This window comes from Henckelia pumila, chromosome 4 (assembly GCF_033568475.1).
Source record: "Henckelia pumila isolate YLH828 chromosome 4, ASM3356847v2, whole genome shotgun sequence".
In the NCBI taxonomy this organism is placed as follows: Eukaryota; Viridiplantae; Streptophyta; class Magnoliopsida; order Lamiales; family Gesneriaceae; genus Henckelia; species Henckelia pumila.
The window spans coordinates 116444765-116516853 of record NC_133123.1 but is presented as its reverse complement, the minus strand read 5'-3'; the positions used below and the strand labels follow the sequence as shown (position 1 = coordinate 116516853).

General features: G+C 35.0%; 3 protein-coding genes and 1 long non-coding RNA gene across 8 annotated transcripts in view; 2 read left to right on the top strand and 2 right to left on the bottom strand.

Moving 5' to 3' along the window:
- LOC140867160 (uncharacterized) overlaps positions 1–372 on the bottom strand; it is a 1567-nt gene extending 1195 nt beyond the window's left edge. The window contains exon 1 of the long non-coding RNA XR_012145063.1: positions 255–372. This is a non-coding gene — a long non-coding RNA (uncharacterized lncRNA). The remainder of the gene's footprint in view (positions 1–254) is intronic.
- Positions 373–20785: 20413 nt separating this feature from the next.
- LOC140860392 (cysteine--tRNA ligase 2, cytoplasmic-like) lies at positions 20786–25920 on the top strand. 5 transcript variants are annotated; one of them, XM_073263407.1, is made up of 10 exons: positions 20786–20921; positions 21814–21988; positions 22546–22609; positions 22708–22869; positions 23315–23485; positions 23574–23855; positions 23945–24070; positions 24546–24764; positions 24865–24981; positions 25088–25919. In XM_073263407.1, the coding sequence occupies exons 2-10, from the start codon at positions 21816–21818 to the stop codon at positions 25460–25462; spliced, it is 1689 nt and encodes a 562-aa protein (XP_073119508.1). In that variant the 5' UTR covers positions 20786–20921; positions 21814–21815; the 3' UTR covers positions 25463–25919. The 5 variants fall into 5 exon arrangements, with proteins under 5 accessions (XP_073119508.1, XP_073119504.1, XP_073119506.1 ...); XM_073263403.1 differs by having other exon boundaries at positions 20796–21702; positions 25088–25920; XM_073263404.1 differs by lacking the exon at positions 20786–20921 and having other exon boundaries at positions 21888–22011; positions 25088–25918.
- Positions 25921–40869: 14949 nt separating this feature from the next.
- LOC140863845 (protein HAIKU1-like) lies at positions 40870–43384 on the top strand. Its single transcript, XM_073267578.1, has one exon. The coding sequence runs from the start codon at positions 41818–41820 to the stop codon at positions 42826–42828; it is 1011 nt and encodes a 336-aa protein (XP_073123679.1). The 5' UTR covers positions 40870–41817; the 3' UTR covers positions 42829–43384.
- A 1152-nt stretch (positions 43385–44536) lies between these two features.
- LOC140864618 (uncharacterized) lies at positions 44537–48884 on the bottom strand. The gene is made up of 9 exons (XM_073268901.1): positions 48437–48884; positions 47309–47460; positions 46992–47087; positions 46772–46834; positions 46585–46653; positions 46404–46506; positions 46232–46303; positions 45671–45759; positions 44537–44897 (listed from the first exon to the last, which is right to left on the bottom strand). The coding sequence occupies exons 1-9, from the start codon at positions 48735–48737 to the stop codon at positions 44748–44750; spliced, it is 1095 nt and encodes a 364-aa protein (XP_073125002.1). The 5' UTR covers positions 48738–48884; the 3' UTR covers positions 44537–44747.
- Positions 48885–72089: the final 23205 nt, after the last annotated feature.

Genomic DNA, 72089 nt, shown 5'->3' with positions numbered 1-72089 from the left:
GATCTCCAATACACTGTACCAAAGACTACACGACATTTTTTCAATAATTTTTCATTCAATGGCTTCCACTGGTCAAGCCTCCGCCTCTGCCTCTAGGTAAAATATACGATTTTTGTAAATCTCAAATCATGCTGAGAAATAACCTGTACAAACATTTGCATACAGGAAACTAAAGCATATCCACTAACTAAGACGAATCACAAAATATTTGAGATATTCAAACATGAAAGCTCGTGTTACAAACTCGAACATACCTCACAGGAAATAGGAGCAAACCCTAACCGCCGTGAAGCACCATCACCAACAACCACGTGCGTCGGCGATCGGAGAATTGAAGCAGATTCAACTTGTGGGCTGGGCACTCGAAGAAACTGCACCCTTTTAATCTTCCAGAAATTCCATTTTAGTCCCTTAAATATACATCATTTACGATTTCCTTCCTCTAATATAGTTCAAGATATTTAGTTAGTAATAAAATAATAATTATAATTATAATTATAATTATAATTATATTATTTTTCAAAAAAATAATCATTATAATTATTATTATTAAATTTATAGAAAATAGTTGGGAGAACAGAAAATATATATATACAGACAATGAAACTTGTATAAATTAAATTATTAATACTCCATAAATTAATAACTTCTAGAAAATAATAATTTCCTCCATCTCGATTTGAGTTAATCAATATGCTTGTATTAATAATTTCAGCAAAATAATCTCTTTCTATCTCTTTCTATTTAATAAAGGCTCAGGATATTATACTAACTGTTTGGTATGGCCTATCAATTTTGGTATGACCAACTCAATTATTTTAAAAAAAATATCTCACTTAAATAAGGGATCGATTATTTGCTTTGGGCAAAACCAATTGAAAGAAAACTCATTCAGTTAAATTAGAACTGCCGCCCACCGCTTCCCTCATCGTGAGTGAGACCATGCAATGGAAAAAAATAAGTCATAACCACCGAGCATTATCTACCTCCAGCTTCAAACAGTTTATTTCTATTTAATAAATGCTCGGGGTATTATACTAATTGTTTGGTATGACATGTCAATTTTGGTATGCCCAACTCGATTATTTTTTAAAAAAATATCTCACTTAAATAAGGGATAGATTATTTGCTTTGGGCAAAACCAATGGAAAGAAAACCCATTCAGTTAAATTAGAACTGCCGCCCACCGCTTCTCTCATCGTGGGTGAGACCATGCAATGGAGAAAAATAAGCCATAACCACCGAGCATTATCTACCTCCAACTTCAAACAAAACAAAACATTATCTGCCGAAAATTTTTTCCGCCCACTAAATTTGATGTTCGAAGACATATTATTCCTTTACAATTGCAGAAGACGGGCCACAAGAGGTGAGATCAAACCGGCCATTCATTAATTAGACAATCTCCTTATATTAGAGGGCGTGTGTGTAAAGAATTTATGTTCTTTGTTTAAGGATTTGAATAACCAAAACCTGCTGACATAATTTGGAGTTCGATTAATTTATTCAAATTTTAATTTCTATTTAATAAAGGCTCAGGGTATTATACTAACTGTTTGGTATGACCTGTCAATTTTGATATGGCCAACTCAATTATTTTAAAAAAAATATCTCACTTAAATAAGGGATCGATTATTTGCTTTGGGCAAAACCAATGGGAAAAAAACTCATTCAGTTAAATTAGAACTGCCACCCATCGCTTCCCTCATCGTGGGTGAGACCGAGCATTATCTACCTCCAGTTTCAAACAAAACAAAACATTATCTGCCGATTTTTTTTTTCGCCCACTAAATTTGATGTTCGAAGACATATTATTCCTTTCCATAGAAAGAACGGTCCGATGCGGGATCGGAGGCTCCGATCAAGTTCGGACGATCCGAACGCACGATCGGACGGTCTGATCGTGCTTTATAAATAGAGGGCCGAGGAGTTCATTTCAACTCGCACCATTTTCCTCTCAATTGCTCGCGTGGCTCTATTTTAGGGCTTTGGGTACTCTTATTTTAGAGTTGGAGTAGGGAATATATATTTTAGCATAGTCAGAAAATGTCTGACATAGTAGCGGAGCGGTGTCCGAGTAGCGGAGCTGTGCTCGAGGCTGTGGACTTGCAGCAGGAGTGTGCCCCTAGTTGCGGGATAGTCGCCATCAGCGGGCTGACGACGGACGCATGTATAGCTTTTGCTTTCTAAAATTATTTGAGGGTATGCAATAGCTTAGTTAAGGCTTTTAGAGCTTATTGAATGATGCATGGGTATTTGCATTGTAGAATTGATGATAGGCTTGGATCCAAGAGTGGGACTGCTAGGACTTCCTGTAGTAAGGTACGTAAGTACAGACTGAGATAGCCAGCGGATTTGCATGCTTATGTGTTGCATTGTGTGCCATATTATTCTGCAGCATGTGCATATCATATCGTGCATGTCCATCTTTTGAGATGAGCCATGTAGGGTCGCTCAACCCTGTTGGAACGATTGATGTCGAGTTTTCTGCGACCGAAGGGTTAGCCGGCACTGGCATCTGTAAGACACGGTCTACGCCCGGTAGGAATGAGCAGTGTACGCAGGGTTTGATTCCCGGGTTGTACCACTCATGTCCTAGGCGCCATTACTGAGCAGTTGTATACAGTTGTCCCAGATATGGATACTCTGTCATTTGCATGCATCATGTTTGTATGTTTACCTGTATTTGCGTATTGAGCTTAGAGCTCACGTTCAATGTTTTCTGTGTATCTGCACACCCCATTCGACGGGGCAGGTGTAGGTGCAGGATTGAGCACCAGGAGCTTGGAGAGGCCAGTGGCCTTTGAAGACAACATGATTAGCTGTAGGTTTCTACCCTTAGGATTATTTGTAATTCGATTGGGTTGTATATTGGTTTATTTAACCGGTTGTATTATGTCGGCCATTTTTTATTTAAGTCTTCCGCAACGATATATTTTAAATTCATGCTTAATTATGCTCTAACTTTGATTAGATAGTGGATCCGGGTTGGGTCGCTACATAGAAACCGTCTTTGTGCGTTTGGTATGTCCTCATGCGTTTGGTATGATTCAATATTGTTACTCTCTTTTTGTAGATCGTGCTTCGTGGGTTTACATATCAGTTTTGGCCTCTCCATTCAGGTTCTCTACTCAACCAATTCTCCATCTCAAATTCACTCACTCATCATTCATCCCAAAATTTCTACGGCAACGACATTGGAAGTTTGATTACTATTTTAATTACTTTTTAGTATTTCTCCAAGTTCTGAAGATTTTCCAACGAACACCAGTGGAGTACATAACAAAATAATCAGATTGGGTTTTTCATAAGGTAACAAACACATTCATTTGATTACTTTAAGTTACATATGTCCTACTCTATTTGGGTTCTACTGATTTGCCATAAATTCACTTCTGCTTCTACGGATTCTATATTGTTATCAAAGAAATCAACCATCTGTTCGACGAAATGCGTGCAAAGGAAAAATTAATTTTTACTACACATGACCTGGCCGTAAGGAGGCATACTCAAGCTCCATTTAGTTTAGCATCTACAAATGTATTGGTCTTACACAAGTTAAGAACTTCACGACTTCAGTTGCTAAGTGCAGATTTAGGACCCATATAGCAGTTGGCAGTGTGTCCACGTTTATGCATTTTTTACTATTTTTCTTCTGGATATGGCCGCATTGCAGTAGGAATATGTATATATTACCAGCCCACGGGGATATAATTTGTCTCTGTTTTGGAGGGCAGTTGTTCTACAGTGATTTATCAATCAGTTTATGGAATATGTATATATTACATATTACATTTTAATACCAGCTTGGTTTTAGGTCTTTCTAAATGTAATTCAGTTTATGGAATATGTATATATTACGGATTATATCTGAATTCCATCATCCTTTTAGGCTTCTCTAAATATGATATCTAGGTATATTCTTGATCATTTTACATTTGGTTAATTCGAGTTAGGAATTAAGATGGAGTTTAGGGGATGTGATTCATACTGGTCATATCATGTTATTTTCAATCAAATTCGACGAAAGTAGCTTCGTAATTTATCGACTACTGATTTGATATCGGGATTTTATCTTTGTGCATATCGGGAAGAGTATGGTGCATTTACTTTTTATGCCTTTCCGAATGTTTGAGATACAATCTTCTTGGTTGATGTGAGGAAGTTGTTGAAGTTTACTACTTCATTACCTTCAACATGTGCATATGGTATATTTGGAGTTGGTATTAAGTTATTTGTCTCATTGTGCCATGTCCCTCACAAATTCCTCCAAAGTCTTCGACATCTTCCTAGATATTTTTTGTACTTTCGGATACTCTGATGACCTTACCTTGCAGCACTTATAGAATCCCACCAGCTCATCGATCTGCTTCGCTGTCATAGCATAAGCATCAAAAGCCTTCACACAATCTTAAAACACACATATTAATATTTTCTAATGAATAACATTGATGCTATTGTTCATTCCCATATTTATTTGCAAATATATACTTTTATATTCCCAATTTTAAGATTTTGTAATGTGCCCAGTTTCATTTTTATAAAATATTTATAATTAAATAGTCATAAATGTTTTTAGTCTTCACTTACCATGAAACAAATTATTTATAGTTACTTTCAAAACTATTATATTCTTATTAATTTTTATTATTAAAATATTTTTATATGCACAAATAATTTTGCGTGTTATGCAAGAAATTACAATTAGAAAAATTTACATTTTAACAATTTTAAATCAATTTATATGGTGCAATAATTTGTATGATTTATAAAATAGTGTTTTTCTGTATGTTATCTGCTGGGTATATGCATAATTAGTTCCTACAGTAATGTGTCATTTTAAGGTCACTTGAGATGACATATCTCCTATTATATGTCTTTCTATTATATTAAAGTTGAGATATTGATAAAAACTGTTTTGGTATCGCGGTATGACCAAAGTCAAATTACAAATAATCATCTATCTTATTATTTTTCCCTCCTCCCTATTCCCCTTTTCACATAACGTGGTGTCTACGCAAGCAACACGTGTGCCTTTAAATTTGCAATTAAAACGATGTATATTTACATGTCTAACTATGTATATCTTTAAATACAGTGCTTGATTACGCAAAGTTGTAGCTAACTTATAACTATAAATTTTTTATGCACACATATTTTTCAGAATTGGTAAATACTATAAATATTATTTACCTAAAACTACAAATTATTATTACTTTGTGTTTTTTGTCATGATTTTACATAAGTTACAAATTTTACTGTTTTTTGTTGTGTTTTTCTTGGTAGCCTTAAATTTTATATTCTCAAGTTTCTTTTGAAATTAGTTATAATTACTTTTCATGAACATTTTTCCTCGCAATTCTACTATTGGTTCATTAGTTGTTAATTTTTTTCATCTATTATTTTTCTAAAAATTATAATATCATGACATTGAATTTTATGCAGCGACGAATATTCGATTCCTGATGATTACTATAGGTCCGCACATCAAAAAACCAAGTGGTTATGAAAGAAGTTTAAAATCAAATTGTGAGACCCCGTTTTTAATCTTCTAATCTCGAATAATTAACCACAATCGAATATGAAGAGCCGCGGAAAAACGAATCAAAATTTTATTTTTTTTTAAAAAAAAAGACCCCGCGCTCGCGCGAGATCCTCATCTTTCGCGCGCGGGGGCTAACTCAACAGAGCCCGACAGAAGACCTCGCGCGCGCGGGGTTTCAAGACAGAACCCTCGGGAAAGGCTCGCGCACGCGCGGGCCAAAAATCCAGAGCCCCCAGGCCTCCCCTGCGCGTGCGCAAGATCAAGGCTCACCCGCGCGCAGGCAAAATGGACAGAGAAATCTGGAACCTGAAAAAAATCATCCAAAAACAATTCCAATCAATTCTAAACTCAAACACACATACATATTAATAATTAGAACATACAATATTCTAAGTTCTGCCCAAAAATACAATAACAAGTTCGACGATAGGGTACGTTCGACTATTCAAAATAATACAAGTCCAAAATACACAACCCTACGACACACGGTGTCTCACTTCTATCATTCTCACCCCGAGCTAACCCAGACGACTCGGTCCGGCTCCTGATCCTCCTGTTGTCAAGTACACATACAAACAAAAACAACAGCCGGATAACCCGGTTAGAAATATAATTTCTAAGTAAAAGAGACAGACATGCAATATCAAATAAACACCTCATATTGAAATGTAATAATCATCAATAAATCAAATGAGGGTGGATGTATGCATGACTTCAAAACTCGGGATTATCAAATCAGATAATCGAAATATCGATCGGTACTCGGTTGGGATCCCGGGGCCAAGTCATTACAACAACACACCTACACTCCCTTTTGGGGTGGATGTCGCACAACTCAAACCCCTAGACTTCAGAGCAACTATAAGAAGTATTCTAGCACTTGGAAAAACTCGAAATCCAAAGCCACTTCAATATAGCTCCCTAAATCGTCTATTTTCAAAACGAATCGAATAATCGGCTCAATATGAATGCAAGTGTAAACAAAATAATCATTCAAGTTCACACCAACAAATAAACATGCAGTATGTAATTTTCGGGACTCGAGAATCAAATGAACTCGAGTATACAACCCCATTCAATTCAATGTCGTCATTTACCTTTCAAGTTCGTTGAGGATTCAAATCTGAAAAATAACAACAAATTCAAATCAATATCGAATCGAAACAAAACGAATCAAAACGGAGAAGCTCAACAATATATCATCTTCAATTCTCAAATCGATTCAACTCCCAAGTTCGATCCAAACCCGAAACTCCAATCCAAATCTGAAAATGAAGAATATACGGATTCGATATCAATCTACTAATTCAAACCAAACCCGAAAATCAAACCGAAACAAAACAACTGATAATCCAAAACTCTATTTCGACGGCATAACGGCTATAAACGGTCAAACCAAAAATCAACAACATCATCAAACAACTCCAAACAACTCATATCATCCTCCAATCCTCCAAAACACAACAAATCTCAACAATATACAAAACCCCATTTTCGAAATTATGCCTCAAAAATCATATAAAATCCAAACTTCATTTTTTTTCGAACCGACTTCGAATACACGATCTATGCTAGCTCAAGAACAACATACTCGAAGATTATCAAATTCTGACAACCCAACAAAAATCAAAGTTCGAGGATCGCAGCAAAACTTACGTCAAAACGAATCCTTCATTGCGGTGATCATGAATCTCAACTCGGAACTAAAATCTAACGGTCGGATCGTGCGAATCAGACGGAAGAAAAGCTTGAAAAAGCTTCCATGGCTTCTCTGATCGGTACGAGCGAATGGGGGGAGAGGAGAAGGAGTGAAGTGATGGGGAGACTTGGTCAACTAGCATGAGATAATATATAAAAATCAAGTTTTGCACTTTAGTCCCTCATTTCTCCAAAGTTTGCAAAATGACCCCCTGCGAATTATCAAAACGACCCTCAATAACTGAAAACTCTGATTATTTCAATTAAACTCAATTATAGTAAAATCGGGGCATTACACAAATATTGATATGCAGGAATATCTTTGAGTTTTAGATGAAAAAATATTTTGGTTGCGATAAACATGTACATATTAGGATTATATTTTCAATTTTTTTTTAGTTCAACGTAACACTTTTCTAAAAAGTACATGTCAAAGGTATTACTGTTCGATTGATATTGATATAAAAACAATTATAAAAATGTCATTATATCATATTAAAATATAATTTAACTTTAATCATCTCGCACACGTGCCTCGATCGCTAGTAAGATAATAATTTTTTGGAAGATATTGTTCCTTCGATATCCTAAATTAATACTTACATAAAATTACAAACAAACATGCCAGATTTTTCTTGAAACTTAATTTAGTCAAAGTTCATCTCCACTTTTTTGTGTTGAACATATATGCAAGTGAATTTTATTCATGTTATATAATAAGATTTATTCGATTAGTATAGCAATAAAGCAATTTATTGCACTTTTTTTAGAGTGCAATTTATTGCACTTCTATTGTATGTGTTCAACTTGGATTTTTGTTATTTCTTGAGCAGTATTATGTGTTTTTGTTATCGTGCGTATTATTTCAGTGAAGTAAGCAATAACCAATTTTGTGGCATAAAATGACATGAACAGACCGAAATAAGAGAATCGAGCATATAGAAATGAAGGAACAGAGTCAAATCAAAACAAGTGGCGCACCCGCGCCCTTGTCAACGAGTCCAAATTTTCAAAAAAAATATATATATAATATATTCTCGAATTTAAAGGATTGCATGGCATATTTGAGAGAGGATTCAAGGGTTTTAGATGAAAGACATCTACTTGATCGGTTGAGTATGTAGAAAGGGGGAGTGAATACACACGCTATAAAAAGGGGGAGTGAATACACACGCTATAAAATTTTCTCATTCGAATTTGAACTCAATTGGGTTGGCAACTGAACTCTATCTTTCTCGACTGTCGATATCAAGTGAACAACAATTAAATGTATGAAATAAGATCAACTGATAGATTAGAATAATGCTTGAAGTGACTTGGTTAAACAAAAGTGTGTATGACAACTAAAAGTAAGTATGCAAGAGTTGTTTTTGGATGTTTGAAGACTCAACTGCTCATATGTCACCCCTTCTTACAAGATATGTGGGACCGTTTGAGATTCTGAAGAAAATAGGGACACTGGCTTATCAATTAGCTTTACCCACTAACTTGTCCCGAATTCACACAGTCTTCCATGTATCACAATTGAGAGGATACATACATGGCCCGAGTCATGTACTTGAAATGGGACCTTTAACTGTGACGCTCGGGGCTGAAGAGGCAGGGAGTGATCGCCGGTGCCAAGAGGTTGCACGAACAATGAGCGGCTCCTGGTAGGCTTCTAGGCGGAGGAAGACATGAACGAACCGATCTCGTACCGGAATGAGAGGGATTCTGAGACTGTGTAGGTATGGGACTATATGGTTGAGAAGTGTTTAAAAGATTTCATATGTACTATTCATATCAAGAAGGTGCATCTTCTTTTCGGAAGCTCATCACATAAGAACTCCAAAGTTAAGCGTGCTTGACTTGGGGCAATTATAGGATGAGTGACCCCCTGGGAAGTTTTCCAGGGTGCGTGTGAGTGAGGACATAAGCACGATGAAAAGACCCGTCTTGATACAGTGGGGCGTTACAAATGGTATCAGAGCCGACCTCTCTTAGTACGGTATGGTTCGGGGACGAACCAAGCGGAAGCTGGTGGGCATGTGACGCCCGGGGCTGAAGAGGCAGGGAGTGATCGCCGGTGCCAAGAGGTTGCACGGACAATGAGAGGCTCCTGATAGGCTTCTAGGCGGAGGGAGACATGAATGAACCGATCTCGTACCGAAATGAGAAGGATTCTGAGACTGTGTAGGTATGGGACTACATGGTTGAGGAGGGTTTAAAAGATTTCATATGTACTATTTATATTAAGAAGGCGCATCTTCTTTTCGGAAGCTCATCACATAAGAACTCCAAAGTTAAGCGTGCTTGACTTGGGGCAATTATAGGATGGGTGACCCCCTGGGAAGTTTTCCAGGGTGCGTGTGAGTGAGGACATAAGCACGCTGAAAAGACCCGTCTTGATACAGTGGGGTGTTACATTAACAGTCCAGGAGAACCTAAGGGATAGGGGTGGGCATTTAGGGGTCGGGTAGTTTTTAAAAATGTTCGGTCTACCTGAACCCGACTTATTGAAAATCGGGTTGGTGTCGGGTATTTTTGTAAACGATCGGGTATCGGTGTAGCACCTAAAATCCAATCTACTAAGTTGTACGCATAAAATTAAATAAATATTATGATTATTATTTTAAGTTTAGTTGATTTAAATTCTTTATTTGATTATGAGTTAATAAAAAATATTAATTCTTTATTTAAATAATTTTATTGTGCTAACTATTTAGTTAGTGCTTTTAATTGTTTAGGTTTATTTATTTAAATAATTTTTATTATGCAACTTAATTGTTTTAATGATTTTAAAGGTTTAAGCTTGCTTATTTAAATGATTTTAGTTGTACAGATTAGTTAAAATAACTTAAAATTCCCGCTTCTTTATTTATTTAAATGATTTTAAACGCCTAGCTTATTTATTTAAATGCTTTTGATTATCCAATTTATTTTAAATATTTTTAATCCCGCTTGTGTATTTATTTAAATGACTTTTAGATGTTCAGTTATTTTATTTAAATTATTTTAATCGTTTTGTTTGTTATTTAATATTTTATTTATCATGGTGACATCAAAATGTTTAATTATTGATTTAAATAGAATTCTTGAGTTCAGTGGTTCCGGGTCCCGCGAAAGGAGATGGTGGATTTTGGCGGGTAACTCTTAGTTTCACAAGATTTGAGATTTATAAGAAACTGAGGAAAATAAATAAAATTCGGTTTTAAAACATTCCGGGTGACCAAAATCGCTTTTATGACATTTTTGAGTTTATTTTAAAACTTCCAAAAATTTAGCATTTTAGAACCCGAACAAGTAAGATTTAATTATTTCCTTCAATTTTTGACTTTTCAAACATAGAAAATTTATGGGATTTGGAGTGAGTAGTGTAAGAGTTGTAAAACACCTAGCAGCACTTTTATAAGTGATTAAAGTAGCACTTTTTAAAACTTTTACACACACACATATACTTACACCTATACACACATATACACATTTTTATTTCCCAAACCCTAACACAACTAATTAAAAATCATTTTCCCCCATTTTCTCTCCAAGCCGCCACCCCCTCCCCTATCAACTCCCAAACCCATCGGCCACTCTCCATCTCCACCCTAGAGTCGTCGCCGCCTTATCACCACCTCACCGGCCGGAACTCAAGCTTAGGAAAGAAAGGAAGCTACTCTCACGTTTTTTTTCAGCTTTTCCAACTCTTTTCTTGTGTTTTTTGAAGACAAAGACAAGTATAAACATTTCTTTTGGCCACCAAATAGAGATATTGCACAATTCGAGGACAAAATTATAAATTCACAATGAAAAAAACTTTGTCCTTCATTTTCTTGTTTCTATATCACTTGTATGTATTATATTCAGATAGATTAAGAAGAAATATCAAAAAAATATTATCTTGAGTAATTAGTTTATATATTTTAAAATATATTATTTTATATTAATCAATAGTTTATATTATCATCATCTATAATGATAGTTTCATTAAGAATTATTTCATGTTAATCAATATTTTTAATTATTATTTTAATTCTCATTATAAATTCATATTAAATTAGTATTTTGTTGTTTTTTTTTCACCAATTAAAAATTAAACATTAAATATACGTAATCCAAATGACTTATAACAACTTTTTAATTATAAACATTTCATTATTAGTCATATCTCTCCATTTTTAAAATCATGTTTAAATTGTAATAATTATAACTATAAATTGTACATCAAAATTATTAATTATTAATTAATAATCAGTAATAGTAGTAGTAATGGTAAAAATTTCAATAAAATACTTATCGTAAAAATATATAATGAAATAGGTTAAATCACAGAAAAATCAATTATTAATGTTATTTTTCTTTTTATGACGGAAATAATTGATTTTGATTTGTAATGAGGTAGTAGACAGTAGTAAAAAAATTCAATAAAATACTAATATTAATATATATATATATATATATATATATATATATATATATATATATATATATATATATATATATATATATATATATGCGCTGAATCTCAGCAAAACCCATTGTTAGTGTTATTTTTTTTCTATGACAGAAAATATTTAGTTTGATTTATGATGATGTTCAAATATATTAAAATAATTTATAATAACATATATGAGAATTCTCTAATTATCTTAAGAACATCTTTTAAAAATGACTAAAAATTTCTAAAACATTTAGTTATTTTTATTATGATTATGATAGTAAAAAAAATGTATGTGTATTTATTACCTTTGTAACTATACAATTCATATATAGCTCATTATGTATTTTAATATGATAATTTCAAACTGAAATAAATGCCCTCTTTTTTGGTTTTTTTGTTTTTTTATTAGTATCTTAATGTTATATTATCATTATCACAAGTGCTTTTTATGCATATTAATTTATCGAGTTATTTGCATTAACCACCCCTGTGAAATATTGAAAATGCACACTTCTTTCCTGTGAAATTTTAATAGGCATCTTCAACTCTGACCTTTTAAAAAATTAGCACACTCGCCCCTTCAGATGAGTGATTGTTGCGCACGCGCCCCTCATGCGACTGGAAAAAGATTTTGATATTTTTTTTGCACCAAATACCCCTGTGAAATATTAAAAATGCATATTTGACCCCTGTGAAAATAATTTTTAAATCTATTCAACCCATAATACACAATTTTTAATAAAATCCAGTTATAAATATTTAGCAAACATTTTTTGTTTTATTAATTTTTATTTTTTATTTTAAATGTATTATCATAAATTAATTATTTTCTAAAAAATATTATTACTTTATCTTGTTATCATTATTTTATTAAAGTCACTTCGTATTTTCAACTTTTTTATTAAACATGCATTCATAAACAAGTATTTAAATAATTTTAAGTACCAAAATATTGAACTAAAATGATAAGTTCAAACATATTGTTTTTTCGATTTAAGACTATATATTATTGAACCAAAATTTAAATTTTTCGAAAATATGCATTGAACAATTTGTTATAAATAATTAAAAAATAACTTGTTTTATATAATTCTAAATCGAAAAAGTAACATTCATGAACTTATCATTTGTTTCAATATTCTGGTATTTTTAGATATTTAAATCTTTATTTATGAATCATGTTTAATGGAGAAGTTAAAAATACGAAGTGATTTGATAAAATAATGATAACGAGATAAATTAATAATTTTTTTAGAAATAAATTAATTATAAATTATAAATTTAAAATAAAAAATAAAAATAAATAAAAATAAAAATGTTTGGTACTTATCATACACTTATCATTTTGATTTAATATTTTGGTACTTTTAGGTATTTAAATCTCGTTAATAAATGCATTTTTAATGGAGAAGTTGGAAACAAGAAGAAAGTTTAATGAAATAATGATAACAAAATAAAATAATAATATTTTTTAGAAAAAAATTAGGCTTCGTTTGGTAGCCTATATTATTAATATGTGTATAACTTATCCAATCAAATCCCACGTTCTTCTCATCATATTATTTATTCATCTATTAATTATTTATTTTAAATCAATCAAATCATCAATTATTTATCTTACATCAATCAAATTATTTAATTTAAATTACTATATTACCTCTTATAAATAATATTATTCATATTTTATTTATTGGTAAAAGGGTAAAATGGTAATTTGTTATTTTTTAATATAAAATTTTATAAATCAAATCAATAAATTATAATCCATCAATCAAATCAAATAATATATTCACTATCATTTTTTATTTATTTTTTATTACATTACATTATATTATTTATTTATGTATTATTTATCCCATCATATCTACCAAGCGGTACCTTATATAATCATAATAAATTTAAAAATAAAAATAAAATTAATAAAACAAAAAATGTTTGCTAAATATTTTATAATTAGATTTTAATAAAAATCGTGTATTATGGGTTGAATAGATTTAAAAATTATTTTTACAGGGGTTAAATATGCATTTTTAATATTTCACAGGGGTATTTGGTGCAAAAAAAAATTTCAAAATATTTGTCCAGTCGCATGAGGGGCGAATGCGCAACAATCACTCATTTGAAAGGGCGAGTGTGCTAGTTTTTTAAAAGGTCAGGGTTAAAGATGCCTATTAAAATTTCACAGGGGATAAGTATGCATTTTCAATATTTCACATGGGTGTTTGGTGCAAATAACTCTTAATTTATCTCAAGCCTCTTAATTAGAACGGAAGATTTCATTTGTTTTTTAAAATCAAAATATTTTTATAAATATGTATATTTATAGTTTAGAACTTGAATTATCTATTAAATCTTATATTTATGGTTAATCTAACATTTTATTTAATGTTTGTCTTAAAATAATTAAAATTATAATAAAAATTAAAAACGCTTTTTCATGCTTAAGCTCGCTTAAGCTTGAAAATTTTGAACCTTGACCCTTAACACTTCGACGCGCTTCACGTTTTTAGAACCTTGCTTAATATTTTAATTAGATTCAAATAATTTTTTCCACCATTGTTTTTTTTTCTTGTGGGAGGGGGGGCCTTGGCTTTCGCAGGCTGAAAGACATTGTTGGCAACTTTTCTATGAAGTTGTGGTTCAGATTCCAGCAGGGTTCTTCTCTCTGGGCGAGATTCCTTTCGAGAAAGTATTGCCGGACTGTGAACCCTATCTGTGCTCCATCTCGTGGGGCCATTTGAAACGACTCGATCTAATAAAATGCTAGAACTTTTTTTAAAAAAAATAATAATGTAAAAATATTAATTATACATATATGCCCATGCATATATGTATAAACACTTAAAATAAACATTTAATTAAAAATTGGATAAATAACTTAAATAAATATTTAAAATATCTTGTAACTGACAAACACTTAAATAAATCCCAACATCTTCCGTTTGAAAAAAATAATATCAACTAATTTGTCATGCATGCATAATAAAATAAAATCCATGTTCTTAAATAATAACAACACTTAAATAAATCCCAACATCTTTTATCTCATAATAACAAGGTTTAAAAATCACACATAAACACATAATTAATAATACTAATACATATACTCCTCTAAAAAAAAAATAAAAATATAATATATATACTCATCATGAATATGCATGCATGCTCTTAAAATAATGCATCATAAATTCTTTCATGTCATAACTTTCATCATAAAATAATATCCATGTGCTATATCATATAATACATAACATAATTTGAGCATATCATAATCATAAAGAACAGTGTAGGTTATATCCATGAGTGTGGCTCGTAATCATGAGCGACTGATCAGTCTAAAAACCATCGTACGTGGCGGTGGATAAATTCACCTCTATGCTGGTAGTAAAACTACCCCGTGCTCGATGGAAAAACCACCTCTATGACGTTAGTAAACTACCTCTGTGCTCGGTGGTAAACCACCTCTATGCTGCCACATCACTTCAATTTCCATAAAATATTTTTTCATGCTCAACATTAAACATATCATTCATCATAAAATTATTTCATGTATGCATGCACTAAAATTTGGTCCGAAATATATATTTAAATAATTTTCATAATATTAATACTTGTACATAAAATAAATGTCATGCATAAAATAATTTAAATATATATTCCGGACTTATTATTTTTTCATGGGATTGTCCAGACTGCTGATCCCCTAGACTTAAGCCCATAAATTCTAAGACTGACCCATTAAATTAATTAAAGCCCAAATTTCATATTTAAGCCCAAATAAAATACTTAAACATAATTGGACCCAAATAAAATATTTAAGTCCAATAACTTAACTCAGCCCAATTTTAATCACTGACAGACCCAAAATTCACAAACTGACCCAATAATTTCCACGTACCCCCAAGCCCATGAAAATTATTGGACTCACTTAAATAAATAATTTAAGGTCAAAAATAAAAATAATTAGAAGCCCAAATACATTTTTAATAATTAACTTAGCCCATTAAGCACATAATTTAAATAATAACTTAAAAATAAAAATAACCGAGCCCGACTAACTTAACCCAGACCCGGACCCAACTAACATGACCCGTGACACATCAGACCCAAACCAAACCCAAAACACCCAGCCCGGCCCATCTAAAGCCTAGACACAACCTTAGTCTTTCTTTTCCTAATCCTAACTCCCGGCAGCCCTGAGCGGCTTTGGAAAAGCTGTCCGTGCTGCCTGCCCCGGCCACCTTTGGCCGTGAAACCACCGCCCATACTTAGCCAACATCAGTTCCGGCCACCACCGGCCGGATCACTACCTGGAATAGCTTCTCCAAGGTTTTGAGGTTCTAACCCAAGTGGAATCACCTTAAAACACGCTCTGTGGACCGAGAACGAGCCAATCTCCCAACCTCGCTCAACCTGCGCGATCTGCTGCGTATCAGAAGATATGGCTTTGGTTCCAGCCCTTTCCAGCCCCAAAACCTGACCAAGCTCAATCCTAGGGACCCTAAGACACATCCCCAGATGTTGGACATCAGCCTGATCCATTCCCATGGTTAAAAACGTGAGTAACAAAGGAGAATCAAAGCAAAAACATGGACTGTTCATACTATGCGAAACGTTTTTGCTCCAAATCTAAAAAAAACATTCATGCTTGATGGTTTCATACATAAAACAGATTAAATAGCTTATATGGTGTTCAAGAAAAAAATTCAACATGCCTTTCACCGAGATAAACAAATTTTCAAGCTTATAACGCGTGTACGGCGCTCCGAGACGAACGAATCTTCAAACTTGATTAAAAACCTCAAATGTTCGGCTATGGTGGCTGGTTTTCAGATGAAGAAGAGTGGAGAAGACGATGGAGGAGTCGGCTATGTGATTTAGGCGTGAGATAGGGTAGGAATTAGGGGATTTAGGATATAATTTAATTATAATTACACTAATTAACTTAATTAATTAATATACCATAAAAATGAAATTTTAAAACTTCTCAATAACATACTAATCTGATGGTAATTTATAAATCTCGAAATGATAAATTAAGGAATTTTAAAGAGTCCTAAAAAGTCATAAAAAGGGCTTATTTTGGAGGAAAATGGAACACTACTTATATATAATTATTAATACTATGATTTTTAAGAAATAATGCCTTAAAATAATATTTTAAGGCCTATAAAAATCTCATAAAATATTTGGATGAAGTACTAATATCTCGTCCGTCCACGGTCCCGTCTACGCGATAAAATCAAACAATTACTAAAAAATTCTGAAATTCCATATTTATGGGTTAAATGTTGAAATAACTTTAAATCATGCACATAATACACATAATAACACATAATTAACATTTAACCCACATTTCTAAATTTTTAAATATTTAAATTTTCATAATTATGCATGTGGATTTACGTAATCGAATTTCCTGGTGTTACACCATTTCTCCAACTTGGCGGCGATTGCTCAATATTAGGCCTCGTGCGGAGACTGGTATCCGGTGGAGGATTGGTCACGGTGAGGTTTCTTTTTGGGATGATACCTGGTTGGGTGATGCACCTCTGTCGAGCAGGTGTGATGTCAGAGGGGACCGGAGAGAGAGTGTTTCTAGCTTCTTGTCGGAGGGAGCCTAGGATTTTGATCTCCTCTGTGCGGTCGTCGCTCCCTCGGTGGCGGATGAGATTGTGCAGATACATGTTTTGGTGGATGAGCCGGATGCGGCCTTTTGGATCCACAGCACCGATGGTGCTTTTTCTGTGAGATCTGCGTGGGAGCAGGTCAGACCGAGAGGATCGATCTCGGATATCCTGACTCCTTTATAGGGGCGCTGGATGAGGCCCACCATGTCCTTCTTTCTGTGGAGAGTTTGGAATCGATGGTTACCTGTGGATGAGGTGCTCCAACAGCGTGGTATTACACTTGTGTCCAAGTGTCAATGTTGTGAGATGTCGGAGACAACCCACATTTTCATCGACGGTCCCATTGCCCATTCTATGTGGCATTGTTTTGGGGCCATATTCCGTGTCCGCATCCCCGTCACTGAGACTTTCGTATGTTTTTCAGTGCTTGGAAGCGGGGTCGCGAGTGGTCTCCTGGGGTAATGTGAAGGAGTTCATTCCATTTGTCGTACTTTGGTTCCTTTGGACTGCACGCAATGATGCTAAGCACCGTCACTTACCCTCTTATGCGGAGAAGGTCAAATTTCAATTTTTGTCTTATCTGAGACTTGCTCACTCGGCAGCCACTATCAAGCCCAACCTTTGGATTGGGGCTTTGCAGGCTGCCCGGACCATGGGTATCTCAGTTGGCCTTCAACGAATTCATAAGACTGCGATTGTCCGTTGGCTGAGGCCGCTGCTTGGGTTCTTCAAGTTAAATGTTGATGGTAGCTCGAGAGGGAACCTGGGTGAGTCTTCTGTGGGTGGGGTTGTTAGAGATTCTTCAAGGCGTGTCTTGGCTTATTTCAGTGATTTCATCGGTATGGGGTCCAATGTCCGTGCAGAGCTTTGGGCGGTTTGGAGGGGTATCCTTCTCTGTTCTGATCTTAGCCTTTTTCCCCTTTGGATTGAGACCGAATCCAAATAGCCATTCAGATTCTTCGATCTCGGAGGTGTCGTTGGGATTTGGACCATATTTTGTCGAGGACGCGTGTTTTGGTGCGAGATAGGCCGGTTCATTTCTCGCATATCTATAGGGAATGGAATTCGGTAGCGGATGCGCTGGCTCAGCTTGCTCATGACCATAGGCAGTGTTTGTTAGAGACTGGTGTTTCTCTAACCACTCACATCGCTGCCTTGGCCCGTTCTGATTTATCCGGGATTCCATACCTTAGATCTAGGTAGACCTGGCCATGGGCCGGTTCCGGGTTGGTATTTTACCAACCCTTAACCGACCCGCCCTTGGCCGGTTTCGGTCCGAGTTGGTGAACCGGCGGTTCCGGTCCGGGTCCAGGTTGGTGAACCGGCGGTTCTGGTCCGGGTCTGGGTCCGGGTCAACCCTTGTTTTTTTTTAAAAAAATAATTTTTTTAAAATTTTTTTTACAATTAAAATTTTAAAACTCTATCAAATATTTCATTATCTCAATAAAAAAATATATAAATTTATTAAATAAAAATATATACATTTAAACTTTTAACATCTTTTAATATTATATTTATTCAATAAAAAATATATGACATTTCAACTTTCAACATTTTATATTAAAAACTATGTCTATCTCAATAAAAAATATATTATATTTATTAAATAAAAAAATTACATTTCTTATATTAAAAATTATATATATTTCAATAAAAAATTTATTACATTTATTGAATAAAAAATATATTATATTTCAACTTTCAACATCTTATATTAAAAACTATACATATCTCAATAAAAAATCTGTTACATTTCAATTTAAACATCTTGTATACAAATTTTATTACATTTAATGATTTTCAATCACAATCTAATATCAAGTAATCTATTGACCTAGTGGCAAGAGTGATGCATGATACCAATTGGTCTTGAGTTCAAATCCAACTTATATAGGTTTTAAATATTTTATTTAAAATTTAACAAAATAATAAATATATTATTTAAAAATAGGCCGACCCGCCGGGTTGACCCGGGTCAACCCGTCGGTTCGGACCCGGGTCAGAACCGTCGGGTCGGCGGGTTTCAAAAGGAAAATCCGTGACCGGACCGGCCAGTGGCCGGTCCGGTTCCGGGTTTGACCCGGTTAACCACGGGTCGGGTCCGGGTTTGACCCGGACCTTGGCCAGGTCTAGATCTAGGTTTACCTAGAGCCTTTTACTCGTTTTTGGCCGTTTCTTATGGGCTTCCTTTCTTTTCTTCTGTTGCTCTAGCTTCGCCTAGACTTTTTTAATATATATATATATATATATATATATATGTAGATATTTAATTTTCTTTGCAGGTTCAGCTTTTCGGCTTCCTTCCGGAGTCTTTTAGAGTTACCTAGTCTCCCTGCCCCGATCGACTTGATTTTTCAGGGAGATATACTTGTGAGGCGTTCACTGTGGTTTCCCCTTGCCTGGCTCTTTCTTTTGGATGGTGGTAGACGGTGGTGGATACATATGCCTTCTTCTTTTTTGGTTTTCCTGTCTACTCTGTTTTTAGGATATGGTTTGGGATCTCTACGCCATATCTCTGTTACCTTTTGTTTCGGGTGTGCTGTTTGGTGGCCGCTCTTCCTTTTCCAAGGCGACCTATTTTGTTCGTTGACTCTACAGGTGATCGTGAATTTCGGGATATATATCTAGCTTAGCTTTCACCTTCAAGTCCAGCTCAGGATGTTGAAAGCGCTACATTCACGCCTCAGTGTCTGTTTGGATTTTGCCTAGCTAGAGTCATGGATTTTGCTGTCCTTTTGCTGCGCAGGATGACTTCTGCTTATGATTTGTTAGTTGTCAATGATATTTTGTCTATATTCACTCAGTTTCTAGGGTTGTCTTGGTCTGATACCCTAGTTGTTTGGATGTGACTATTTTTAATGTGTGGCCTTTTGAGGAGGTCTTGGCCTAGTTCCCCACCTCCTTTCGGATTTCCTTGTATTGCTTATTTATGTTTATATACAGGTAGGGGTCTGCCTAACCCCCGCTTCCAGCGCTGCTTTCTTAAAAAAAAAAAAACAAAGTTGAGGCAATACTAAAATTTGATAATGCAAAACTTTATCATCATTCAAATTTTTTGTAGTAGAAAAATAAATTTGTCATATTTTTAATGTGAAATTAAATATACTCTTATGCTTTTACTCGTATATCTAAGTAGGGGTGTTCATTATTCTGATATAATCGAAAAAATCGACCGAAATTAAAATTTTGGTTTTTTGGATCAGTTTTTTGGTTCGGTTTTGGATATAAAATCTGAAATTTTTGATTTTCCGATTTGGTTTCGGTTTTTAAATCGACCGAAATTAAAATTTTGGTTTTTTTGGATCAGTTTTTTGGTTCGGTTTTGGATATAAAATCTGAAATTTTTGATTTTCCGGTTTGGTTTCGGTTTTTATGTATAAAAAACCTAACCGACCGTAAATTAGGTTATTTTACAATTTAGTCCCTAGGTTTCCTCTTATTTATAAATTAAATTTTATTTATTTTAAAATTTTAGTCCTAGACTGAAGACTCCTTCACGCTTGGTTCTCACAAGTCATAGACCCCAAATCACAATTTCTCGCATCGCTTGCAAGCCCTAGCCATCCCTCACAAATTAAATTCCGCCGGACCGCCGACCGCCGACTGACGACCGCCATAGCTTTCCTCATAAAATGTATTCTTGCATCTGTTTCGCGTTTGATGCTTCTGTTTTTTAGGAAAATTTTTGAAAAAAAAAAAAAATTCAATTTCAGTGTAGTGTTTACTGCTTAGGGAATCTGCTCGATATCTTCTAAGATTTTTTTCCTGGTTATCATTTCTGAATGTATGCTGTTTGTTGTAAAGCTTGAGAATTGGGCATAACAATTTTAAATTCTTGCTGATGTGTTTTTCTGCTATTTTAGTTTATGGATAGATTTTGTTCTTCATAAATGTTTTTTTTGTGAAATGGACCACAATTACCAGGTTCTTGCATCAAGAAAAAGTTGTTATTATAATGCTAAATAAATTTTATCTTTAGATTGTACGTATCATCCATTTTGTTAGATTTGTAAGCGTCCAGATTTGCATATTCTCAAAATTCTAAACGTTTTCTTAATTGTTTGAATAAGCTGTTTGATTTTTAGAATTTTTGTTGCTGGTCACTTTTACATGATGAATGAAATTTATGTTTCTTTTATTGTGATATGTATTATTGATCAAACCGACGAAACCACCGGTCTATTATAGTATAAAACCGAACCGAAGTAAAATGGTTCGACTTCGGATTACATATTTCATTAACCGAGAACGGGAAAATCGAACCGAAATTGGACAAATTAAAACCGAACCGACCGATAAACACCTATATCTAAGAATGAGATTTGTGATTATAATTGCTGGTGAACTTTAATCTCAGACGGGTTTCTCTTACCGATTTTTATTCGCTCGGTTGATAAGATATTACAAGTAAATCGGTGCGTTATTTGAAACCCTCAGCCCTAATTTAGGATTTTGTAAATTCGATAGTGAAATTACCATAGAGACGCTCTAAACGAAAGCATCCATTCGTCTTCAATTGTGTGCAGATATGGCGAAAGAAAAGCCAAAATTCCAATTGTACAACACGATGTCGAAGCAGAAGGAGGTTTTCAAGCCTAGAATTGAGGGAAAAGTTGGAATGTACGTCTGCGGTGTTACCTCTTACGATCTCAGCCATATTGGTCATGCGCGTGCTTACGTTGCTTTCGATGTACTCTACAGGTTAATTGCAGTTTTTTTTTGAGGTATCAAATTTATGTGAATGTGATGTTTTGGTTTTTCGTTTTTGTGTTGTGATGATATATTTCATCTACGTATTTTTTTTTGCATTTATCCGATTTCTTGTATGACTAGATTGTGGTTGGGAATTATGAATGTTAGACCATTTTGGGCTGCGGCCTGCGAGCATGTTGTTTCTTGGCTGGTAGTGCTTGTTTATGGATACTTTCTAATAAAATGCATATTGTGTTAGCTCCATTTTAGTGGGTCATTGTTGAAGGTGCATTAGATACTTAGAAGCATGACTACTTGTTCTAGTATTTCCAAAATGCTTCATTTGTTGTTGTTCATTATGGAGAACAGTTCCCAGAATTGTACGGATCAATTATATTTATTGCCCATTATCACTGTGATTTTTCTGAAAAATTATGGGCTTTGGAAGGAATTTTTTTCACGGCTGATGTATTGCATGTGAAATCTGTCTTCTAATAACGTCTTGTGCCTGTTATTCCATCTGGTTAATGAGTCTCGACTGTATTCATTGAATTTTAATGCTGTAGGTATCTAAAATTTTTGGGCTATGATGTTACATATGCACGAAATTTCACCGATGTTGATGACAAGGCATGTAATTTTTCTCACTAGATGATTCAATAGTCTATTACACGTATATTTGTGTTGGATTCATTTATGTAACTGTTCACACGGTAGATCATCTGCAGATTATACGTAGAGCAAATGAGGTTGGGGAGGATCCAAAGGAGTTGAGTGGTCGTTTTTGCAATGAGTTTCTTAATGACATGGCAGATCTTCATTGTCTTGTTCCCACCCATCAACCACGGGTTACTGAACATATGCAGCAAATCAAGGACATGATTGCTCAGGTTCTTCGCGTTTCGGTTTTTTTTGTATTTATTTTTTCATAGAAGATTCAATAGCTATCACGGGCATATTCAAATCTCAGTGCAATACTGAGCTTTATCATTTCTTGAACATTCAGGCACAAGTTGGTACAAAACCGTAGTTTACTTGTAATTTTGCTTGATGTTATACTCTCCTGTTAACTCCCTCATTGGAATAAATAAATTTGTTTTTAACTCAAAAGATTACATTTAGGATTCTTAACTTCTTTTTGAATGTAGTTCTATGACAAATTTGTGAAAATTATATAATTGCCTATTATGTTTAATCATGGTAATGAGTACAATTGTTGTTTTTGTGTCCCTCTTGCAGTGTATGGAGAAATTTTGTTTCTGTTTTGTTTTGTCTTTTTTTCATGTTACATGCCATCCTTTTTCTCACATGTCAATTCTTGTCTCAATTTTGCAGATTATCAGCAATGATTGTGCATACGCTGTTGATGGTGATGTTTATTTCTCTGTCGATAATTTCCCAAATTATGGTCTTCTATCCGGACGAAAGCTAGAAGATAACCGGGCTGGGGAGCGAGTTGCTGTTGATGAGAGAAAGCGGAATCCTGCTGATTTTGCTTTATGGAAGGTGTGAACTTCTGCAGCCATTGGACTAACATAATTATCTGTCCCTTTGTACTCTTGAATGTAGAAGTTCAACCTTTTTTTTCCGTCAGGCTGCAAAACCTGGTGAACCATTTTGGGACAGCCCCTGGGGTCCTGGGAGACCTGGATGGCACATTGAATGCAGTGCCATGAGTTCTCAATACTTGACACACACATTTGACATTCATGGCGGTGGGATGGATTTGATCTTCCCTCATCATGAAAATGAGATTGCTCAAAGTTGTGCTGCTTCCTCGGAGAGCAAAGTTAATTATTGGGTACATAATGGTTTTGTGACAGCTAATGATGAGAAAATGTCTAAATCACTTGGAAACTTTTTCACAATACGTGAGGTAAATGATAGTTGGGGTGTTCTCCGATTCAATACCTTTGGACATGCTTATGCGCTCACAGCTATTTTTGATTAAATATTATTTTGTAGGTTACCAATCTATATCATCCTCTTGCACTGCGATATTTCTTGTTGGGTACTCATTATCGTTCCCCTGTTAATTATTCAATTTCTCAGATAGAAATTGCATCTGAAGCTATTTTCTATTTGTACCAGGTGAACAACTCTCTCTTCCATAGAATGTCCATTGAATCATGTTTGCTCTTTGTGTAATTGAGTTTTAAATGGGTGCCTCAAGGCTTGAGTCTGTCTTTGTGTTGGGTTTTTTGTTATGGTACATATCAATCGATCTATTGCAGCTGAAGAGCTGGTGTTATTTTGTTACTTCAGTTCTTTGAATTATTGTTTCTTTTTCCTTTTGGATTTGCAGAGCCAGCCAATCATGTTCTGTACTTAATTTTCCGCTCCATGTTAATTCTGAGTCTTTAAATATTATTGGTGCTAGAACCTTCCAATGTTCTTGGTTATGCATTTTTCATATGGACACCAAGTTTTATGGTGGCTCTTCCCTTGATGTTAAATTGAAGCCGTAACATGCAGATATCCATCGCATGCAAGCATATATTATTGTTTCTGTTAACAATCTGATGGGTGGTGGTGGTGGTTTTTTGTTTTTTTTAAATCTTGACAGACTTTGCTAGACTGCGAAAATGCTTTACTATCTCTGAGCGCAGATACCGGAACAAATGCTAAAACAGCCCGTATTAGTGCTGCTGCCCTAGAAGGAATTAATAAGTTGCATACGGAGTTTGAGACCAAAATGTCAGATGATCTGCATACTCCGACTATATTAAATTCCTCTCTGCAAGAAGCTTTGAGATACATGAATGGCTCAGTAAACATGCTCAAGGCAGGGATTTGTAATTGATAATGCACTCTGTTCTCTTCATGAGTATGCCTTTATCTATATGCTTGATGTAAAAGTTCTTTTTTCATTGAATACATTCCAGAAGAAGCAGCCAAAGCAACAACAATTATCCACGATGAAGTCCTTAGTCGATTTAGAGGAAAAGGTCAAAGAAGTTTTAGGTGTTCTTGGATTACTCTCCAATTTGAGTTACACTGAGGTGATCACTAATCTACTGCTCCTTAGTCCTTGCACTTATTATATTATGACTTACACACTCAGTCACCATTACATTCTTATATCCCACATGGTCCCACCATATATAGGTTCTGCAGCAACTTAAAGATAAAGCTTTGAAAAGGGCCTTGCTGACTGAAGAAGATGTCATGCATTCAATTGAAGAAAGGATGATTGCCCGGAAAAACAAAGAGTTCTCAAAAAGCGATCAGATTAGAGGTGACTTAGCTGCCAAGGGAATTGCATTAATGGACATTGGGAAGGAGACGGTTTGGAGGCCATGTGTTCCCATGCAACAAAACCAGTCAGATGAGTCTGCTCCATTGGAAGAGCCCTGCCTCCCTGTTCGACAAACGAACCCTCGTCCTGCAGGAAATGCTCCAACGAACCCTCCTCCAGCGGAAAACGCTCCATTGAACCTTCCAGCGGAAAACGCTAATTCAGTTTCACCAGGTGAGAAGTAGCAGGAAGCGGTGTGTGTCCAACTCGTGAACAATGTAAGTTACAGAACAAATTACACATTTATTTATATTTATAGTACCTGTTACATTGGATTTTTGAAGTTTTCTTGAGCTGTAGCGTCTCCCCTTTGTGTCGGGTTTTATACAAAATTTCTTCCAGTGGGAAAGTGGTTAAAATTGCCTGTAATTTAGATGACGAATTTTGTGGTCAGTAGAGTGCCCAAAACTAGCAGAAGCATGCTGTTCGGAACAAACTAATTTTGTTACTTCGAATATGTTATAGCAAAAAACTCCTTGGGTGCTTAAACTTTTAAATGGTGAAGTGCTCAAGAGATTAGTTTGATTGAAAACCAACAATTTTGTATCTATTTTCTACATATTTTACTTTTAGATAGATCATGGATTAGATAGATGTGCGTTTATTTATTTTCAATTTAAGCAATTTTACTTCCCTTAAGGGCAGCTCTAACGCTGCATTTTAGCGCAGCAGAAGAGCTCCAATGGGGGCGCCAAATCCTGCGCCATTTTGACGCCCCGTTTGGCCTGCGCCAAATTTGGTGCATTCATTTTATTTTTTTTGAAATTTTTTAATTACCTTTTATTTGTTTTTTTTAAATATTTAAATATTAATTAAATATTTTTGGTATTATTTTAATAACTAAATATTAGGAAAAAAAATTAATATATAATCATTTAATATAATCAATAAATAATTTATTATTAATTTAATTTAATTTTTAACATTTAAATAATTATTTTGTAAATAATTTTATTTTGTAATACAAATGCAAATAATTAAACTATAAATATAAATTGGACTACAAATATCAAATTGGAATACATAATTGAATATAAATTGGACTACAAATATCAAATTCAAATACATAAAATATTTTTTAATTAATAAAAATATTAATTATATAATTTGTAAAAATATTTATTAACGATAATTTTTTTTTATAAAAACAATATTAATTATATAATTTGTAAAAATATGTTGAATAAAATTAATTAATATATGTGAAATAAAAGGAATATTCGGAAAATATTTCTTTTGGTGTAAAATTTGGTGTAATTGGGTTGGAGATTGATATTGTATTTGGTGCAGAAATTGACTATTTTAGTGCAAAGCTTGCACTATTATAGTTTCTCGATATAACTCTGGTGCTGATTAATCGAACTGTGTGGGATTAAAGGTACGCATGCCGATTTACTTGCTCGAAAAGTGTAATGTTTCAAGCACCACATTTATAGTGTTGTCTAAATAGAGATAATTATTTTTGAGTGTTCGGCTGGTCAAATTCATTTTAAACCTAAAATAAGTTTAATATGTTATTAAGGTTATTCTGTTCGGAAATAGACTGTTCTTGTTGAAAGTAATGAATAGATGGATAGTTCTATTTTAAAGTTATTATTTGTCAAGAAATAATTGAATTGTCCAAAAAATATAGGGCATCCTATCTTTTCTATTTATATGTCTCACATTTATTTTTTTAAATATTAAATTTTTTCCTAGTTCTTTTAATTTTGAAATGTATATTTTTTTAAGCTGTTTTTTCTTTTTGAAAAGCAAATACAGGGTATTTGTTCATTTGTTTGTTTTTCCTTTTCGAAAAACAGATAAACTGGTTTCTTTTTTTAAAATTTTTTTTTTTCTTTAAAAGAAACAAATAAACAGGTGTTGTTTGACGGAGAACAATTTCTATGATAGAAAACAAAAGTAGGTACTTTTATTTGGAAGATGTAGCGAAAAACAGTATTTAATTGTTGAGTTTATTGTGAATGACATTAACATTTAGTATTTTTGAAGTATATTTCTTTTCAAGCATATGACTGTTTTTCGTTTTATATGAAGATATAGCTGATGATAATAATATATTTTAATATTTTTGTTTTACCAAAATATAGTTGATGGTAATAATATAATTCAGATAATTTAAATCATACAACGACGCAAATGAAATAGATCCAAACTAACCGAAACAATCGGACAATTACTAGACATTTAAAATTGATATTTCGACTTAACCAGACCAAATTCACGATCTAACAACAAACATGTACGCAAAAGATATATGAATATTTTGCGTAGGTATTTTCTATTACATGGTATAATTTTTTTATATGATATTTGTTTCAACAAATTATTTGACACATGTGCTTCATTCAATAATACATTTGACCTTATTTTGAGCCAGTAGGAACCTTTTCTGGAAAATTGATGCATTTTGAAGAAAAGTACAATTCCCCCCTTAAAAAAATTTAGATGAATATCCTTACTCATTTAAAGTATCGAATTTTCATGTTGTAAAATTAAATTCAATCGAAAAAAGGGGCAGCATCTCAAATGTATTTTTTGATTATCCCAAAAACACACGAATTCTAATTATATATATATATACAAACATCTCTCGAGGTTCTATTTCCAAACGACAAAAAGAATTTGAACAATATCCAAAACTTTTTCTAAATTATGCAGTCGCAATAACTCTCAGAGTTTTAACTTCTCAAGAAATAAAAATAAAAGCCATCTAATTTAAAAGTTCATAAATTTGTCCCAATAACTAAAAATATTACTTTTCATTATGCCCACGCACAAAACAGGCCATAGTCGTGAGGGGTGGACACAAGCCCTACATGAAATGACCAAATAAATATGACAAGTAAAATGTAAAATGAGATGAAATGAAAATGCAATGCATGATGATCAATAGAAATTGCATCCTTTTGGATTTGAAAAACCAATAATTGTTCTTCTGTACATGATTTTTAGCTCCATATTAATTCTGTCTTTAAAATATAACGGCGCTCCAGATATTATACCTTTCAATTGGATTGAACTTAAACATAAGAGAATGTATAAATCTTAAGTCTTAAAGTGAAATTCTCCCGAAACCGTAAAAAAGGGTCTCGAAGGATTTGGCTTCAAATTTGCATAAAAAAATTTGTTTCCATTTAATTTATTGTTGTTGTTTTGATATGCATATATAATTAAAGCATTTTTTTTGCTTTATAAAATACCAAATATTTGCATACTAAGTAACTTTTTCTTTTTAACTTGCATGATTTTAGAGTAGGTCTCTTGTGAGATATGTCGACTCAATCCATATTGAATAATGAAAAGTAATACTAATTTTAGACTCTGATTAGCTTTAGCGAGTAGCTATTAGTCTAGTTAAGACTTTTAGCCGACATTTAATAATACTGTAATTATTTGTTTATAGGATGGACTAGAGAAATAGTATCGCTAGGTTGCTTATTTTGAGGTACAGACGTACTATCCAAGATACCCTAGTTGAGTATGCATATTCTATATTTGCATGATTTATATGGCATGACTTATGTGCAATTATTATGTCACGATTATTATGCTGCATGCATTATCACATTGAGCCTATACCTTGATATTACTAGTAGAGGGGTAGCTCAGACCCGAGGTTTGTGGATGGATTCCATGGATTTGGGTCAGGTTTCCAAGTATTTCTTATGGTATGAGAGTACCTCCTGATGCGACGACCCAGCGTGCTACATACCATGATGCTATTTGTTGAGCAAGAGTTTCTACCGTGATAGATTTTCGATACCTGTTCATTTTCATTTAGCATTCATAGCATGTGTATACTCATACTTTCGTACTGAGCATTGTTAGCTCACGTCCTCGGTTTTTGTTCTGGACACCACATTCTATAGGGCATGACTTAGGTTGGACGGATCGGGAGGTAGCGGTTGTTGAGCTGCAGTAGGTGGATTGTATTGTACCAGGTTTCCATAGTGGGATTTATTATTGCTTTTCGAAGGGGTTGTATAACATTTATCGACTTTTGTTTTGGTGCCGATTGTATTTTTGTCGGTAGGTAGTTGAATTATTTAAGTTTTCGCTGGTTTAATTGATTATTGTGTTTTAAGTTATTTTGCATGCTTAAACTTTGCTTATTAAGTGATTCCGAAACGGGTCACTACAAAACCCGATAAGAAACTAAACTCAAATCTATTGTATATATATGTTTACGTAAATAATTTAATACAAAAACTCTTGTGAGACGGTCTATTGAGTCAATTTTGTGACGCGAATATCTTAAAGAAAAAATATTACTTCAAAAATATTAATTTTTTATTGTAAAGAGTATGTCTTTCTCTCTCTTCTTTTTTTTTAAGAAACACCGTCTGTTATGACCGGGGGGGGGGGGGGGGGGTTTGGCGGACCCCTACCTGTTTATTCGAACAAAAAAAAATACAAGAGAGAAAGACTAGACCAAGACCTCCCGAGAAATTACAAATAACAAATAAAACTTAATTATTAAAAACTGTTTTAGTCCTGATATAAGGTAAACCAGACTTGTCTAAACTACAAATCCTTTTAAGCCTTCCAGTGATGTCTTGCGAGTGCAATATGGCCGATCCCAAAGCCCAATCAGATTAGCCAATTCATCCGCCGTTGCGTTTGCTTCCCTGTAAATATGAGTTTTCCGCACCTCTGAAGTTTTAAGTATCCCCTGAATCTGATAACGCCGCCAAGGAGTCCACTTCCAGCCATAAAGGAAACACGTTATAAAAATTGCACACCTGTAAACCTCTAAGAATATCAAGTAGTTAAGCTTTAGTGTGTTACGCCTTAAACGCATACAAATCTCGTGTGATGAGATTAATATTTTTAATGCATTAATAAGTCTCATAATATTATGTTTTGATGATTACAAAACTCGGTTAATTGTTACTAACCATTTAAAGTGAGATTTTGCAGATTAGATTCATTGACAAATAAATTATTGAAAGTTATTTTGAAGCTATCAATGTATTTATGAAGTCTCAATTTGCTCATATAATGGACACAATGTTATGTGGATGTCATGGAACATTGTTAAGAGATATTTAGAAAAAGACAAGAAGAAGCCAAAGTATGGAGCAGCAACTTCCGAAAATTACTGGAAATTTTCTATGACTACAAATCGGATCTCCACTAATCATAATCTAGATAAAGAAGTGTTACATGTACTGTCCAAATTTGAGAGCAATCCAACGGCTAGAATGAGAGATATGAATTTTTTCATATATGCTGCACAATACCCACTTCTGCAAGGAACGAAACCATGAAGATTCGACTTATTTTCTGGGAATGTTTGAAAAATCCAAATCCAATTTCCACCAATCAGATACAAGCTTATGATGTTATAAAGCTTTTGTCCAAATTGCAGGTCAATCCAAATGATGGATTGGGAGATATGAATTTTTCAAATTTGTTGCACAGAACAAGTTCGAAAACATGATAAAGCGACTTCCGAAAAATACTGGGCATGCTTTATTCTTTAAAATCAAATCTACACCGTTCAGAATGAAGATCCAGATGTTTTAAAGCTTTGGTTTAAATTTCAGATCAATCCAACGGTTAGATTGGGAGATATGAATTTTCCACAAAATCCGCTCAGTGCTGGGAAAAAGTAGGCAGCGGCGCCGAACACTTTTTGTCACTCCTTGACTTCTCAACACACGCCTCATGTACTCAAATCAGATTCAAATCTTTGCCAACTATAAATAGAGGCCATCCAAGGTCATTTGGAGACATCCCAACTCATCTCTTCTCTCCTTTGCAAGTAATTTTTCACTATCAAAGTGTGTGTGTGATATATTCAAGTATTAGAGAGTGTTTGTAAAAATAGTTTGTGAGTTGGTTGTGTTATTGTTGTAAACACTTGAGTGTGAAGCCAAATGTGTTGTGCTATCGTTGTAAGCACTTGAGTGTGAAGCCAAGTGTGTTGTGTTGAGGCTATCCTTGGAGCCCTTAAGGCCAAGAGTTTGAGTTGTATCGGTGCGGTGATCATGTTGAGTTGTATGGCTATCCTTGGAGCCATCAAGGCCAAGACGTTGAAGTGCTAGTGGATCCTTGGTTAATCGATCTTAACCAAGAAGGGGAGACGTAGACGATTTATCGTCGAACTTCCATAAACATCTCTTATCCCTTTTATTTACATTACGCATTTATTTACCGCACTTATTATTAATTGCTTTAAGTCTTCCGCTTGCGTACTAGCATAATCGCTTTAAATTGCTAAAGTTGCCAATAGAACCTAAATCCCCCCCCCCCCCCATTAGGTTCTAACAAGTGGTATCAGAGCCACCTTTTTCAAAATATTTTCAAAAAGGTTCTTATGGCAAATCTAGCGAGCGACTATGCTCAAGGGCAATCAACAAATCGTCCTCCTCTTTTCAATGGCATAAACTATGGATATTGGAAAAATCGAATATCCCTATATATCCAATCCGTAGACTATGACATTTGGAAGGTTACTGTGAAAGGTCCCTACATACCTACTAAAGAGGTTGAGGGTGTCAAAATTCCTAAGGGAATGGACGAATTTTCTAAGGAGGATATGAAACTTATATCTCAAAATGCTAAAGCCATGAATATTCTTCATTGTTCCTTAGATATGAACGAATACAATCGAATCTCGATGTGCTCATCCGCTAAAGAGATATGGGACAAGTTGGAGATATGCCATGAAGGGACTAATCAAGCCAAAGAGACGAAGATCGATCTACTCCAACTCAAATACGAAACATTTGAGATGGAAACCAATGAGGATGTTGACACAATGTTCCGAAGGCTTACTCAAATCATCAATGAGTTAGCCCAACTTGGAGAAAAGTATCCATCCAAGAAAGTTTGGAGAAGAGCTCTATGCGCCCTACCCAAGGAGTGGGATGCAAAGAGGACTGCCATCATTGAGTCCAACAAAGGTGACACCGCATCGTATGATCTTGATCAACTCCATGGGACCCTAAAAACCCATGAGTTGGAAGTATCTACAAGGAAAGAGTCAAAGAGAGAGGATGAAAAGACCAAGGCAAAGGGAATTGCCTTATCTACCCAAGTCGAAGAAAAAGATGATGATGATATGACACTCTTCGCAAGAAAATTCAAAAGATTTATGCGAGAAAACAAGTTCAAAAAGAAGACGGACAAGGAAGTTACTTGCTACAATTTTCAACAACAAGAGCATTATGCAAATGAGTGCCCTCTCAAGAAGAAATCTGACAAAGGAAAGAAGAAAGCACTTCTAGCCACTTGGAGCGATAGCGACGATGTTAAGGAGGAAGCTAACATTTGCCTCATGGCTAAAAGTGATGACATCGTCTCCGACGACGATGACGAGGTACCTTCCTATGACGAACTACTACATGCATATAAACAAATGTTTGATATGACTAAGTCACTTAGAAAGGAAAATAAAAACCTTAAAAATGAATTAGAAACTAAGGGACATGAAAACGTAAGATTAAAGGATGACATAGCCCACTTAGAAAAATCTTTTAATAAGTTCAATGTCAGCAGTAATAAATTGAATAATCTACTTAGCATGCAGAAATGTAGTTTTGATAAGGGTGAAATAGGGTACGGTAAGAAATCAATAGACTTTACTAGTCTAATTGCTAAAATAAAAATGAGATCACCCCCTACATGCTCTTATTGTTGTAAAATTGGTCATGCTAGATATAAATGTAGATCCTTGAGATTTCAATATGATCAAAAGAGTTATATGAAATGGAGGCCTAAGAGTACTTAACAACTCTTCAGTTGGCATTATGAGATCATGATCTAAGGAAGTTCATCATAGACCGGTTTAAACTGCCTTGACTTGCGACTGGTCTTCCTGATGAACGCTGCTCTGTCCAAGAAAATAGGTTTTTAAAGAGGCCATAGACCTACCTACTACTGGGAGCACTCTTAGAAAGTGGCGATGATGTTGCTATGAGAGACTGAACTCTTAGAAGTCTATTTTGTATCTCTCTTTTCTAACATTATGGACCCAAAAGAACTAAAGGGTACCAAAACCAATTTTTGCAGGGAAATAGGAAAACTGTTCTCCCTAGCATATGGTATGTAGACAGTAGATGTTCTAGACATATGACGGGAAACAAAGAGCTGCTCCAATCCATCAAACCAAAGGAGAAGGGATCTGTCACCTTTGGAGACAACAACAAAGGAGTTATCGAAGGAATCAGCTCAATAGGTATTTCTAAATCCTGCTTGATTGATGATGTACTCCTAGTGAAAGGGCTTAAACATAATCTACTATGCATAAGTCAATTGTGCGATAGAGGTTATGAAGTCAAATTCACTCCCCAACACTGCACTATATCATTCATGACTGACAAATCCATAAATTTCAAAGGATATAGAAATGAAAATGTATACAAGGTTTCTTTAAATAATTTATCTTTATCAAATATTAAAAGCCTTGTATCATTGAATGTTGATGACAACATTCTTTGGCATAGACGACTAGGTCATGTTGGTCCTAGTACCATAGAAAAACTTTTTAAACTTGATTTAGTTGTTGGTATGCCAAAACTCAATTTAAAATTAGATTCTGTTTGTGATGCATGTCAACTTGGCAAACATACAAGAGAATCTTTTAAAAGCAAAAATTTTGTATCAACTTTTATGCCCCTTGAACTTCTCCACCTAGATCTATGTGGTCCCTCGAGGAACGCTAGCCTAGGAGGGAAGCTTTATGCATTTGTCATTGCGGATGATTTTTTACGTTACACGTGGACATTAATTTTAGCCCACAAAAATGATGCCTTTGATTATTTTAAAACTTTTGTCAAACGAGTTGAGAATGAGAAAAATCTTTCTATAAAACAGATCCATAGTGACCACGGAACTGAATTTCAAAATGAGAGTTTTTCAAACTTTTGTGAAGAGAAAGGCATCGGTCACAATTTTTCTTGTCCTAGGACTCCTCAACAAAACAGGGTCGTTGAGAGGAAAAATATGACACTTGTGGAGATTGCAAGGACCATGATATGTGAGCATTCTCTACCAAAATATTTTTGGGCTGAAGCAATGAACATTGCTTGTTACATTATCAATCGTGTATCAATAAGGCCAATTTTCAAGAAAACTCCATATGAATTATGGAGAGGGAGAAAGCCTAACATTTCATACTTTCGAGCTTTCGGTTCCAAATGCTATATTCTTAATATCGGTAAAGACAACCTTGGCAAATTTGATGCCAAATCCGACAAAGGTATTTTTCTTGGATATTCTACTACAAGTAAGGCTTTTAGAGTATTTAATAAACGCACTTTACTTGTTGAAGAATCAATGCATGTAATATTTGATGAATCTATGTCTATAGTTCTTCGTAATACTAACGATGATGTAGAATTACTCGAAGAAGAGATGACCTCCTCAAGCTTAAATGATATAGATGTTTTTGTTGAGAAAACACCACTTTCGAAGGATTGGACGCTTCACAAAGATCATCCTATGGATCTTATCATTGGAATTCCTTCGAAGGGAGTAACCACTCGCTCTTCACTTAATAATATTTGCAATCATCTTGCTTTTGTTTCGCATGTTGAACCTAAGTGCATTGATGATGCTTTATTAGATGATTCATGGATTATTGCTATGCAAGATGAGTTGAATGAGTTTAGACGTAATAATGTTTGGAATCTTGTTCCTAGGCCGCATGATAGATCTATCATTGGTACTAAATGAGTGTTTAGGAATAAACTTGACGAGCATGGTACTATCACTAGAAATAAAGCTAGGCTTGTAGCTAAAGGATATAGTCAAGAAGAAGGCATAGATTATGATGAAACTTATGCGCCTGTTGCTAGACTAGAATCTATTCGCATGCTACTTGCTTTTGCTTGCTCTAGAAATTTCAAGTTATTTCAAATGGATGTCAAGAGTGCATTTCTTAATGGTGAATTGAAAGGGGAGGTTTACATTGAACAACCTGATGGCTTTGTTGATACTGCTTTGCCTGATCATGTGTTTAGACTTAACAAAGCCTTGTATGGATTGAAACAAGCTCCTAGAGCTTGGTATGATAAATTGTCTACTTTCTTGCTTTCAAATGGTTTTTCAAGAGGAAAGATCGACATTACTTTATTCACCAAGAATGTCAAAGATGATTTATTAATTGTGCAAATCTATGTTGATGATATAATTTTTGGTTCTACTAATGAAACTCTTTGTCAAAAATTCTCTAAGTTGATGCAGGAACACTTCGAGATGAGTATGATGGGGGAACTTAACTATTTCCTCGGATTACAAATCAAACAGTGCAAGGATGGGTTCTTTGTGAACCAAAGCAAATATATCAAGGAGATTCTAAAGAAGTTTGGGATGGAGAACACAAAATCATCATCCACACCGATGAGCACAGCAATCAGACTCGACAAGGATGAAAATGGTAAAACTGTAGATCAATCTTCCTTTCGTAGTATGATTGACTCCTTACTTTATGCTACTGCTAGTAGACCGAACATTATATTTAGTGTTTGCTTGTGTGCACGATTTCAATCATGTCCAAAGAAAACACATTTGTTCGCCTTAAAACGCATTTTCAAATATCTTTCAAATACTCCAAATCTCAGCTTGTGGTATTCGAAAAATTCTTTCTTTGATTTAAAAGCTTACTGTGATGCCGACTTTGGTGGATATAAGGTGGACCGTAAAAGCACTAGTGGAACTTGTTTCTTTTTAGGAAATTGTTTAGTTTCTTGGTTTTCAAAGAAACAAAATTGTGTTGCGTTGTCAACGACCGAAGCCGAATATATGGCTGCCGGTAGTTGTTGTGCGCAAATTATTTGGATGAAGCATCAATTGCTCGTCTATGGTGTATCTTTTTCAAAAATTCCTATTTTCTGTGACAACACAAGCGCCATATGTCTTACAAAGAATCCGATTCAACATTCGCGCACCAAACATATTGACATTCGTCATCATTTTATTCGTGACCATATCGAACGAAATGAAGTTGAACTTCAATATGTTGACACAACTAATCAAATTGCTGATATTTTTACAAAACCACTAGATGAAAATACTTTTATTCATTTGCGTGGTGAACTTGACATGATTGAGTTGTAATCGCTTGTAGACATAAGTTTAAATTTAATGTCATATTAAGGGGGAGCTTAATATTAAATTCGAGCAATTTAATGTTGGATAATACAAATTAATTGTATTTATTCAAAGTTATAAAGCTCACATTTTATGTGAAATTTATGTGTTGCTTTTTAGAAATTATATTTCAATTCTCTTGTTTTGCATTTACTTTTCCAGTCTTTTTGATTATCACAAAAGGGGGAGAATTAGTTTGGTTAAATACTTTAACTAAGGGGGACATTTAGTGCGGTTAAATGCATGGAGAATAAAATTGGTTATTTGATAAACATTCTCTTCTTAGCTAATTGTTTAATTTAGGGGGAGTTTTATTCATGCAATTATATTGTGCAAATTTAAATTGTTTATTTAATATTGTACATTTATTTCTTCTATTTAACCAAGTTTTGTGATCATCAAAAAGGGAGAGATTGTTACGCCTTAAACGCATACAAATCTCGTGTGATGAGATTAATGTTTTTAATGCATTAACAAGTCTCATAATATTATGTTTTGATGATTACAAAACTCGGTTAATTGTTACTAACCATTTAAAGTGAGATTTTGCAGATTAGATTCATTGACAAATAAATTATTGAAAGTTATTTTGAAGCTATCAATGTATTTATGAAGTCTCAATTTGCTCATATAATGGAAACAATTTTATGTGAATGTCATGGAACATTGTTAAGAGATATTTAGAAAAAGACAAGAAGAAGCCAAAGTATGGAGCAGCAACTTTCGAAAATTACTGGAAATTTTCTATGAATCCAAATCGGATCTCCACTGGTCATAATCTAGATAAAGAAGTGTTACATATACTGTACAACTTTGAGAGCAATCCAACGGCTAGAATGAGAGATATGAATTTTTTCATATATGCTGCACAGTACCCACTTCTGCAAGAAACGAAACCATGAAGATTCGACTTATTTTCTGGGAATGTTTGAGGAATCCAAATCCAATCTCCACCGATCAGATACAAGATTATGATGTTATAAAGCTTCTGTACAAATTTCAGGTCAATCCAACGGATGGATTGGGAGATATAAATTTTTCACATTTGTTGCACAGAACAAGTTCGAAAACATGATGAAGCGACTTTCGAAAAATACTGGGCATGCTATATTCTTTAAAATCAAATCTTCACCATTCAGAATGAAGATCCAGATGTTTTAAAGCTTTGGTTTAAATTTCAGATCAATCCAACAGCTATATTGGGAGATATGAATTTTCCACAAAATCCGCTTAGTGCTGGAAAAAAGTAGGCAGCGGCGCCGAACACTTTTTGTCACTCCATGACTTCTCAACACACGCCTCATGCACTCAAATCAGATTCAAATCTTTGCCAACTATAAATAGAGGCCATCCAAGGTTATTTGGAGACATCCCAACTCATCTCTTCTCTCCTTTGCAAGCAATTTCTCACTATCAAAGTGTGTGTGTGATATATTCAAGTATTAGAGAGTGTTTGTAAAAATAGTTTGTGAGTTGGTTGTGCTATTGTTGTAAACACTTGTGTGTGAAGCCAAGTGTGTTGTGCTATCATTGTAAGCACTTGAGTGTGAAGCCAAGTGTGTTGTGTTGAGGCTATCCTTGGAGCCCTTAAGGCCAAGAGTTTGAGTTGTATCGGCGCGGTGATCATGTTGAGTTGTACGGCTATCCTTGGAGCCATCAAGGCCAAGACGTTGAAGTGCTAGTGGATCCTTGGTTAATTGATCTTAACCAAGAAGGGGAGACGTAGACGATTTATCGTCGAACTTCCATAAATATCTCTTATCCCTTTTATTTACATTACGCATTTATTTACCGCACTTATTATTAATTGATTTAAGTCTTCCGCTTGCGTACTAGCATGATCGCTTTAAATTGCTAAAATTGCCAATAGAACCTAAATCTCCCCCCCCCCCCTCACCCCACCCCACCCCCAATTAGGTTCTAACATAGTGTTTGAACCAAGGCCAATAGAATCATGAAATGCCAAAACCGGCTGCCCAGAGTGATCTCTAATAATGCCACCTATGCCAGATTCTCCTCCCGCTTTCGAGCATCCGTCTGTATTAAGCTTGAAGTACCCGATCTGAGGGGCCAACAAACGTACTGTCTGAATGGTAGTTACTCTAGAGACAGTATAATTCAGCCCCAAGGATTTAGCAATATCCTCATATCCAGTCCAATGACTTGCCCTCAACAATCCTGCACGACCAATAGATATAATAAACTCATTAATATTCAATATAATCCTGGCCGAGTGAATTTTAATTCTTTTATGCTTGTGCTCATTTCTGGCCTTCCGAGAAACCAGATAATCAGGAACGAAATAAATTCCCTGACATGACCTACTTTACTCCAATGATCTAACACCTTACAATTTCCGAAGGATTGGAAATTATGGACTTGAAAGATCTGAGCAAAAAACTTCCAAACACCTACACCTGAAACACACCCAAAGAATAGGTGATCAAAAGATTCTTGATTACGACAACATTGACATATAGATGCCAACGCAATCCCTCTCGCCTCAAGAATATCATCTACCGAAATCCTCTTGAAGAACCACCTCCAGCAGAAAATAGAAATCGACGGCTTAAAAGACTTGGACCAACAGCCCTTCAGCCAATCGATCTCTGTATGACGATGGCGAACCAACTCCCAAGCAGACTTAACAGAAAATCTACCATTAATAACATGTTTCCAAATAGCCATATCTGACAATACAGGGTGAACAGGCACCTCCATAATACGATGTGCAACAGGAGCCGAGCCAGATTCCATTTTTGATCATCCAAAAACCAATCAACTCGCGTAGATGGCTGCCCCTGAATAAGAACCGATGAAGAAAGGGGACCATCCGGGAGCCAAGAGTCAAACCAGAAGCTAATATGTCCGTCTCCAATTCTCCAACCAATCCTTTGTTCTGTTCTATCTCTAATCTTCATCATCCGCCTCCAGGTGGGAGATATATTCTGCATGGGCCGAGTTGCCACTGGAGGATCAGATTTACAATATCTCATCATCAAGAACTTGCTCCAGAGCGATTCCACAGACCGGAATCATACCCAAAGTTTTATAGAGAAAGCCGTCACCGAATCCTCGAGTCTACGAATCCTGAAACCACCTTTCGAAAATTGAAGACAGATTTTCTCCCAAGCAATCCAATGAATTTTTCTAGCACTATCCTTTGAACGCCAAAGAAATTTAGCGCATAACATCTCGAACCTATGAAGGACAGTTCCAGGAGGCTGCAGAACCTGGAAAAGATAGATAGGCATAGAACACAGGACACTCTTGATAAGCACCAAACTACTGCCAAAAGACAAAATCTGCGTTTCCCACCCTTGAAGTTTCTTGCTAGCACTGGTGAGAATATGGGAGAAATATGAGCTCTTTCTCGGACCTAGGAAAAGTGGGGTGCCCAAGTACAAAATAAGAAGATACCCCTCCCCAAAACCAGTGATAGCATAATAAATCCCCTTACTCTGAGGCGGACAATTACTGGCAGTGATAATAACACTCTTGGCATTGCTGATGAGTTGCCCAGAACGCTATCCCTGGAGTAGAGCCATTAGCGAAAATAATCAGATCATCCGCATAGGCCAAATGAGAAAGTCTAAACGTCCGAACCGTAATGTAATTGAGCAGCCTATGCCTAGAAAATAAATTATCCAAACCTCTAGACAAATATTCAGCAACAATCACAAAAAGAGAAGGAGAAATCCGCCCTTGCCTTAACCCCCTGTTCGAATGGAAGAATCCCGATAAAAAATCGTTGATTATAATAGAAAACCAACAGTTATTGACGCATCTGATAATAGTCTGGCATACTCCCTCTGAGAAACCAAAGGCCCGCAACATCTGATATAAAAAAATCCCACTGGACCCTATCATAAGCTTTGGCCCTTTCAAACTTCATAATAATGTTCCCCCTCTCGCCCGGTAATTCAAATGGTTGACCAACTCTTGAGCAAGAAGAATATTATCCGAAATAACCCGACCTGCTAAAAATCCGCTCTGGGAAGGAGAAATAATCATAGAGTATGGGCTCGTTTGGATTTGATAGATATTTTTTTAAAAAAGAGTGCTTTTTAAGCACTTAAATGGCCACTCAAACGGGGCCTATGTCTCTTGCGAGATGGTCTTACGTATTTTTTTCGTGAAATGAGTCAACCCTATTCTTATTTATAGAAAAGAAATACTTTTGACATAAAAAATATTACTTTTTTACGAGTGACCCAAATAACAAATCCGTCTCATAAAATTGGCACGTGAGATTGTCTCATATGAATTTTTATATATTGTAAGACCGTGTTATGAGATGAAACATGCTCTTAATTTAATTAGGTATTTGAAATTCCATATTTTCCCCCCAGCATATGTTTGTTTTCCAAAGCGTGTTTGAACATAATGAAGAAATTGGAATTGTTTGGATACTTTTCGGGCCTTGGGGTTTTTAGGGTGGCCGAATTTTGTAAGATATTTGAAATTCTCGTACGTATGTGCAGAGCACTATCCCATATGTGACCCAAAGAAGTTCAACACGCCAAGATTTCAAGAACCCCACTTGCCTTCTTTCTCCATCTGCCATTTCTTTGTATAAAATTGTTGATTTCCTAATCCAATCGCAAGATCCTTTTTTCCCCCTTCCCAATCGTTACGCCAGGTTTTGCGTAAAAGTAATTTCTCTGCAAGTCAACCAGCGAGCTTCCTCAATCTAGTTTTTTCAGCGCTTTCTTTTCTGCCCATATTCACTACTCTAAACATTCCTCTGTTTTGGGGTCAAACAAAGATTTAGGATATGTGGGTTAGGATTTTTGGATTCTAGGGGAGATTAGAAGCGTTGGGATATTGGTAGTTTTGTAAATCGATGTATTCTTTTGAATGATCGTGTGTAATTTGTGACATTGATTTTGATCGGTGTTTTTAGACATCTTCTTTTTATGATTGCAGTGGATAGAATGGTTAAAATGAGTGATTGGAGTGTCTGTATGTGTCTTGTATCGTGAGATTTTATTGTTGAAGTAACAAAGTTTTTATCTTGTCGAGATTGGAGTTCATTTCTTGCAAAGAAACTGATATTGGGAACAATTCGGTCACTGGTGGATAAGTAGATTGTTTTCCTGGGTGTACTTAAAGCAGCCACTGGTGATTTGGTGGACTGGTAATCTTTGGTGTAGTTCTGGGAGCAGATTGGTTTGCTTGAAAAGAGACGGGTTTGAATCGGATCAGCCTCCGCCGAATAGGGGGGCTGGTCATCTTTTGGTGTTATATTGATGGTGGAGAGATTTTCTTTAAAGAAGCTGATTCCTGAGCTGCTATTGAATAGGTGGCCTGCTCATCTTGGGTGCATTCTTGGTGGTGGACTGATTTTTATTGAAAAGAAAAGGTTGTTTTCTGTCAAGTGTTTGAATTGGTGGGCTGGTAATCTGGTGAAGGTGGAGTATTTTCTTGCAAAGGAATGGATGATTCGTCGAATCGGCCGCCAATGAATCGGCAAACACCTCATATGGGTGTGAACAAGATGGGGAAAAACATTAAGAAAAGTCCATTGCACCAGCCCAACTTCCCTGGTACTGCAAGGGACCAGCCTCCACCCCAGGTTTACAACATTAACAAGAATGATTTCAGGAATTTAGTTCAGCAACTCACTGGTTCACCATTGCGAGAACCTCCGCTTAGACCTACCCAAAATCCTCCAAAACCCCCAAATAACAGGTTGCAGAGGATTCGACCTCCACCTTTAGCGCCTGTGGCACCTATAAATCGACCCCAGATCCCCATTCATCCCCATTTGCCAATGCCTGTACCGGCACAGCTTTCAGCGCCACTTCCTCACCCAAATAATTTTGCAAGACCTCCTCCAGCGCAGTATGGTCAACCACCACAAAATTCAATGCTATCGCATACACCAAGTGACCTCTGGACTAATACTACAGAGTCTCCTGTATCAGCTTATGCACGTTATCTTCAAAATTCAGTCTTAGATTCGGGTCCTGTACAACTTCAAGATCAGCCTCAGCTTAGTAAGAACCCTCAAGTTAATGGTCAAAACATGCCTCAACCAAATTTACTTCCTAATCCCGCCTTCCCACCTCCAAGAAGTAGTGGACCTTACTCTAGTTTGCCCTCTGCTCGAACTGATGTTCTCTCATCCCCTCGGATGAATGGTCCACCACCCTCTCACCCGTGGATGAATAATCATCCTTCCCCTATACCATCTCCAACTTCTCAGTTCCTTTTACCTTCGCCTACCGGATTCTTGAATTTGTTATCTCCTCAATCCCCATACCCATTGCTTTCACCAGGATATCAGCATCCTCCCCCGATTTCACCCCATTTCTCATTTTCTTCTGCTGCACACTCAGGATTCTTAGGTCCTGTATATCCACTCCATCCCTCACCTGCTTATGGAGTCCCTTTATCCCCAGGATTTTTCCCGGGATCCAGCCCAAGATGGAGGAACCAATAAGTCTAGCGCAAGCTACTGACTTGGACGAAAAGAGCCACATGATATTCTACTACTTATATGATGCTGATTTATCTATTCCATGTCATTGCTTCTAGTCTAGAAATAAGCATAGTGGGATGCCGAACCGCCTTGATTTCTTAAGCACCGTCCATGCAACGCTTGGATAGAGCTGCAGCAAGTTAGCAGAAGTTAAAAGTTGTAATTCACATATCATGTAGGATATTCTTATATTGATTGAACTTTGTAATTCTCATATATCTCAACATTTTAGTGATTTGCATGTTAAATGAGCTTGATGCGCTTTCAGCAAGACGAGATTTCTTGGCTACCTATAAATCAAAGGCTATGGATGCTGACCTGCTACCATATTATTGTGTGCCGATTGCATGTTCGCTCTGCCTCCTGTGGCATCTTCCATATCACAAAAAGCCCTTTAAATCATACTCTCCGCCATCGTCCGGTTAACATATTCGAAAATCATAATATCGGTTAAAAGATTAGAACTCTTGGATCACATAGATGCTGACAATGCTCTTAACGATTTTGTCGATGCAGGTATATGGGTAAGTGCCCATATACTAGAATTTATGGTCGATTTTGTTTTTCATATCAGATGTTCTCGTGAACATCTCATGTGAAAAAAAAAAATATGGCCATTAAAGGGTACAGTGCTCATGGGGTAGCATCGACTGTGCTCGTGGGTAGAATCGACCGAACCGCTCGACATTTCAGTAAAATTTGTGAAGTTGTAGATTTTTAGTACAGAATCTCGGTTGTCTGTTAATGCTGTATACTTGGCTCACTCTTTTCTTTTCTAGATCTATACATGCAATGTCATTATGTATTAACTACACAATTAAGATCCAGAGAACATGAGGTTGGGATGATTCTATTCGATAAACTTCTTAGTGGGTATTTTTAGGGATTAAAAAACAGACTGACATTATTTTGTTTCGATTAGAACCAACTTTAATATATTAATAATATTTATTATTGCCTTCATTGCTGCTCCATAGCTTCATTCATTCGTTAAACCTTGGGGATAACATTAGCATTGAGCCTTGAGGTCAACACAAATGAGCGCTTACGTGGCGATAATTGTGGTTTAATTTGAATTGAAAGTCAATTTCTCTAAAGATTTGCTTACGTGACGATAATTGTGGTTTAATTTGAATTGAAAGTCAATTTTTCTAAAGATTTGCTAGAAGCCTAGAATGCGACACAACCAGGATTTTTAGTGAAAATAATATTTTCGGGCGATGCAGAAAGATAAAAAACGAAGTTACGTTTAGTTTGAATAATAAGATTATTGAATGATTAATAAATAAATGATTTAAAAATGATAGATAATGATATGTAATATGTGGTGTTAAACTTGATATGTTTGGTTTTATTTTTTATGAAAAGTTTTAAGAAAGGAAAGTTTAATATTATGATCAAAATATCCCTAATTTTTTTTTAAAGTAATAAAAATCATTTTAAAAAAGGGACAAAAGGTATTTATGGAACGACTGGACATGACTAACAAACGAATTGTTAGTATTGGGGTGGGACTTGGGTTTACTTTTCTCACTTTATCTAACTTTGTTCAATCCATAATGGATTGAGTTGATTTATTAAAAATTGTACCGAACAGAAGTTTGGCCCAAAAAATAACACATAAACCCACTCAATCACTTGTACTCTGTGCAGTTAAAATTCCCAAGGAAAATAAACCCAAGAAACATTTCCCATTTCTTGTATGTACAAAATAAAGCAAGAAATAATCTTCTGCACACTATTCTCACAAGACACTATACTTTGAACCTCTATAACCTACTATTCTTGTTCTGTTTATACACAAACTCTGCAATACAAGCCTATAATTTCCTTAAATTCTCAACCATCAAAATATCAACTTCTCGAGTTTTTCAGACTCACTATTTCCTTGAAATTTTACTTTCCAGTTTAAGCTTTTGCACTCGTTGTCGTAGCCGTCGTTGATGGTCATTAATCTTCCAAAGCCCGTGTCCCAGAATAACAGAAGAGTAGATGCCATGGGTGATAATAGGCGCAAGAATATTGTCCGTCTGCAACATAAATATAAGCAAGAAAATTACTTCACACCCTCACACGTTGAGATGTTAAGGTAGTGTTTGGAAGAGCTTCTAGGAAGCGCTCATGAGCTTTTCCTTCACAAAATTTTGCAATTTTGCAATTTTGTAAAAGAAAAGCTGCTTTCTAAAAGCTCTCTCAAACACTACCTAAATAAGGTTATATACATTATCTATGTCAAATCACTGGCAGACCATGTGAAACATAAATGAAACCAACGTAAAACTTGCATGATATATCAGTGGTTGATGGATCCATAAGTTCCTATCCATTATTTCTAGCAATACATTAGCATACAACAGATTAGAACCATCCATCCAGTATTTCCTATACCATTTCTACATATTGTTTGAGCTATCAATGTTAGAGCCATGAGAAACCAAAAATGCAACCACGGCGAAGCTCACGTAATCTAAAAATGGACCCATTATGCATATATTTCACTACACAGATGATTCCATTTTGTTGGTTGTTACAAATATTTGTCAGTCACTTATTCATAAGCACAAAAATTAGTTTAAATCATTACATAATTGTCAGTCCAAATGGCTGGGACTCGGTGATACCCTACGCTGCATGCTGCTCACTTTTGGACTATGTGATACCTACATGAGACTCATGTCAAACTTGATCTAAACCTCCGATATATATCCCATGGGCTCATAAAATCTCATTCATTTGTCCTTGATTATGTTACTAATTAGTAATTACCTAAAGGAGTCAAATAAACTGCACGGACCCAACTTACCTGAATCCATTCAAATCCAAGATAAAGAGCCAAAAATGCCTCAAGTAATGGCGAGTATATCTTTTTCATTTGCCTCCTCTCGTACCAGGCTGTAAGATTAAGTGTTAGACAATGTAAGCACAAATAATCTTAACACAAACTTGCACTCAAAAATTTAGTCAGAGGGTGTGGAATTGTCAACTTTTAGAGGACAAACAAGCAGGATTTATGATCACTTGAGAGATATATGCATTTTGTGAAATCAGGTCTGGATTGAAAGATTTTGTATCCGAGATCTTTCTTTTTAATTCAGACTTTCAACACAAATGCTGAGATTCTTAGCAAAATTAGTAATATGGATTTCTTAACCAGTGGATTGAAACATAAGTGCTTTATAGTATACTATAATTCATAAAGTTTCACTTCTTTGGCACAGTGGAGAAAAGCTACAAGCATTGCCATCATTCCTCGATTTCAAAATGATACTTCATTTCCCATAACACTGGGTTGAACACATCAATATGACCAGAGTTACTTCCAACAGTAGACAACAGGAAAAACTATATCTAGGAAAAGACTAACCTGCAAATAGCTTTTTCAGATCTTCACGACCTGAGCGTGACTTTAGAACTGGTGCGACTACATAGGTGGGGTCTGAATGTGCACAAAGAAAACTCATAATTTCAGATAATACAGTTATAGGGATATCCTGTCTAGTCATTCTAGGTGAGAACTTATACAAATTACAACATACCTTTGGGAGAAGCAGCTAAGTAGTAAAGTGAACCAACAAGAGCAGCTGTGATAACAGCTGCATACGCCTGTGCAAATGGGACGAAGGGAGGCAACACACCAACCTGAATTTCATTATTATCCATTAGACAATAGGCATGCAAATATTTAATTGTGCAAAGGGACAACTTTAGTTATTCTACCAGAAGTGCCATTCCTCGAGCATCAGCAAATAAATTGCTTCCTCGAAGAAATATTTCTGCTAATGCCCCCTGCAATAAGAGTCATAAAAGAAGGAAAACATCAAGGACCAATTTCGTCTTATACTAAAAAAATAATCAATCATGAAAATATCCATCCTCTTGCATGTTTCAGACTAAGGAGATCCACCTGAACAGCAGCACGGTAGAAAAGTTCCTCCCCAACAGAGCTTGCAGCAACCATGAGCATAAACTGAGAGAATGGGTCCAGAAAAATCAGGGATACAACCAATTTTACTTGGGTAAACACATGGAACAAACCACGGCCCCCAAATCAAAATCTTCTTTCTATGCCTAGAAATAATCAATCTTTCGGTGTAACAGAAGACCAACTTAGTCGTAACTTTTACCTGCCATGCTGACATTCCATAAAAAAAACTCCGCAACTCCTCATCCTCAACATCCCTGATTGCACGAGCATAAGGAGATAGCTTTACAACTTCGTCCTGTTAACATGAGATTATGCTTTTTTAGTTTTTACCATCTAATTAAAACTATGTTAGTGAAATTTCATATATGAGTCAATTTTAAACAATCAGCCATTAGGATGGAATAGTATTGAATTTAATATCTGAAGCTTTCATATAATGTTCTGGGTTCGGAAATGGAAAACGTATTATAACGAACATAAGGAGAAAGTTGATTTTGAAAAAAAACTTTGCCATACATCTAGTATGAAGAGAAGGGCCATAATCGGTGGAGCTGCATATCCCAACCCTTGAACAATTGCATTTAATGAGAGATCAAATCCACCCATGCAATCGATACCAGAAAGGGAGCATATAAATCTTCCTGCCACTGCCATTGCACCATATATACCTAAAGTCCCAAACAGTAAGTGAAAGTCGCATCAGTTGCTTATTCAGATTATCATGGACTACAAGCAGGAAATAACAAGTTCAAAGTAATGATTAAAGTGCACAAACAGATAGTTAGAGGACATGCTCAATTAAAGCGACAAAGGAAAAACAGGGGAATATTCTAACAAGGTTACAAGAGTTACACGGCCACGTACAGATATGAGATTTTTCAATGCACTGTGAGCCTCATCTGGAGCTCACACAATCCATAATTATACCTCTGGTGTGTAGTGTTGGTGTATCATACAAGGACCTTAACATGGAAACAATTTTTTCACATCTACAAATCTAATTTTTGCCATCTGATCTGTACACACTTTCTCGTGCAGAAATATGTGGATTTCTGAGCTTAACTTGAACTCATTGTATTTGAAGTGACGTTCAGCTCAAGGTGCGAATCAGTTTGAAGCTGACTAAAACTAACCATGCCAACTCCGATAAGAGCTCAACAGAACCAATTGTTATAAAAATTTCACAGGATCCTAAAGATGCAAACTAACTAGTTTTGCATGATAGAGAAGAATTCTCTTCCAATTTGAACACCAAAGGGTTATTATTATACAAAAAATTATAGCTTATTACAGTGACAAGACAAGCATGATATTCTGTAATTGTACTATCCAGAAAGCCACATATGCTAGCGACAATAATGGACCCATGACTTGGCTGTAGTAATAATTTTAGAACCGAACTTCTTTCATCCTATGATGATCTATATCTCATAGTAATGACAGCACAAGCATGATATTCCCATCATTGTACACATTAAAAATTCAAAGTTGTAATAAACGTAAAACTCAAATAGTAATCAGAAACAATTTTCCATTTCTAAAAACTTTGATTTAGTTCAAGGGATGCCCACACGTAAACTTTTCATCAAATTTGTCAGAAACCCACGAAAGAAATTCAACAAACAAAGCAAAAGGATGACTCACCCATTCCATAACCTAGTCTAACAACAGCTCCAATCTTTTCCCAGACAGGAAAATCAGCATCGTTGAAGCTCTGGTTCAATGTGGTCACCTCCATAGCAGGAACCCTGCTGTACCCCGCCGCAGTCTTTCCTTCCCTACTCTCCACCACCTCCCCACCTCCGCCATTGGTCTCCGCCCGCACCACCGCGTAACCATTCACCTTTCTCTTCTTCATCACAAAATGACCGAAACCACCAAGAAGAGCGTAAGAAGAAACCGCCCTGGGCAGGTTGGGAGGCCGCGAGACGAACGAGATCTCCATAGAATACAGCGGTTGAGAGGGAGATAGGGGGTATCAAGGCCGCGACGGGCGTAAAACGTCGTCGTAGGGCATGGCTTGTGTGGATTAGGCAATGGTGGCCGTTGGTTTTGATTGAGTTTTGTATGGCGCCACATCAAGGTCAAAGGTGGGTCTCCCATGGTGGATTTGTACACACAGAAATGGTGCGATATTTTGTGGGGATATCCCAACGACCAATCATCTTCTTCTTCTTAGATAATCATTCTAGTTTAGGATAAAATAAATTACATATCTTTTGATTTTTCTCAACAAGGCGGTTTGTTTTTTCGTTTATGAAGGCCTAATCCAATATCTCAACGGTTGAATTTTGGTTTTGTTAAAATATGTTTGGATAAGTGGAATTTGATCAGATTTGGTTGGATTTGGAATTGAAAATATTGAATTAATCGATTTTTTTACAAAATAAATTAAAAAAATACTGATTTATTAGTTATTTGGTAGTTATTTGGCAAGTTAACATTTCAAAACGGGATTGGTATTTTATGGGAGATTTCAATTAGTTTAATAAGCACAATCTTAACAAAATTGATCGAATTTCATGGGATTTGAGTTTATAAAACAATAAAATTATTTTTAATAATAAATACATATACTTTAAATGAATTTTAAATTTTCTTTATAATTTTTTTTACAAAATATCATTTATCCAAAATTTATACTATCAAATTTCAAAATATATTTTAACTTTTTGCCAAACACCAAAATAAAATTCCAAATCCAATTGCAATTCCAAATTCAATTTTTAGACATCCAAACACACTACTAGGGTTTTTAGGGGTGAACATTCGGTTAATTTGGTAAAAAACCGAACCGAATTAACCGAAACCGAATTATTTTTAAGCTAACCGAACCGAACCAAATTTATGCTATAACTGATTTAACCGAACCGAATTAAAATCGGTTAATTTTTTTACAAAATAAATTAAATAAAATACAAAATTTTATAAAATTAATGATTGAAATATGATATTTTATCATAATAAAACAAATTAAAATTTTAAAAAAATAAAATAACAAAAATTAAGTACAATATTAAATATAAACACATTAAAAAATATTAAAATTATATGTAAAGCTTAATAAAAAAATTCAAAATTTAATTATTTATAATTCGATTAACCAAATTAACCGAATTTTTTTTACGAAACCGAACCGAATTAACCGATTTAACCGGAATTTTCTAACACTAAAATCGAATTTTCGAATTAACCGAACCAAATTTCCGAATTCAATCGGTTCGGTCGATTAATTCGGTTTAACCGAAATAATGCTCACCCCTAAGGGTTTTCTTGATATGATTAGATGTTTTCGGTTCGAGTTTTTTGGTAGGTTGTTTGCCTAAACTTATTAAAAATAGCTTATAAACTCTAAGAATTTATAAGCTGCTTACGACTTATTTTAAAAATAAGATGTTAAAATGTTTGTATGAACTTATTTTAAACGAATTTAAGATGTTGATGTGGTTGACATTATATGATCTTTTTATTGTCAAAATTACCAAAAAAAATATAATACTATGAATGTTATTTAAAATAGTTTTAAAATTTCATCATAAATATTAAACCTATATTACAAAAAATAAAAATACTTCATACTTTAATTTAGAAAAATTGATATTCTTTAGGAATTTCATTTTTCAAAAAAAATTTAATATTTAATAAGTGGAGGACATGGCGGGAATTCATGAAAATATAGAAGATTATTTTGGAGAAGTAAAATTTTAAAATAAGATCTTTTTGAAAAAAGTAGGGTCATCCTAACTTTTTTTAAAAAATAGCTTATAAGTTGTCAAACAACTTATTTTAGGTTTTTTTATAAAATTAATATAAAACATAAAAAATATTATAAAAATATACCATTTTAAAAAACTTTACAAAACTATACTAATCCGCGACACTAAGTCCCGAATTTGGCAGGGGATTTTGCCATGGTACCAAAACCATGGCAGACTCCTGTCAATCCTGTTTCTCGGATTTTTTTTCCTTTTTTTTTTAAATTAGTAAAAATAATAAATAAAATCTAATAAATAATATTAAATAATAAATCAAAAATTTTAAAGATTTTTCTATTAAAATAATTACCATAAAACGAAAGTCATTTCATTTAATTAATTGATATTTCATAAATTAACAAATTGACTAAATTTCTAAATTAGAATTAGTTTAATTAATTACACTATTAATTAATATAAATATTAAGTACTTAAGTTAAAACAAATTCTTTGTTACGCCAGCACACTTTCAGGATTTTTTAAAAAAATTAATATAAAAATAATTTTTTTAATAAAATAGATCAATTTTAAAAACTTCATTAAACTAGTACAATCCAGGACAATTTGTCCTGAATTCAACAGTGTTCTGCCACAGTAGCATAACACCTGTTGAATCCGGTACTGAGTTTCCCGGATTCAAAAGGTTCATTCTTTTTTTTGCTGATAAAATGTTTCAGATAGAATAAAAAAGTGAAAGAAAACTTGTTCTTTAATTGAGTTATTTCACTAAATAAAAGAATATTTAATTAAATGAAATTATAATAAAAAAAACTTAAATATTGTGTGCATGTAATAAAAATAAAATTTAAATGTTATTATCAATATTAAAGTGATTTTGTTAATATATCATAATATTTTATTATTTTTAAATACATCATTTTGTAAAATGATAAATACTTTTAATATTTAATACTAATGATAATACTAATCTTAAAGTAATTTTATGTTTTTTTAATTATTTTATATCATAATATTTTTAAATCTGTTTAGATTATAATCATATTTGTTGTATTTGTTTCTAATTTTATTCGAGTGATTTATTATATATTTTTAGATTATTTTTGTTTTTTATTTTTAAAAAAAATCCGAAAAATTGTGTTGGCATAGCACAAGGAATTTGTTTCTAACTTAAGTACTTAATATTTTAATAAAACTAATTCTAATTTAAAAATTTAGTCAATCAGTTAATTTATGAACGAGTAATTAATTAAATGGAATGACTTTCATTTTAGGGTAATTATTTTAATAGAAAAATTTTTAAATTTTTTATTTAATTAAAATTAATTAAATGGAATGATTTTCATTTTAGGGTAATTATTTTAATAGAAAAAACTTTAAAATTTTTTATTTATTAATTAAATATTATTAAATAGACTTTATTTATTATTTTTACTAATTTCAAATATATATATAAAAAAAAGGAATCCGGGACCGTAAGTCCCGGATTTGGCAGGGCTTCTGCCATGTTGGCAGAACCATGGCAGAAGTCCTGCCAAATCCGGGACATAGTGTCCCGAATTATAATATTTTTGTAAAGTTATATAAAGTGGTATATTTTTATAATTTTATATTAATTTTATAAAAAAAACCCCTTATTTTAACCGCTTAGAGCACCCACATTGGCATGTTATTTGGTGTTATTAACACTAAATAATATTAATACCCATTAACATACCAACATGAGTGACCAAATTAATTTCCACGTCAACCCAGAATTCATTCGAATGAACACTTTATTTCCATTTTTTTAAAACAAAAAACAAATCGCAGTACCTCGTGTAGATTATAAGCGGTTTGACCAAATTATTTTCAAACAAATTGGAAGAGCTTATAAGCTCTACAATTAGCTCAACCAAACACCCTCCAGAGTTTAATAATATGGTTAAGTGCTTTTGTTCCACGAGTTTATCGCAGTAAATTATAGTTTCTTTAAAATACACATTAATTAATACTATAAAAAAATCATTAGTTAATTTTAGCTGCTTGTAAAAATTTAAAATTTTGTTAAATATAATATTTTTTTTGTTTTTTAAAATAAATTTGGAAGAAGTGGAGAAAATGAAATATGACAGTCAATTTGAATAATAAAAATTACATTTATGAACAAGTCTAAAAAAAAAATTTAGTGACTCATCCCAGACCACCTACTAATCAGAAACTTATGCATGCAATTAAGTTAAACACATATACATAATCATAGTAATCTGTGAAAACTTAAAAACAAATACCAACTCGCCATAATATAACTGGAAATAACTACAAACCCAAAACAAATAAGTATACAAACCAATCGAATGAAATAAAATACCAGAAACCAACTTAAACTAAAATCACCAGCAACCCCTGTATCCAAGCTCTGGTCATCGACCAACACTGATCCAAATCCTGGTCCACCTACAAATATGTCCCGTCGAATGGGGTGCCCGAGCTAAAAGCAGCGATATGAGCGCTAACGTCCAGTACATAAATATGAGTATACATGTCTATATGATGCACACAATATGAAACATGAATGATCTGGTAAAATGGGATCAAACTCTGGAGCATCATGCTCAGAATCGTAGGCGCCGTTAGAATGCGTACTCTACCTCCGCAAGATCCAGGTGGTGCCACATATTGTGAACCCGATCTTGGACTATCACCGTCTTAGGTAAACTGCACACTCTGCCCCTTTGATCCATTTGGTGTCACACAGTACCCGATCGTATAGGAAAAACATGACTACGACTGAGCGAACTTGGATTAACAGGCTATCTCGAAAGGACAACAGGCTCGACATGATATGTCAATGTCGCATACCTAATCACGAACCTTATAATCATGCATCATATAACACATAATAATGCAACATATAAACATGCATACTCAGCTGACTATCTCAGTCTGTACTTATGTACATCAACTATTGGTCTAGCTGTGAAGCTCCGATCCTTAATTCGTATGTTCCAAACTCCACGTGTCTACACACTTGACACCTCAATCTGAATGGCCTAACTCAGGATCGAAAGGTCTAGTCTCACGTTCGATGTTATTTGTGGTAAATTGTAAAGACATAAGTGGTGGGTTGATTCTGCAATGGAAAGACTCGTTTTATGTTACTATACGCTTGTATTCCTCGGGCCATATTGATTGTGTAAGACCGAGCGCTTGTCGCTTTACCAAAAGCTATAGCTGGTGGTAATGGTGCAATTCAAATATTTTAAACTGCACAATAACCCAAGCTCCATGGTTCGATTATTCTACCAACAGAGACAATTATTATACCTCAACAACCTCCCTGCGAATAATTTCACTCCTTGCAATCAATGAGAATTGAACTCATGACCTTAGCTCTGATATCAATTGTAGAAACGTCAAATAAAAAACAATGTAAAACACGGTAGTGACCCGCACCGTGATCACCTACTAATCAAGAGCTTACACATGCATTTAACTTAATCAAATACTAATCAGAAAGAAACAACGAAAACCATAAAACAAGTTACAATCCCAAGGAAAGGAATATGTAAATACTTAGTTATACAACCATATCGAATAATTGTATCAAAACATAACACTCAAAATCCCACTGGAAGCTAACTCTACCACTGCTGCCATCCTGCTACTACGGTCTCCCAGAGCCTCCTGCTCCATCAAGTATGAGATCTGTCTCGTGGAATAGGGTGTCCAAAAATAGTACGAGGACATGAGCATAAAATGCTCAGTACAAGAGTATGAGTATACAATATTATATGTGCATGTATGAAAGTGTACAGGTTACCAAGAAATGAGGTCAAGAATATCGAGATCAAACATGAGCCCTGGGTATGTAGCACTCTGCGCCGTCGTCCCAGGAGGTGGCTCACATACCCGATAGTGGAAATAATACCGGTGTCCTGACATGAGTCTATGTGTCAAACCGAAATACCGATGACCTGACACTGATCAACATGTCAAACCATCCACCAACAAGATAAGGTCAAAACCCTAATTCCGGATATCACAAGGATATAGCTCAAGATGCTCATGAAATGCAGCATAATAACATGTCATAATATATGCAGATAAAATCATGCCATATAAACAATGCAACATATAATACATGCACACTCAGTCAGGATATCTCGAACGGTACTTTCGTACCTCAAATAATCAACAGATAAGCAAATCCCGCTCTACTGTCCAAGCCTATAATCATCACTATAATGCAAAATACTCAAGCATTATATTCTTGCTATAAAAGGCTTAAGTAGGCTATAGCATACTCCCTAACTATTTATAGGGAACTTATAAATACCTTCGTCCGTCGTCAGCCCTTTGTTGTCGAATGCCCCAAAACTTGGGCAAAACCTCACTACGACTTTCGGACGCCTCGTCAAGACCTGCCCCTATCCAAAGAAGGCTGGAAAACCCCTAAATATACTAAGAAGTTGAGAGAGAATAGGCGAATTGGCAAGTCAAAATGTGATCTCGGATGGCCTATTTATAGGCATCGATCGGACGGTCCGATCCCTACCAACGGACGATCCGATCTGCATGACTCTGCCACATGTCGCAATCTCATGACATCTGTCCCGCCAACACATCGAACGGTCCGATCTCCAATTTGGACGATTCGATCTTCGCCACGTGTCAATCCAAAGTTGACACCTCATTGGACAACTAGTGTTGGGTTCGGACGCTACGTTCTGAGAACGGACGCTCCGATCTCACCCGATTTTCATTTTCTAATTTTCTTTAATTAAATCCAATTTAATCCCTTGATCCCTTTCTTAATCATATTCAGTCCATTAATATTGTAAAATAAGACTGGGCTACTACAAACACTAAATGCACTCAAGTCACAAAGTCATTTGCATGATTTAGTGCAGCAAATCCGAGATCTTGAGAGGGAGAATGAGGTCTTGTCAATAAAAGAGGAATTATACTGGAAATAACGAAGCATAGTTAGTTGTTTGGCGAATAATTACAAGAAGTCTAATTTTTTTCACAGCTAAGCATCTATTCCACGGGCCATATATTTTGTGGGGGGACTATTCTCATCCCATGGTGATTGGTGCACTGAGAAAGTCAATATGACAAAAATCATTGTGGACTATGTTACTGAAATATTCACATCACAAGAACCTATAGAAAATGACATAAGGCAGGTAATGGATTGTGTTGCACCAATCGTGAACAATTTTAATTCAATCCTATGTGCGTCGTTCATGGCTGAGAAAATTAGGAAAATTTTTTTTATATACACCAAGATAAAGTCCCTGGACTTGATGGTATGTCTGTATTATTTTTTTAGAAATACTGGAATGTTATTGGATACGATGTTATTTCAACAGTAATTGATATTTTGAATCATGGGGCGACAATGGAGGAGTGTAACGAAACTATTGTTCAACTTGTTCCGAAAATTAAAACCCCTATGATGATGGAAGACTACTAACCCATCAATATGTGCAATATATGTTATAAGATTGTTATCAAAACACCGACAAACAGATTAAGGCCTATTCTCAAGAGGACAATTAATGAGTTCTAGAGTGCATTTATTCTAGAGTGGTTAATTTATAATAAAATAATAATGGGGTTTGGGATGCTTCAATAATCTGGAGTAGGAAAGTAGGGCCATAAAAGTTATGCGGCACTAAAACTTGACATGAGCAAGGTATATGACAGAGTTGAATGGAGCTTTCTTGAGAAGATCATTCACAAATTTGGATTTTCCCCTACATGGATAGGGAAGGTGATGAGGTGTGTATGCTCAAGTATGCACTCGTTCGCCCTTATGGAGAATTGGTGGAGAGATTGACTCCATGAGGGGACTTAGACAGGGAGGAACCCCTTTGTGTCTATTTATTTGTGTGCGTCCAAGGGTTATCTTACCTTCTCCTTGCACATGAGCTCACAAAACATTCTCAGGGGTTTGCATAGCTCTCTTTTGCCCTCCGATATCATACCTCTTTTTTGCAGAGTGATGTTGAAAGGTTGTTTTGGAATTCAAAACTCTTTGTCATTATATGAAAATGCCTCAATCCAGCTAATGAATTTCGAGAATGCATCCCTATCATTCAACCATAACACAAATGAAGGGACTACTCATTCGATTAAAATGGCACTGTCTATTCCCATAGTATAGGGCCATGAGGTATAGGGCTCCCGAAGTTCACTGTTAAAAGCAAAAAGTTGCAATTCTAGTATCTTGTGGAAAGTGTAGTAAAGCGAATTCAGGGTTGGAGCATCAAACCTTATTCAATAGGTGGAAAACAAACTTTAATAAAATTCGTGCTCCAATCGATAGCCACATATGCCATGTCATGCTTCCATATCCGATATCTATATGTGAAGAATAGAAAAGAAGCGCGCAAACTTTTTGCGTGGCCAGGAAGAGGGAAAGAAGAAAATGCACCGGAAAACTTGGAAACCCTCTGTAAGCAAAAATATATGTGAGGAATCGGGTTCCGTCATCTAGTATCTTTCAATAAGGCCCACTTGGCAGTACAAATTTGGCGAATTTTAGTCAATCCGACCTCATTGGTTTCTCGAATACACAAATCAAGATAATTAAAACATCTAGACATCATGGAGGCACAACTTGGCATTAAACCTTCATTAATTTGAGATCACTTTTGTGGAGTCAACTGATTTGAGCTAAAAGGGTGGATATGATGTGTGGGGAATGTCGAGAAGATTTTTAGTTTTCATGATCGGTGGGTTCCAGTTGCCAACAACGACTCTCGAATCCATAGGGACAAGAAAATTTTGCCACGTTAAACAATCTTATGCGAAATGGGAACCTTTGGTGCTCTCTCTCTTGCCTCTTCGTGTTGCGCAAGGTATATTGACAATCCCACTCTCCCCTATTCAACAAGATCTGATATACTGGGCCTTTAACACCAAAGGCAAATACATCGTGCGTGAGGGATACAAAGCGGATATTGGCTTCTATGAACCTCAAAAAAATTGTTCAAACCTCACACAAAAATATGATGTAAATATGTATAGAACCTGTTCATTCCCCCAAAATTCCAAGTGTTCTAGTGGAGAGTGCTACAAAAAATAATTCCTACATTTATGAACTTGGTCGCCTATCATGTACCTACGATAGAGCATGCCCATTATGTCGATTGCCATGATTATACTTGTCATGCATTATTTTGGTGCTCAGTGGTAAAGCATTGTTGGACACTTTGAAATCATTTATGTAGTGACCCGTCCCAAAATTACTAACTAAGCGGAACTTAAACATTCAAAATAACTTAAAATACAATAATCAAATAATCCAGGGGAAACTTAAGTAATTCAACTAAAATTACCGGCAAGAATACAACCGGTCCTAAAGAAAATATCTAAAAATATTATACAACTCCATTGAAAGTAATACTAAATCCCACAAATGGAAACCTGGTACAATACAATCCACCCAGCTGTAGCTCAATGACCGCTACTTCTCGATCTGTCCAACCTAAGTCCTGCCCCGTAGAATGGGGTGTCCAAAACAAAAAAACCGAGGACGTGAGCTAACAATGCTCAGTAAGAAAATATGAGTATACACATGCTATGAATGCTAGATGCAAATTAATGGGTTCCGGAAACCTATCACGATAGAAACTCTTGCTCAAAAAATGGCGTCATGGTATGTAGCACACTGGACCGTCGCATCAAGAGGTACTCCCATACCATAAGAAATATGTGGAATAACTGGACCCAAATCCATAGAATCCATACACAAAATCTCGAGGCTGAGCAACCTCTATACTGGTAATATTAAGTTATAGACTCAATGTGATAATGCATGCAACATAATAATCGTTAAATAATAAATACACATAAGTCATGTCATATAAATCATGCAAACATAAAACGTGCATACTCAACTAGAGTATCTTCGATGGTAAGTCCGTACCTCAAAATAAGCAACCTAGCGATACTGTCTCCCTAGCCCAAGCCTATAAGTAGATAATCATCGTATCACTAAACGTCTACTAAAAGCCTTAACTAGACTAATAGCTACTCATTGAAGCTAATCAAGGTCTAGAGATAAACCTGCATCCGTAGCCAGCCCTTTGATGACGGTTGCCCTAAACTCCAGGCACAACACTGATACGACCCCGGTAGCTCTTCATCACCGCCTAGTCCACGAATACGACGCCCGAAAACCCTTAAAACTTGACCAAAAAAAGAGAGAAACTTTGAAATGTGTGAAGAAAGTGAAGCTCTCGACACATATATATAGACCTCATTCGGAACGTCTGATCCCTCGTTCGGACCTTCCGAACGCGTGTCTCTGATTGGACAACACACTGTCGTCGGTATAGTTCGGATCTTCCAAACTCTCTCAAGTCCAATCACCAAATCAAAACACCCATACCGTGCTTGACTGACACAAGATAAAATATATTTTTTCATTTAATATTCATTTTGTAAAATTTTGATTTTTAAATTAATTTTTTGTAGAAAATATAATTTTCTATCATATAATTTCAAATTTAAATTATATATAAGTTTTTTTTATTATGTGTTTAAATTAAAATATTACTTATTATTATGTGTTTTGAATTTTTATTTAATTATTTTGTTAAAAAATTTAAAATTGAAAAAAAAAAATGAAATTGGGTTGGTTCTGGTTGATTGAGTTAAGCAGGTTATATGAGTTTATTCGAATTCGGGACAAGTCGGTCAACGATTTTTAAAATTACATTACGTCCAATCGACCCGAATTAACATCCCTAACAATATTCTTTCAATAAGCAACATCACGATATTTGGAAAATTAGAACCGTTCTCTTCCCACGGCAAGCTATCCTTTTTTGAATTGAAAAAGTAAAAAAGTTTACAAAAATGGCTCAATAATGATGAGTTTTAATTTAAGAACTGAAAACATAAAATTTTTTATTTTCAAAAAATTTCTTCCACTAAAAAATGTATGACATTAATTTGAATGCCTGTTATGTTCCAATTATTATATTGAATCGAGTGTCAATGTGAATTGCACATTTGAATGGTCATCATTGTTCTTTTGATTTAAAATCATGAATTCTTAGTTGAAATTATTCACATTTTGTTGGGTTCGAAAGTACAAACAATCTTGATTTTGATGATAACAAAACTTGTTATTGTATTTCTAACATATTTATTCAAGTGTCTAGTTGGTAGGTCAAGAATTGAAAGGTTTGAGAAGCTGGAACTCAAATTTAGTCAAGCTGGAATTTTGGCGCAATTTATTATTTCGAACATATCTCATAGCTAGATGATCCAAATAACCAGAAGTCAAAACGATTGAAAAGCCAACTCAAATATATAAAAGTCATATTTGAGACCAGATAAGTTTGTTCGGATTATCTAGGCAAAATGGTGGTCGAAATAACAAGATGGATGCAATTAATACAACAAGCTCTGTTATTTTTTCCATATCTTCCATCTCAATTATCCAAATGAAACGATTCAGTATGCATTACGAAACTAAGACAATGATCTACAAAGCATCACCACAAGTAGAAGTTTGAATCTGAGCTTAAGAAGCTGATAAATCGCGATGAATTTTTTGGTTCTGCACAGGATGAAGAAAGAGTTCAAGTATGTATATGGTCTTGTATTTCGAGCATAACTCTCTCGTATGAACTCAAAATTGAGTGATTCTTGATTATTTGAAAATCCAAGACAAAGGGCTATAACTTTTGTGTTCATCACTTTGCCCAAAAATCAGTAAATCAAGAGCTATAATCAAGTGAACAGATCAGATCAATTTGGACCAGACCAGACCAGACCAGACCAGCTCCAATTGGACTAGCTCAAGTATGGACCAGATCAGTTCGACCAGACCAGATCAAAATTTGACCAGACCAGATCTGTCAACCTGCTCAGTCAAACTAGTATGATGAACAGTAAAATCAGCTCAACTTCGTAAAATTTCCAACAATGCAAATATGACTATTTCAACATTAGAAAATGTCTAGAAACTTTTCAAATGATCATATTCTTGAATATAACGTTCATATCATTCTTGAAGCCATAAATACAAAATTTTGAAAATCATTTATAAGCTTTTAAAGGGGACTAAAAATATGGGCAGATTATAGAAGAAAAACAAGCTAGAATGAGAGTAATCCCAAGAAAGTGAGGTGTGAGGAACAAGAAGAGAGATGAGCTCAAAGTTAATCCTCCACACCAAATCAAGTTTGCAGAACACTCTTCCATGTTCAAGAAGAATACATTATTTGAAGAAAGGTCACTCACACAAAAGAGAGATGATTTTCACAGAATAGTTGAGTGAGAGTCTTTGCACATGACATTAAAGAATGTGTAATTAGTTGTTGACATGTTGTCAAGAACATTGAGAGTGTTGCTAGGAGTTTTGATTAGGAGACTCGTAAGTCCTAAGTCGAAATGTGTTTGTACAAATGACTTGTATAAATCCAAGTCTTCTAATGGATTCTTCCGAAAATGAAAGAAGGGAGATGTAGAAGGATTTGGCCTTCGAACTTCCATAAACAAACTAATGTTTCTTTATTTCATTACATTTACTTATTGCTATTTTTTTTAGATGCATTGTTAAAGCATTTAATGCGTTTGATAAAATACCAAAATGTTACATACAAATGGTTTGATAAAATGCTTCAACCAAACTATTTTTATCATTTCAACTTGCATTCTTTTCAAACGATTTCTAAAATATTTAATCGGTTTTAGAAGGATTATTTTGAGTGTCTTCCGATCCATTTGAAAATCGAACTTGATATAATCTTTCGATGTTCGGTTTATTTTTTGAACATTTCAAGAACGAGCTTGGAAAAAAGAAATGTGAATTTGAAATTTACTTAATTTTGTTTATTCAAATAATTGAAGTATTTTAAAAAAAAAAATCAATGGATTTGAAGTTTTTTTTAATCTCAAATTCATCAGTCCGACGATCATAAACTAAGATTATTTAAGAATAGTTCTACAATTCAAACATATTTCCCGAATTCTGATTGAAGCATCAAAGTGACTATACGTTCGAAAGAAATCTTCTCATATTTTTCCTTTCTTACACAAAGATACACGACACTTGGAGATTTTCAGAAGATCATTGTTTTTAAGTCTATGGAACATATTTCACCCAAGTAAATTTATAGAAACCAAAACAAAATTTTCACTACAAGAATCTCCTATAAAACCACAATTCAAATCAAATAAAAAAAATCCCAAATATTACTAATATCCGGAATTTTTTAATTTCTCCCATATTCTAATACTATCAGATCGTATGAGTTTCTCATATACATTTTTATATATATGAAATTTGGCATATGTTAATGAACCAAGAAATAACATTTGAACACATCACATTGAAAAAAATATTCCAGATATATCATAGAATAATCCTATTTCCAACCCCTATCTCATGCTGCCGGCAATAGACCTTGTAATTTGTATATTCTGCTTTTAATAAGTATTTAATGCTCTTAGTAGTAGATATTGTGGTGATAAATGGATGTGGAGTGCGGAGAGGAAAAACCAATATTCGGTGAAGAGTGGGTATATTCTGTTGCAAGCGAGGCAGATTCCTAGATCTACTGAGACTGGAGTTAACTGGAGCAAAGTTTGGAGGTTAAAAATTCCAGTGAAGATTAGGAATTTCATATGGAGGGTTCTAGCCAACTGCTTACCAACTATGATGGATTTGAGACGTCGACGAGTGGAGATAGTAGAATGTTGCCCGATATGTCATAATGAACAAGAACAGATTTCCATGCACTCGTATATATCTTGTCCAGCAGCTCGAATTGTATGGAGCATGACCTCTATTGGAAGCAACCTTGGACCAACTAATTCTTTTGAAGAATGGTGGAACTTTTTGGTTGCTTCCGCTGTACATACTGATGTTGAAACATCAGCTATATATGGTCTTATGAAGTATACGGCAAAACATGAATTAATTAAGTGGTTTGGAATAGGGGCATAAATCAGCAACTCAAATTATTCAAACAACTTTGAAATCTCGATCTCAATGGAATTCGGCACACTGAAGAATTCCAGCGATCTCCTCATCAGGACAACCACAAACTACATTTTGGAGGAAACCACCTACAAATTTCCTCAAACACAATGTGGATGCATCGATCTTCAATGATCCTCCACGCATGGGATATGGTTGTATAATTAGAAATGATTCAGATGGATTACTCAATGTTATTCATGGTGCTTTTCTTGGCACTTTCCATCCGACATTGGCAGAAGCATTGGGCATTTGTGAGGTGCTTAGTTGGATCAAAGAACTCAATCTATCGAACATCATTATTGAATCTGATGCTTTAATTATCGTTAATGCGCTCATGAACGAGACAGAAGATGATTCTAGTGTGGGTCTGGTCGTCGAAGACTGTAGAATCCTAATCTTGGAACTACACTCTTGTTCTTGTGTTTTTATAAATCCATCAACGAATCAAGCAGCTCATACGTTAGTTAGGGCCGTTAGTTCTATGACTGATCGAGATGGCAGGAGGTGGAGGGTTTTCCGTATACCGTATCAAAAATATTGATACGAAAAAAATTCATATCGGTACCGATATCAAAATTTTGAAACTTTGATATGAAAAAAATCCATGTTGATACCGTACAGATACCGAAAAACAAATTGATATCCCAAAAAAAGTCTATATATCGAAAAAATTTCGGTACGATATCTCAAAAAGTCAGTATTTTAGTTCGGTATCCCTTATAACTTTGTCCTTTTCTTTTATCCACTGTAATTGCAAGTGATGTTTGATTAATAATATTTTATACTCTTAAAAAATATTTAATTCATTTATTATGTTTTGCGGAAAACACTATAAATATCTGGAATCTGTCAAAATAGTTTATTTAAAATATTAAATACGATAGTTTGTTTTATAAACAATAAATATTATTTAATTGAAAACCTTAAAGGGATTTACGAGCATTGAAAATTACTTAGTTCTCTTCTTTGTAATATTAATTTTATCCAATATATAATTTGTAAAAATTCATCCCTAGCTCCATATTTTTTTAACATTTCATCTCCTTGAATGTTTTGTGCCCAATTTTTTTTTTTTTTTTTTTTTTTTTTTTTTTAAAGTTCTCGTATAGCAAAAGTTGTTTTACTTTTAAACTAAACCATCATACGCCTCAATTTGAATGTTTCATACTCAAATTTGTAAAACAAGTGCTAGTGTAGCAGAAGATTATTATAAATTCACGTTTAAAAAAATCATATATAGTTTACACTTTATATCATTCTATATCAATTTGTACTCAAAATCCACGTGTTTTTCGATAATATGTATTTATTTTGACAAAACAAAATGAAAAAAGAAAAATAACCTAAGTCTGTCATGGGAAGACGATTGAAAAACAAATGGCCAGAGAATTAATGAAACAAAAATTTTATGAGCTGAAAAACAATTAATATTTGAAATTAAGAAGTGTAGAGAAATTTGTCCTAGAAAAGAAATTATATTTACAAATTGAGCATATAGGTACAACTAAAATTGTACAAAATTCTTACAACATAAAAAATTCAATACACAAATTTTATTGATCAAATCTCATAATACATTGAATATAAAATTTCACGATAATATAAAAATCTCAATATAATTATAATCAATATCATTTTATAATGGGTTAATTCCAAATTTAGTCTCTCATTGTTTGACGTGATCCCGATTTTGTCCCTCATTTTTGCAATTGACCCAATTTGGTCCTCTAATTTTCGAACGTTTTCCGAAATCGGTCCTTCCGTCTGTTAATTTAGACGTAAAATAGACACGTCGACTTGTTTAGCCGGTGTAAGTCACCTGTTGTATGGGTTTCTTTTCTTCTTTTTTTTTGGCTACCAATTATGTCCCAAATTTGTTGACCTAGAAACAACAATCGAACACTTCTCTTAATTTGTCTAGGGCCTTCTTGCAGAAGAATCACGCTCGAATTTTTCATCGACGATGTATGTAGCTAGCGTCTTCCCGCGTCTTCTTGCGGAAGAATCATGCTCGAATGCTCCACAGATTTACTGCATAATTGCGATGTAGGTTCAAAACCATTTTCCCCAACAATTCTCTTCTGTTCAACCTATTAACAAGTACCCGTAATTATTGGAATATATTCTATATCTTGGAATATATTCTATATTATCTTTTGTATATTTTGTATATTGTATTTTATTTTATTCTTCTTAGGTTTCTAGGTCTATATAAACTCTTTTTGTATTCATTATTGGGAATATATCAAATAATATTATTTCATCAGTTTTTACATGATATCATAAGTCTCTGGCATATGACAATAAAACCTAATCCTACTACACCAAATAGCCGTCGTCGCAGCTTCAATGGCCGCCACTCCAGCCGCCGCCCCTGCTACTCCAATCTCCTTCAATGTTGCTGCTCATGCGCCCTTGGAGCTCAGCTCCTCCAACTTTCTCTCATGGCGTCTGTAGTTCACGACCCTCCTTACTGGTCATGATCTTCTTGGATTTGCTGATGGTTCTCCAGCAAGATTTGTCACGACTGCCACCAATCAAACGTTGAATCCTGCGTACACCGCCTGGATCCGTCAAGATCAACTGTGTTAGAACCTAATGGGGGGGGGGGGGGGGGATTTAGGTTCTATTGGCAACTTTAGCAATTTAAAGCGATTATGCAAATACGCAAGCGGAAGACTTAAAGCAATCAAAAATAAATGCGGTAAATAAATGCGTAAAAGAAATAAAGCGATAAATGAGATATAATATGTTTATGGAAGTTCGAAGATAAATCGTCTACGTCTCCCCTTCTTGGTTAAGATCGATTAACCAAGGATCCACTAGCACTTCGAACGACTTGGCTTTGATGGCTCCAAGTATAGCCTTACAACTTGACACGATCATCGCACCGATACAACTCAACACTTGGCCTTAAGGGATCCAAGGATAGCCACAACACTCGTAAATATACTTGACTTCACACACAAGTGTTTACAATAACCGAGCAACCAACTCACGAATGAACTTATACAAACAACCCTCGATTTTGAATATATATCTCACAAATATTTTTTTTAACTCTTGTAGGAGATGAACTTGCTTGCAAAGAGAGTTGAGAGTGAATTGGTGAGTTGAGAAGGCTTCAAATGACATGTATTTATAGGTGCCAATCCGAACGGGTTCGGGTCGTCCGAATGGGCCTTCGGGTCGTCCGAACATTGTCTGATTGAAATTCAAATTCTTACGACTGGTGAACTGTTCGGGTGGTCCGAAGTCATCTTCGGGTCGTTTGAACGGCGACATTAAATTCATTCCGGCAAATTTTCTTCCGACAAAATCTTCATGGCCGTAAAGGAGTTCGGGTCATCCGAATTTGTCTTCGGGTCGTCCGAAGTAGTCATTTCGTGGCCTCCGAGAGTGCCTCCGATCCTTATTTAATTCCTGGAAAATCTTCGGGTCGTCCGAACTCACTTCGGATCGTCCGAAGTAGTCTTCGAAGTCTCCGAACTTGTCCTCCGATCTTTATTAAATTTTGGAAATACTTCGGAGCTTCCGAAGTTGTCTTCGGGTCGTCCGAACCTGGACAGATTCGAACTTTTGAATTTTTATTCCCAATTTTTGATTATCGGTTCTTGCTTCCAATATTGTCTATACTCAAAAATATTATTACCTGCAAATTTCTCACTTTAAACTGTTAGTAACGATTAACCGAGTTTTGTAATCATCAAAACAATTTAATTATGAGAATTGTTAATGCATTAAAAACATTAATCTCATTACACGAGATTTGTATGCGTTCAAGGCGTAACAATCTCCCCCTTTTTGATGATCACAAAACTTGGTTAAATAAGATAAATAAAATAAGACAATAATATAATTAAACAAATTTACTCAAATATTGTTTAAGCTATAATAATTAAAACTCCCCCTCAATTTAATGAGTAATTATTTAACCAAATTAATTCTCCCCCTTTTTGCGATAATCAAAAAGCAATTAAAAGACAAGAAAATTAAATTACACAATAATTTCATTAAACTAATTTAGAAATTTTTACATTAAAAGCATAAACAAGTACAACTTAAAATGCAAAAATAAAATCTAAGAGTCATCATCGTGCTGCGGCGGAGGATAGCGAGAGAAAAAGTCATTGAAGCGAGTCTCCAGCGAGGCAACTCTCATAGTCAATGCATCCATAGAGGCAGTAGAAGATGCAAAGTGGCTGGCTAGATTCCCTTCAATGCGCTGAAGAGTCTCGAAAAGAAGATCAGTCTGAGGAGCGGGGGTCGCAGGAACTTCGGGTAGCTCAAATGGAAGCTCGCCAAGATTTCTTGGAAAAGTATGAAAACTAGAAGAAAAAGGTCCTCCTTCTTCGGCAGGCGACCCATTGGGAAAACCCTTAGCTTGAGAAGTGAGTGAAAGACTCGAATAAGGGAGTGAAAAATGTTTGTTCGGAAGATATTTTTTAAAGGCACGAGTTGGGTCATTAACCCAACAAGAAAGGACAGGATTCCAAGATAGTTCCATCTTGATAATCTAAGAATGGTTGAAAGTGTGGAAATCAGAGATGGGAAGAGCATTTGTGTCATCAAAAGAGATGTCAAAATGAGTCAAAATGCGGTTGATGACACGAGCAAAAGGTAGAGAAACTTTCCTCGTGGCTTTAGCCGCATTATGCATAGCCTGCATAATGAATCGAGGAAGGTTTAAAGGACGGGAAGAGACAATATGGTAGAGAACATAAAGATCAAGATATTTGCAGGTGGATGAGTCTCCACTGCGCGGAATGATGGAAGTAGTGATCAATTTCTGAATGATTTGATCGTCGGCAACAGTGGCTGGACGACCAAGAATGGTAGAAAGAACCTCATCTCGATCAAAAGTAGAATCATCAGTGGGCCATCCCTGACCGAAATAGTTGCTGGGTCCCAGCAAAGGAAGATCAAACCACTCGGCAAATTTGGAGACAGAAAAGTGAATATGCCGACCCTGGACAATCGTGGCGATATGAAGCTCCTCGCCAAGTTCGAGTTCCAGGTTGGCGTAGAACTCGTAAAGTAACTCTGGAAAGATGGCATCCGAAATGGAAGGCTGGAAAAAGGATTCCCAATGCTGGGCAGCAATGAGAGGCAATAAAAGCAGATGTGATGTCGCAAGATAGGTGACATCGAGAATACGACCGGGTAAAATCGGTCGAGTGGGATAATCCTCAGGGATAGGACGAGAAATAGCCGGTAAATTTGGATCATGGATATGGATTGGGCGGCTAGAGCTAGCTTGATCACGACGGCGTTTGGCAGGCATTTTTTAGGCTAGATTTCGGATGAGAGAGGAGAAAATAAAGTTTTTAGGGGTGAAGAATCGGATGGCCCGAGGGGGGTATATATAGCAGAGGGTTCGGATGATCCGAACTGGGTTCGGACGGTCCGAACCTGATTACCGAGGGAATAAGATTGACAGTCTGTAATTCAAGTTCGGAGGACCCGAAGTACATTCGGATGGTCCAAACAGTACATTTTTAAGTTCGTGACGTCCAAAGTTCTTCGGAGGGCCCGAAGCTGAGGCGGTCAAAATTCAAAGTTTTACCGCCCATAGTTCGGACGATCCGAAGCTTGGTTCGGAGGGCCCGAATTGGCTTATCAGGAGGGAATTTTGAAAGTCTTGAATTGAATGGGCGCGAGGCAGTTCGGACGATCCGAACTATGGTTTGGGTGGTCCGAACCAGCCGAAGTTTCAAAAATTCGAAAATAAGATAAACTCTCGGACCCTTAAATTAAATTTTGCAATTTTAAGTATTAAATCAAATAATTCACATAAAATGTGAGCTTTTTAATTTTGAATAAATATAATTGATTTATATTATCCAAAATTAATTTACTCGATTTTAATATTAAGCTCCCCCTTAATATGACATTAAATTTATTTATGTTCGTAAGTGTTTACAACTCAATCATGCCAAGTTCACCATGCAAACGAATAAAATTATTTTCATCTAGTGGTTTTGTAAAAATATCGGCAATTTGATTTGACGTGTCAACATATTGAAGTTCAACTTCATTTCGTTCGATGTGGTCACGAATAAAATGATGACGAATGTGAATATGTTTGGTGCGCGAATGTTGAATCGTATTCTTTGTAAGACAAATGGCGCTAGTGTTGTCACAGAAAATAGGGATTTTTGAAAAAGAGACGCCATAGTCGAGCAATTGATGCTTCATCCAAAGAATTTGCGCACAACAACTACCAGCAGCCATATATTCGGCTTCGGTTGTTGATAACGCAACACAATTTTGCTTTTTCGAAAACAAAGAAACTAAACAGTTTCCTAAAAAGAAACAAGTTCCACTAGTGCTTTTTCGGTCCACCTTATATCCACCAAATTCGGCATCACAGTAAGCTTTTAAATCAAAGAAAGAATTTTTCGAATACCATAAGCCGAGATTTGGAGTATTTGAAAGATATTTGAAAATGCGTTTTAAGGCGAACAAATGTGATTCCTTTGGACATGATTGAAATCGTGCACACAAGCAAACACTAAACATAATGTCTGGTCTACTAGCAGTAGCATATAATAAGGAGCCAATCATACTACGAAAGGAAGATTGATCTACAGTTTTACTATTTTCATCCTTGTCGAGTCGGATTGCTATGCTCATCGGTGTGGATGATGATTTTGTGTTCTCCATCCCAAATTTCTTTAGAATCTCCTTGATGTATTTGTTTTGGTTCACAAAGAACCCATCCTTGCACTGTTTGATTTGCAATCCGAGAAAATAGTTAAGTTCCCCCATCATGCTCATCTCAAATTGTTCCTACATAAGCTTGGAGAAATCTTGACAAAGAGATTCGTCAGTAGAACCAAATATTATATCATCAACATAAATTTGCACAATCAAAAGATCATTTTTGACATTCTTGGTGAATAAAGTAATGTCGATCTTTTCTCTTGAAAAACCATTTGAAAGTAAGAAAATAGACAGCTTATCATACCAAGCTCTAGGAGCTTGTTTCAATCCATACAAAGCTTTGTTTAATCTATACACATGATCAGGCAGTAAAGCATCAACAAAGCCATCAGGTTTTTCAATATAAACTTCTTATTTTAATTCACCGTTAAGAAATGCACTCTTAACATCCATTTGAAATAACTTAAAATTTCTAGAGCAAGCAAAAACAAGTAGCATGCGAATGGATTCTAGTCTAGCAACAGGCGCATATGTCTCATCATAATCAATGCCTTCTTATTGACTATATAACCTTTCACTACAAGCCTAGCTTTATTTCTAGTAATAGTGCCATGCTCATCAAATTTATTCCTAAACACCCATTTAGTTCCAATAATAGATCTATCATGCGGTCTAGGAACAAGATACCAAACATCATTGCGTTTAAACTCATTCAACTCATCTTGCATAGCAATAATCCAAGAATCATCTAATAAAGCATCATCAATGCACTTAGGTTCAACATGTGAAACAAAAGCAAGATGATTGCAAATATTATTATAAGAAGAATGAGTGGTTACTCCCTTCGAATGACTTCCAATGATAAGATCCATAGGATGATCTTTGTGAAGCGTTCAATCCTTCGGAAGTGGTGTTTTCTCAACAGAAACATCTATATCATTTAGACTTGAGGAAGCCATCTCTTCTTCGAGAATTTCTACATCATCGTTAGTAGTACGAGAAACTATAGATTTATCAAATATAACATGCATTGATTCTTTAACAAGTAAAGTGCGCTTATTAAATACTCTAAAAGTCTTACTTGTAGTAGAATATCCAAGAAAAATACTTTTGTCGGATTTGGAATCAAATTTGCCAAGGTTGTCCTTACCGTTATTATGAATATAGCATTTGGAACCGAAAACTCGAAAGTATGAAATGTTAGGCTTTCTCCCTCTCCATAATTCATATGGAGTTTTCTTGAGAATTGACCTTATTGATACACGATTGATAATGTAGTAGGCAGTGTTCATTGCTTCAGCCCAAAAATATTTTGGTAGAGAATGCTCACATATCATGGTCCTCGCAATCTCCACAAGTGTCCTATTTTTCCTCTCAACGACCCCGTTTTGTTGAGGAGTCCTAGGACAAAAAAAATTGTGACCGATGCCTTTCTCTTCACAAAAATTTGTAAAACTCTCATTTTGAAATTTAGTTCCGTGGTCACTACGGATCTGCTTTATTGAAAGATTTTTCTCATTTCCAACACGTTTGACAAAAGTTTTAAAATAATCAAAGACATCATTTTTGTGGGCTAAAAACAATGTCCACGTGTAACGTGAGAAATCATCCACAATGACAAATTCATAAAGCTTTCCTCCTAGACTAGCGTTCCTCGAGGGACCACATAGATCTAAGTGAAGAAGTTCAAGGGGCATAGAAGTAGATACAAAATTTTTGCTTTTAAAAGATTCTCTTGTATGTTTGCCAAGTTGACACGCATCACAAACAAAATTTAATTTTAAATTGAGTTTTGGCATACCAACAACTAAATCAAGTTTAAAAAGTTTTTCTATGGTACTAGGACCAACATGACCTAGTCGTCTATGCCAAAGAATGTTGTCATCAACATTCAAGGATACAAGACTTTTAATATTTGATAAAGATAAATTGTTTAAAGAAACCTTGTACACATTTTCACTTTTATATCCTTTGAATTTTATGGATTTGTCAGTCGTGAGTGATATAGTGCAGTGTTGGGGAGTGAACTTGACTTCATAACCTCTATCGCACAATTGACTTATGCTTAGTAAGTTATGCTTAAGCCCTTTCACTAGGAGTACATCATCAATCAAGCAGGATTCAGATATACCTATTGAGCCGATTCCTTCGATAACTCCTTTGCTGTTGTCTCCAAATGTGACAGTTCCTTTCTCCTTTGGTTTGATGGATTGGAGTAGCTCTTTGTTCCCGGTCATATGTCTAAAACATCCACTGTCTAGATACCATATGCTTGGAAGAACAGCTTTCCTATTTCCTTGCAAAAATTTATTTTGGTACCCTTTATTTCTTTTGGGTCCACAGAGTTAGAAAAGGGAAATACAAAATAGATTTCTAAGAGTTCAGTCTCTCATAGCGACATCATCGCCACTTTCCAAGAGTGCTCCCAGTAGTAGGTAGGGCTATGGCCTCTTTAAAAACCTATTTTCTTGGACAGAGCAGCGTTCATCAGGAAGACCAGTCGCAAGTCAAGACAATTTAAACCGGTCTATGATGAACTCCCTTGGATCATGATCTCATAATGCCGACTAATGAGTTGTTAAGTACTCTTAGGCCTCCATTTCATATAGCTCTTTTGATCATATTGAAATTTTAAAGATCTACATTTATGTCTAACATGACCTATTTTACAACAATAAGAACATGTAGGGGGTAATCTCATTTTTGCCTTAGCAATTAGGCTAGTAAAGTCAATTGATTTCTTACCATACCCTAGTCCACCCTTATCAAAACTACATTTCTGCATGCTAAGTAAATTATTCAAATTATTACTACTAACATTGAACTTATCAAAAGATTTTTCTAAGTGAGCTATGTCATCCTTTAATCTTAGGTTTTCATGCTCCTTAGTCTCTAATTCATGTTTGAGCTTTCTATTTTCTTT

Bases quoted from the DNA above. Each gene is read 5' to 3' on its own strand.
- LOC140863845 (XM_073267578.1), top strand. From the start codon at position 41,818: ATGGATGATTCGTCGAATCGGCCGCCAATGAATCGGCAAACACCTCAT.
- LOC140864618 (XM_073268901.1), bottom strand. From the start codon at position 48,737: ATGGAGATCTCGTTCGTCTCGCGGCCTCCCAACCTGCCCAGGGCGGTT. The intron at 47,088-47,308 runs GTATGGCAAAGT...TCATGTTAACAG, and splicing joins CCCTTCTCTTCATACTAGAT to GACGAAGTTGTAAAGCTATC. The intron at 44,898-45,670 runs GTAAGTTGGGTC...TTTATGTTGCAG, and splicing joins TTGGATTTGAATGGATTCAG to ACGGACAATATTCTTGCGCC.
- LOC140860392 (XM_073263403.1), top strand. From the start codon at position 21,816: ATGGCGAAAGAAAAGCCAAAATTCCAATTGTACAACACGATGTCGAAG. The intron at 22,870-23,314 runs GTTCTTCGCGTT...TCAATTTTGCAG, and splicing joins TCAAGGACATGATTGCTCAG to ATTATCAGCAATGATTGTGC. The intron at 24,765-24,864 runs GCAGGGATTTGT...AATACATTCCAG, and splicing joins GCTCAGTAAACATGCTCAAG to AAGAAGCAGCCAAAGCAACA.